The 53,539-nt window shown below is 35.2% G+C and overlaps 1 protein-coding gene across 2 annotated transcripts; it reads right to left on the bottom strand.

Annotated features, from left to right (window-relative positions):
- Positions 1-3,938: 3,938 nt before the first annotated feature.
- On the bottom strand, positions 3,939-52,674 carry KLHDC1 (kelch domain containing 1). Of its 2 annotated transcripts, XM_056810960.1 has the most exons (14): positions 52,096-52,437; positions 50,877-51,011; positions 44,462-44,532; positions 43,930-44,047; positions 43,136-43,254; positions 37,135-37,213; positions 33,883-33,966; positions 30,669-30,752; positions 30,030-30,088; positions 26,134-26,246; positions 16,885-16,957; positions 11,468-11,552; positions 6,659-6,711; positions 3,939-5,709 (listed from the first exon to the last, which is right to left on the bottom strand). In XM_056810960.1, exons 1-14 carry the CDS (start codon positions 52,201-52,203, stop codon positions 5,541-5,543), a joined length of 1,350 nt encoding a protein of 449 aa, XP_056666938.1. In that variant the 5' UTR covers positions 52,204-52,437; the 3' UTR covers positions 3,939-5,540. The 2 variants fall into 2 exon arrangements, with proteins under 2 accessions (XP_056666938.1, XP_001378880.3); XM_001378843.4 differs by lacking the exon at positions 50,877-51,011 and having other exon boundaries at positions 52,096-52,674.
- Positions 52,675-53,539: the final 865 nt, after the last annotated feature.

The raw sequence follows: 53,539 nt of genomic DNA, 5'->3' as shown, positions 1-53,539 counted from the left end.
TAGTATGTTATTCTCAAGTTATTAAGAGTTATTAATATCTAAAAGCTAGTTTCACCCCCCTCCCCCATATATTTCTTTTTACAAGATTACCCTACCCTTCTCCCTGTAAGACAAAGCTCTCTGGTTGGGTCTTTGGAGTTTGTATGGGAACTTACCTGGGGCAGGTGTCCCAGACTGATTTGATCAAATCTTAAGTACCCTTTTTGGATTAGAAGTTTCTCCTATTGTTTCAGAGGCTTCTTCCAGAAGGTCAAGTGTTGAGATCAACCAACTCAACACTGGTCAGGGGTCTTTGAAGGAGAAGGATGACCAAAGACAATGGGATCAAGAGGACCACTGAGGCTGGTAGCTCCCAGGGGCAAGGTTTATTGAGCATGGCTACTATTTTATAGAGAGGGCAAAACAAGCTGGAGATTTTACACTAGTTTCCACATATACAATAAAAGTAAATGATTGGTAAAGTAATGTAATCTGTTTACCTCATCTAGCCTACACAAAAATTTATATAAAATGATAAATCAACATGTAATGCCTAACTTAGATTCCAAGAAAATGCATATATCAGTGATTTTGCAGGGAGAAAGGGGGGTGAAAAGGTGAGATAGATGACAATTTTCAGCTGTTTTATGGGTCTCAGGCTGTGCCTTCCATGTCCCCACAGCTTTGCTGGATAGGGTCTCAGGCTTTGCTTCCCACATCTGCTCCCATTTTACTTTAATCAGACAAACCAAGCTGAAGTAAATAAATGCTTGATGTTAATTTTTGCTTTTCTGAGGTGAGGCTTTGTAAAGCTATTCCATGTTCTGTCTCCAACCTTTTGAAAGTTTAATTCTATTGTACTTTCTTACAAGTTGAGAGTGTCTCTGTAAACCTGAGGACATTTTGTATCAAGTAGATTGTATCAGGTTCTAGTCTGTCCAAGGCAGAGATAACCATATTGCTCCCCTTCATTAAATTTTGGGGGGCATTGGTCTGAGGTCAATAACGGAATAAAGCAGTAAGACTTCTAGGTTTCTTACAGCTCCAGATCTATGAACCTATGTGTGGAGCGGAAATTGAGGGAACCTTGAAAATATCAAGTAGACCCTCTTTAACCACTATTAAAAAAACACGACTGTGGAAATCTATCACTTAAAATATAATGCTTTATTGAGAGAGAGAGAAGTGGGGAGGCACTGTCTCAAGCCATTGACCCAAAATAGATGTCCTCCCCACCTAAGTAGTTACAGAGAAAATGTGGAACACTGCCTCAAGTCATTGACCTAAGACAAAAGCCACAAAATGCACAGAAAAATACCTTATTTATAGAAGAATCATGATGCAATCAAGACTTCCTAAGGGGATTATAATTTTTTTACAATGGTTGGAGACAGAATGTTGAATTGCTTTGCAATGAACACATTCAAGCTAATTAACATTTTAAAGAAATGATCAGGAAGTTGGAGACATACAAAGAGGAGTTTAACTAGATCTTCAGTCAGGGGCTGATTTTATCATTCCAGCCATTGGATTTGATACAATGGGAGGCTTCTAAAACAAAAGGATACTCAAGATTGGTATTTAAGATTTGATCATTGAGTATTTCTAGATCAAAGACCTGCACAAACTCAATTAAGGCTTTAAGGACTTTATAAGTATGAGGGTGGGGTCTTGAAGGGAGAAATGGATGGGGGTGAGGAGAGAATCAGTTTTTACTAACTTTTTGGAGATATTAATAACTCTTAATACTTGAGAACAACACAATAATTTCTCATTCCACACCTACATAATCAAAATTTTTAATAAAAACACTGCATTTGCCACTCTGAATTAGTTACTATTAATAAAGCAAATTATTTTATTCACTTATAATTGAGTGTGCAGATGAGTGTGCACAAAGATACTTGTGCATGAAAGAGATTTAAGTGGAAAAGTCGTTGCACAGAGACAGTCCCACTCTCTCGGCTTTGGAAGCCTGGGTCCAGTGGTACGAAAAGTTGTTACACCTGGAGACTTCCTCAGCTGCATTGGATGGCCCTGTTGTCTTTTGTGCTCCAACATGCCCTAAGCACTCCACAGTGCTTTGCTGTGTCGCCCTCTCAGCCGTTGAACCTTCTTATTGGTTTCTTCCGCCCGTTCCGCCGAAGCAGTCTTCACATGCTGGGTGAGCAAAGCCCTGGTTCACCAGGGGTCGATGACCCGATGGCTACCCTCACAAGGTTTAGCCGGCCTGTCGAAGCCATTGCCCGGGGTGTGGCTGCTGCTGCATGCTAGCAGCTACTGGGAGCCACAAGTGAGAGCTGGGTGTCAGGTGGGGCTCAGAGCCTGGAGAGCTGCCCTTAGAGGGCAAGACAAGCCCTCCATATCATACCAGAGATATTACCCCTCCCTGAGCACCCCATACACCCCTCACTTATAATTAATAACAAAGAAATTACAGATTTTCCAAACACATTTATTAAACAAACATTGTATAAAGGTATCTCATATTGACTAGCATAAGTTCAACAAATTTTTTAAAATTTCTTTGTATTTTGGGACTAAGGACTTTTTAAGTTTTCTTTTCTTCCTATATAGTGAACTCCAAAAATTCTTATACTGTCTGTATACTGTTTGTCATTTACTCTATTTTGTTTTTGTTACTTTTCCTCATTTAACATTTTAGTATTTTAATAGAAAAATCACAAAACACCACCAAAAATCCTAATCCTTTTCTACACTTGTGAGCTGTTAATTTTAAATCTAACAGAATGCAAAAACATTAAAATTATTTCTTTAGCTAAGATCATTTCAACTGAAAGATTAACATATAGATTTTCACTAAAACAAGTAATCTAGAATTAACTATATCACTGATAATCCTGCTAAGCTTCCTAGTATAAAGGATTAAGATAAAAAAACAAAAACAAAAAACCTCTGGTGTTGTTACCTGAATGTCAAAAAATCCTAACAAAATATAAATTCCAAAAGGATGAAATCTCTCAGGTAAGTACATGGAAAAATATTTTTAAAAATGGAGAAGCACATCTCTACCTCTTTTATCCCTTATCAAAAATATTTTAATCCAACTGCTTCATTCGAAAGTCTGCATGAACAGTCTATGTATAACTATTCCATTCCTGTAAATTTGTTCTATATAAATTTCATATAGGTTTTTTAAGGGGAGTATGAGAGATAGGATAGAGAACAAGGGGAAAAAAGAAGCAAATTTTAGACAGTACTTATAAGATTCCTTTTAGAGTATGCTGGTCATGGAAACAAAATGTGGGGATATTACTTGAAAATTAATATTGTTAACTGGCTAATATGAGAATCTAAATGAGTTAAAGACGTTCTAATGTGATCACTATGCTGTACCCTAAAGTACCAGGAAGAGATGGTCTGTACTTGAGGACAGAGTAATAAGACTTGCTGGATAATCTGTTCTTCATGAATCAGAAGATTAAGGGTACCTATTTATTATGTAGATTTATGAGAACATCATTGCCCGCAATGGGTCATCTTCTAAGTTCCTGGATCCATATTAGCTACAGAAATGTAGGGTCAACCATTAAACCCTATAGAGCCAGCTATACACACCTCTTCAAAAACAGAAACTTAGAAGTTGGCTTTGCAGGTTTCTGCAGTTCCTATAAGCCTACTGACATCATAGGAATCCCGACTACTTGGGCAGTGAAAGTAGAGAATGGAGAGAGAATAATTGATCACTCTTCCAATAAGGTATTTTGAGCTTTTGAGCTATTTTTTTAAAAATAATATCAGTGTCTCAAGTCATTAACTTAAAACAGCATTAGTCTGACCTTTGTAATATAGCAGCACACACTAGAAAAGGGACCACATATTAAAAAAAAACAACTATTAAAATAAAAACAGTTTCTCTTTGTACAAATTAAAATGCTTACTTGGAAACAGGTACTATATACTAAAATACATGGAAAAAAAAACTTCTTAAGCCAAAGAAACAGCAATTAGAATTTTAATCACTTTCCAAAGAGCACATATAATCAGATGCTTTTAAAAGAGGTTTCATTAAAGCTGAGGCCACACCCTTGGTTTCCTAGAACCTGTATCCCCTCAAACACTAATTTTATTTCTATTAAATATTTTCTTAATCAAATTCAAAATGAAAATATGGCCCAACTATATTACAGAGCCATAAAAATTTCTTCTAATATATAAATCATGTTTAAAGATCTTGCTTCCAAAATCTGCTATTCAGAAAGTAATGAAACATTAGCACTCAAAAAGTCTTTTTGCTCAATTAACAATAATAACTGTTAATACTGACCAAAATAGGAAAATAGTCATTTTTCTATATTTTTGTGCAATAAATAAATTTAGACAAAATACTTCCATGCAAAAAATATAAGTTTTACACATCCAAAATACACTATTATATATAAAATATATCTCTAAAAACTTTCAGTGATTAGAGATACAGCAAACTATATTACAATTTGCATTACTAATTATATTTCAATATAGAAATGCTTTTATGCTAATACATTTCAAAAACAGTATGTTGGCTTCAGAGAATAATTTCAATTCTGGAATAAAAATTGGGACTGTGGGAGACTCAAATAAAATGAAAGACTGGGTCACACTAAGAAGACATTCTTAACAGAGTTTAAAGAACTAATTAATATTAATCTAGTCTATCTTTTCTCCATAAGTAGCAATACTAGAGATTAAAGTGAAGACACCATATATTCATTACTCAAGCATCCTGTGCATCACCTGTGCTTTTTAGAAAGGAATAAGGAAAGGGACTTATCTTGAGTCAAGTAATTGAGTCTTTATGATCTTTCATACCACATAACAATTTTACAGGAAGCATTCTTTTGAAGTAAATTAAATTCTAAAGATGTGTAAGTTAACCTACTTTTTGATGAACCCACACTACTCAACTAAATTGCTATTTCACTCCTGTTCTCATGTTGTTTGATAAACACAAAATTAATTGGACATCTAATATCAATTATAGCCAATTTTACTCTGCAGATGCTTAAAGTAATAAAAGATGTCTCAAAAACATATGTACTGAAAAGGCTGTAGGACAGTTCAATGTTAGATATCACATCCCAATATTCATATATTTTTACATGGCTAACATAAGCAATTAGGCTAAAATAAAAACTTAAGATTTTTTATTAAGTTTCTTGAGAGAATTTATTCTCTCTAAAACTCAGTAACAAAAGTACAATATGTAGAGTTTCAAGTTACATGTATTTCTTCAGATTTCTGAAGTCCCTAGACTAATCTCTTATTTTCCTGAATATTTTTCATAATATTTTCAGTGAAGAACAAACAGTGGGATAAAGTCTTATCTTCTATGTTGTTGGTTATGAACTTTCTAAAGGAATAACTTTACTATAATTTATTTGAAAGGTTAAATTAATCTGCCATTTTTCAGCTAACGGCCATCATTTCTCATGTTACAGAATTCTAAAAGTAGCTTTCTTGTTCCCAAATACTACTTTTTTTAGGGGGAAGACCAGAACTAAAACTCTTTTCCAAAAAGTTAAACATATTAAATAAATATAGTATATAACAACGTTAATTCAAAGATATTTGTCTGTTTCTTCAGTTTTAGCTCTTTGTTCTTGTCGATGACTAGCTGCAGTCCAAAATGTTATTTTTTTAAGTACTTGCTGAAGAAGCTTTGGAGGTAATAAAGTTATCTGACTTTCTAAGATGACAGCGTTTTTACCAATGCAGTCAAGACATAACCTATTAAAAAAAAATCACTCCTAAGTTCTTAGAATCAGAAGACACATGAAATATTTAAACATATCATTCAATCAACAAACATTTAAACACTAAACAATGCCTACTATGTATTAGGAACCATCCATCCTTTAAAAAGCTTACAGTTAAGGAGGGCAGCTGGATAGCTCAATGGATGGAGAACAGGCCTAGAAATGGGAGGTCCTAGATTCAATTCTGGCCTCACATACTTCCTAGCTATGTGACCCTGGGACTGCTCCCCAGGACTCTAAATCCTAGCATCCCATGTTCGTTCTCATGTTAAGTCCTTACATTTTGGAGATAACCTCGCCTCTCTCTCTCTCTTTTTCCTTTATCACAGCTGGGAAAGTAGGCCAGGCAGGAGAATCTATACACATGGATTTACTTTTTGTTAGAAAATTAGGTTTGAACTTCTATTTCTTTTAGTTTATTTTCTTTCTACTTCAAGTGATTATTAATAAACTTTCTAAAATATAATACTTGGGAGTTACTGGATATTGATTTAAATCTTACATAGTCATGGTGTTTCTTGTATCTCTTCCTCCCCCTAAATGGCTTCAATACTTGGTTCAACTAAAGTGGTTCACCTCTATTTGCATATCTTGGGGAAGATATAAAATTTGTCCATGCTATTCACAGAATACTCAAAGAAGCATATTGTTCTCCAATAAACAGAAAAAGATGTCAATTTATTCATTTAAAAAAATTAATACAGGTCTAGAGATTGGAGGTCCTAAGTTCAACTCTGGAACTTACTTCCTAGCTGTTTGACCTTGGACAAGTTATTTACACCCCCCCTCTTCCCCCCCTGCCTAGCCCTTACTGCTCTTCTGCTTTGGGACCAATACACAATTTTGATTCTAAGATGGAAGGTAAAGGTTAAAAAAAATTAATAACATATATCTAATGAAGAAATAAAGAATTCACTTACCTAAGAAGTGAATAAGGTTGAGTTTGAAAGATCAATAAATCATTACAGTGACCCTAAACAAAACACAAAATAAAATTATGTTAAAAGGCAAATAGTAAGAGGCAACCTAGTTCAGGAGAAAGAATGACTGATTTTGTAAATAAGAAAACTGAGTTTTTGAGCTGCTTTAGACATTTCTGGACAAGTCACTAAACTTCTCAGAACCTCAGTTTTCTCAATCAACCACAAGGGCCAACCTTATTTAATGTGTTATCAATCAACCAACAAGTTATTTATCAATTAACATCTTTATGTCAATGGACTACAGTAGAACTTGAGAATAAAAATACAAATTATGAAAACAATCCCTTCTCTCAAGGAACTGATATCACAGGGAAAGGGGAGAGGGGAGACATATATATTATTTATATCAATTTTTATAAAATAAAGAAAATAAATATGGAGTAGTTTAAGAATAGCCACCTCCAACTAGGGGAAAAGCCTAAGCTTTACCTAGAGGGAAGAAAGGGATTCTATGAGGTAGGAGTGAGAGCATAGAACATTCCAGCATGAAGACACTCAATACAGGTTCAGAATGTCTAGGCTATATGCAAAGAGCAGAGAAAATGCCAGTTTGGCAAGCCTGCAGAGTATAGGAAGGAAAATAATGTAAAATAAGGCTAGAAAGACAATTTGGGGATCTGGCTATGAAAGGTTTTAAAGGCTAAACAGAGTAATTTATATTTTATCCTATAGGACCCTAGGACCTGATGGTGTTTTCTGGGTAGAAGGGAGAGACATGGTCAGATCTGTACTTAAAGAAAATTCTACTAGCAGCAGTGTGGCAGATGGGGAGATAAATGTGAAAGAGGCCAATTAGGAAACCATTGGAAGAGTCCAGTTAAGAAGTAATGTATCACTGAAGTAATATGGAAGCTGTTATTTAGAGAAAAGGGGTCAAATGTAAGAGATGCTGTTTAGGTAAAAACAGCAAGACTGGACAATTGATTGCCTATATAGAATATCATCCTAATCAGCAAAATGGGTAGAGTAATGTTCATAATGATTATAAGAAAGGTACTTTGTAAACTTTTCAGTAATATAAAATAATAGGTCATGTTTACAATTTTATTAGTTTAATAGATGAGGAAATTTAGATAGAGAGTTAAGTGCCTAGTGCTATTTAAATATAACTTATTACTATTGTTACTTATTGTAAATATTTCATAGCAGTTATCAAAAATTAGTTTTAGAAAAGTAGGTAAGAGAGTAATATCAACAAAAGAAAATGTTCATGGGCTATACCTTATTCTCTTTATTTTAGGAATAAGTATTTCCAGATATTACAAAAGCACAGTATGGAGTATGGAATCTCCAACTTGCTCTTAGAACCAGAATGAATTCCTAATTTAAGTTACATCTTTTAGGGACTTTATAAGAAATCAAAATGAGAAAAGGAAAAGGAAACTAATTAAGGTTAGTCCAGTGATGGCAAACCTTTTAGAGACCAAGTGCTGTGCCCAACCCCTATGACAACCCCAGATAGGGAAGGGAGGAAGCACTCACTTGTCTGCTGGGCAAAGGGGCAGGTGATGAGAGGTACACATGTAAAGGGGGAGGGGAGCAGCTCAGCCCAAGTCCCTTTGGTTTTCTAGAAACAAACTCTGGTAGGCAACAGTTCACATGCCCTCTCTGGCGTGTGTGCTTATAGGTTTGCCACCACAGGTTTAGCCTATGAAAATTTATAGCTAAGAATCTCTGAAAAGAGAAATCCTGAATTATCAGTTTACATAATTGTTATGTTATATTAGTTTAACAGTCAGAGAAATAGCTTCTCTTAGAAATACAATTTCATTCTTTGACTGGAGAGTTTTACAAAAGACATCTCTCCACAAATTAGAAGGATTAAGGGATCAAAAGAAAAATAAATCTTTCTTTAAAATATTTTAAATTTAATATTATGAAGTTATAACTGAAATATAAATTGTGATTAAAAATTTTCAATCATAAAGAATAATTCTCACAAGAATCATACACCACGATCAAGTGGGTTTTATACCAGGAATGGAGAGATGGTTCAATATTAGAAGAACCATCAGATATCTTCCACTATATTTTCCTCATGAGATTTCTATTGGATGTTTGGTATGTATTTTCTATCATAGCATGAGCAATATGGAAATATGTATTACATTAAAGTATGGGTATAATCTATATCAGACTATTCACTACCTGGGGATAAGGAGAGTAGGGACAGAGAAAATCTGAATTTTAAAATGTCAAAAAACAATGATCAAAAACTGTTTCTATATGTAACCAAAAAAATGAAAAATAAAATTTTTTTCAAATAAAAAATTCATTTCTAAGAAGTTGAAAGGATGCAATACAAAATTATATACTTATGCTTAAATTGAGGGGAAAAAAGATTTCCTGCAGGTATATGTACTACTATGGATACGAAAGGAACAACTCAAGTGCCTTGATCAGTATTCTGATTTTAACTTGTTTACACTAGCTCTTGAGTATGAGTCTTTCTTTGCATTTACAAGTGGACCTCAAGATAACAACTCATTGACTATAGAGTAGTAGTTTTGTAAAGCAATTTCCTCATGATACCTCTGTGAAGTTGCTATTTCATTTTAAAAATGAGAAGATCAAGTAGATTTGAATCCAATTTTTCTGTTTCCAAGTGTGCTTTCCACTATACCCTTCTGCCTCTCAACTAACTGATCCTAAATAAATAGAAAAATCTATTCCCATCAGTATGGCCTCTATGTTCCTACGTTTTCCAAAGTGTTGGCAATAGGAAAACGGCAATAGGAAATCCTCAAGATAAAGGGTATTATAGGTTCATTTATTTCCTAGATCTTAACATAGAAACAGATTTTATTAAACCTCTTTGTACTTGGATTTGAATTTAACATCTGAGAGAGAGTGAACATGAGAGGAATGAAAGTACATGTTTTTAAAAATTTAGTACTAATCATAACCAAAATATCTACAAGAACTCCAAAAGAGAAGCCAAGATATATCCAGCTCTTTCTACCTAGGAAAATGAGCTTTTATATTTTATATCACCCATAAAGAATTATAGAATGTACTGATAATACACATATATACCAGATCTAAAGCAGGAAGGCCGGCCCACAGCCTTCCCACTAAAGGAAAGATAGAAAGCTGACCTTGGGGAAGGACTATAGCCAAGGAGATGGACAAGAAGCAGGCAGATACACACATAATATTTGACAATGGAGGTCCATAGAAAAGCTCCCACTATTTAGCTTAGGACATGATACCGCTAAGGAGTCCTAAATTAACAACATGTGGAAATAGGAGTATAGAGATTAGCTAAGAGGAAAAGCCACGATCCCTTGCAGGCTGGGCTGTAGGTACGGATCAGTCTGGCTTGAGGAGAGGAGATCAAGAAAGAAATCACCGGTTCCTTAGAGCTGGTACTCTAAGCATGAACCACTTGAGGATAAGAGATTGAGGAGGAAAGGTCTTTCAGGAAGAGAGAGAGATAGAGAGGGAGGAAGTTAAAGATTGAGCTTGGCCAGAGGCTAAACTCCAGGAAAGACAGACATAGCTGAGAGGTGTTGCGGCAAGAGACCTGGCCTTCTGTGGAGCTCCTATTTATTACCATTGAGATGCAAATGTGCACAATACATAGGGATGAGTGCATAGTGTATTATCATTGGTTAAGGACAAGGTATAGGTGTGGCTTGTCTCAGCCAGGTGAGCACAAAGAAACCTGAGCCTAACCTGGGGGATGCTGGGATCCAGGGTCAAAGGCTTTACTAGCCATGGGCAAGACTGAGCATGCTCTCTTCTAAGACAATCTTTACATTCTAACTGTTTCTCTTGTCCATAGATAGGTGTGGACTGCTACAAGATAAAATTGCTTACCATCTCCAGGAAGGGGGAAAAAGGGAAGGAAGGGAGATAATTTGGATCATATAACTTCAAAAACTTATGTGGAAAATTGTTATGACGTGTAATTGGTAAAATAAAATATCTTAAAAAAAAAAAAGAGAATTATAGGATGTAAAGTTGAAAGAGGCCTGAGAGGCCATCTTAACTAATCCAAACTTGATGAATAATCCTTCCACATTACCTGGACTTGTCACTTTGGAATATAGCAACAAACCTGGTTGGCCCCTTGATCTCCTATCTTCTGATTACCCTAAAGTAGGGAAGACTTTTTTCAAAACTGCATTTGGGAGGAGCAGCCCAATGAACAGACTTTAAAGGAAGTAATTCTGTGCTTTACTCCAGATAAGACTGTTCAAGCCTCTCCATAAAAAGGGGTTAGGCATGTAAAAGGAACTTGTACTTTCCATTACTTAGCAAAAATGGCTATCTGCTAACATATAGGCTACCTGTTAAAGAAGGGGCTAGCTAGGTGACTTAAGCCTGGGCGCTGGCCAAGGCACTGCTCTTTTGCACTTATTTCCTTCCCTGAGCATAGGTGATTGAATAGTAACCCTGAGATGGACATGCCCAGTCATAGGAGAAACCTTTTGAATTTCAGAGGTAAAGAGCATCTAGTTTGAAGTTGTAGCTTTCTGGTATGGACATGTTTGATTTGAAATGCTCCCACAAAAGCTTTTAGCTCTTAAAGTCAGTGATTCATTAAGAATAGCTATTACTTCATCTGAATTCTTGGCAATTATAGTGAGAGTTGCCTATTACCTCATCTTCAAAGTTTCAACTAAGCAGCTTTTTAATTTTAATAATAATTTTAATAATTATTATTATTATAATATAATATAACATAAAAATTAATTTAATAATAAAAAAGTCAATGGAAATGTTTAGATATTTACTTACTGTATCCATAAAAAGCAAATCATCTTTGCTACCACCAAATACCATGACTTCACTTTCTTTTCCCAAACAGGCAGTATGCCATAACCTGTGAGTGAAAATTGTAAAAAATGAATTACTGCTAAGAAAGGGATGTCATAATATCATAATGTAACAAAAGGCTCTATTTCAATAAAACAGGATGTTTATTGAATTGATCTTTGCTTTTGGCATGTCCTCAAAGGTGCTAGACTGAAATATTCCCCCGAGTTCATTTACTATAACCCCTAAATGTAGATGACTCACTAATGGCACCATGCTGTGCTGGAAAGAACCCTGGACCTGAAATCAGGAAACCTGGTTCAAATCTCAGCCCTAGCATTTATTAACTATGTGATGAAAGGGACACTACACAATCTCTGCAAGTCTGTTTCTTCATTTGTTAAAAAGAAGAAGAAGGAGGGGGCAGCTGGGTGACTCAGTGGATTGAGAGCCAGGCCTAGAGATGGGAGGTCTTAGGTTCAAATCTGGCCTCAGCCACTTCTCAGCTGTGTGACCCTGGGCAAGTCACTTGACCCCCATTGCCTAGCCCTTACCACTCTTCTGCCTTGGAACCAATACATAGTATTGACTCCAAGAGGGAAGGTAAGGGTTTAAAAAAAAAAAAAGAAGAAGAAGAAGAAGGAGAAAGAGAAAGAGGAGAAGGAGGAGGAGGAGGCAGGGCAACTAGGTAGCTCAGTGATTGAGAACCAGGTCCAGAGACTGGAGGTCCTGGGTTCAAATTTGAACTCAGATACTTCTATGTGATTCTGTACAAGTCACTTAACCCCCATTGCCTAGCCCTTATCACTCTTCTGCCTTGGAACCAATACTTAGTATTGATTCTAAGATAGAAGGTAAGGGTTTAAAAAAAATAGGAGGGGGATAACATGTAACTACTAACTAGGTACTGAAATTGTTGTAAGGAAAGTATATTGTAAAAGTAATTTTAAAATTGGTTACTATTATTACCCACAACTCTACCTCACTCTTTTTTCCTGACTCTTGTTTCAACTATAACTTCTTTTTGAAAACTGAATTCACCATTTTTTACTAAAAAAAAAAAAGACACACTTCACAATTTTCCTATTAATTGCACTTTCTTCTGATTAATTCCCATCAATCTTTTGATATCTTTTTGTCATTTTTGACAATTTTCTTTCTCTGCCAGACATAGTTCATCTCAAAGTCACTGTTATAGTTTCTTTGCAGATTCTAATTTGCTCTCCTTTGTTCCTGTTTCCTTTGCTACCATTCTAGTCTAAAACCTCATCATTACTTCGAGTTTGCACTACTACAGTATCCACCTAAGTCTCACCATTATTCTTTTACCTTCTCACAGTTCCAATAAAGAGTTGCTAAAATAATCTTCTTAAAACCAACCACCTGCCTGTTCAAGAATTTTAAGTATTACCTAGTATTCCTAGTACCTTTAGTATTCAAGACTTAATAAACTTACTCTTCCTCTACTTAACATATTTATTTCTTGTTATTCTCCTACTTGGACCTTCTGCTCTAGTCGAATTCACCTTCTTCCTATCCCCCACATGACTTATCCATTATTCTGTCTGGAATGCCCAATAATTTTCTTTTTACAATCTGTATTCCCTACGGCCTTGATTTTTTTTTTCAAAAACAACCTCCAGAAAGAAGTCCATCCTTTACCTCAACCTGATTTTTCTGTTCATTCCTGTACTTGGAAACTTTTAACATTTTTGTACTGTTTAACATTTTGATTTGAAGTTCCATAAATATGTTCCTCCCTTGGCGCCACCATCCTTTCAATCTGGGTGCATTATCCCAGCATTTTCTTCAACTCCTCACTTTTCTTCAACTCTTCACTGTCTTTCACTCCACACAGCCAAAATATTTGCCAAATTTTGCTGTTTTCATTACAAATATATCTTGAATATGATCCTTTCTCTCAACTCATACAGCTAATATCTTAGTTTGACTTCCTTACCTCTGGTCTAGATTCTTCCAATAGAATCCTAATTGATCTCCTTGCATCTCAAGTCCATCCTGTAGCTTCTAAAGTGCTTTTATTTCAGCATAGATCTAACCCTATCATTCCTTAACTCAATTCTAGTAGCTTCCTATTGTCTGGAGGATAAAATATAAACTGCTCTGTTTAGCTTTTTAAGCCCTTCAGAATCTGTCCCAAACTTAAACTTTCCATATCTGCTGAATATTATACTCTACAATCCAGACAAACTAGGCTTCCCCAAACATGACACTACATTTCCTATCTCTAAACCCTTGCTTTGGCTTTATCCCATTGTATGGAATGCACTTCCTTTCTACCTCCTAAGGGTCAACATCCTTCTTTAAGGCAAACTCAAGGACTATGTTGTACATGAAATCCTTTCTGATTTCTGCATTACCCCTCCTAATTCTAGTGCTCTCTCTCCCAAACTACCTTGTATTTAATGAATATATGTATATTCATTTTATATTTATATTGTATGTGTTATATATGTATCTGTCTCCCCTATTAGAATATAAACTTTCAAGTAGAGATTGTTTTATTCTTTATACTTGTATTTCTAGTGCCTAACACATAGGAGAAGTTCAAAAATATGTGTTTGTTGGTTACTTTTGGAAGGAAAGAACATGTCTTCTAATTTTTTTTGTATTTCCCTATTAAACATATTTTAGGTGCTTAATAAATGTTGCTGACAACAAAAGCAACCCCCCCCAAAAGACTATTATTTAATTAAATGTCTCAAGTAATTCTTTCTATAAATCCCTGAATAAAAGAGTGGAGCATTTTATATCTTGAAAAGGGGATGGGTCTAATGGTTTATATATATCTCTAATTTCAAAGAATACACTTGTGAACTAAAATGTGTTTTTTTAGTTATTTTACATCACTCACCAAGAACCAATTTCATAGTTTTACAGCAACGTTATATTTCAGCAAGTTCCAACTCTCAGAAAAAAAAAATGCATTCAAAATTTAAAAATCGATTCTCCATTTTTAAGGAATAGTTAAAACTGATAAAACCATTGAATGTGCTTCTTGACAGCAGAGACTCTTTGAGAATACTCTGTTTATTATTTACTAATTAATCAAAATATTATGGCAACAATCCTTAAAATAATTATGTTACTTTTTATTTTTGTTACCATATAACTTGAGTAGATCAGGTTTTTTTTTGCTTGGCTTTAACAATTTACACAGTAAAATACATATAATTTGCACCTCAGGTGAAATGATTTTTTCAAACACTGAGCACAAATTCAATGGCAGGTGTTTTTTGTGATCACAGATCAGAAGTAGGTCATGAGAGTTTACTTTGGGAAATATTCTGCCCAATTCTCCAATTTCATAAAACAAAGTTCAGCCAGACCTTTGGTGAAAACCAATCACAAGTCTTAAAAAAAAACAAAAACAACTGATACATTTTGCTTTGACACAGTAATAACTTCCCATCTCCCACCCCCAACCACTACCACCACCCTAGCCATCCCAAAACTTTTGAGGTATAAGGGAAAAAGAAGGGGAGAAAAAAAGGGCCCACCTATAAAGAGGGTGCAATTTTATCATGGAGAAGAAAATATATACCTTGGGCATAATCTTTGGGGCAGAACAATAATTCCTAAGGACCTACTCCAATATTTTATTGAGTATCTCATAGAGACACAAAGGAAAACCCCATAGTTGGTTGTGTTCCTTATCATATAGCTACTGTCTACTCAAACCAAGCAAAAGCTCTGGTTCAAGAGAATTGGGGAGGAGAACAAAAGAGATTTCTTCATATTGTATGTTCTGCTTAGGAAAGCCACAAGGGGAGAATTGGGCAGATTATATTTTGAATGACTTGGAAAAATGAGCACAAACTGAATTTAGACAAACTAAATTCTCTTTTTCATAAAAAAATATCAGCAAATATTCACTGTTCTCCTTACACTAAACTGTATCCCACCTTTTCTCTTCCTCACCTCATACCTGAAGATAGATCTGCCTCTTTTTTATCTGCCTTAGGAAAATTCTGGCCTGGACTTGATCTTCGAAGAACACTGGAAAGCCTTTCCTGCCTTGATTTTGGTGACATTCTAGCTTGCAACCTGATGTTTTTTTCTATAGACTCTGATAGTTTATGTCCTCTCACAGCTGCTCTAACTTATTACCTAAACATTCTAATAAAGCATATTATTTACATGACATATCAGCTGAATTAAAAGAAATCTTTTTACAAAGCTCTTCTACCTAGAATTATATTGATAATAATTTTGTTGCTCTAGTTAATCTCTTAATAAGTTCTTAACAAGGGCTGAAATATGACATCCCAAGAACAATTAACTATTTTAAAAATACATTTATTTCTACCACCAAACTTATAATTATAAATAGCATTATAAATTAAGGAATAAAAAATTTTTTTTTCTAGACATCTAAAAAGTACATTCTGACCAAATATTATAAATTAAAATAATGCAGGAATCATATTTCTATATGTAATGAAAACATGGTAAATTCTCATTGTGCTTCTATAATGGCATATATATATATTATATATATAATATGTTATTATATATATAAATGTTAGAGATTTTCAGGCCCTTTTTTCAAAACTAAACTTTGTCAAACTAAACTTACTAAACATTCATTCATTAAATAACTAAATAAAATACTAGAAAAATCATTATAAATTTACTTTAGTTCAAGATGAATAACCTATATAGAAAACATATCTAAAAGACATGACAAAAAAATCTAAACCAAAGTCCATTATTAACAATAACAATTCTCATATTGTACTAAATTGACAATTTCCTTCACAAATTTATCATAATTTACCACTAATTATATTAGAAAGTCATATAACAGAATATACCTTCAAAATCCTTTTTACAGTGTAATAATCTAACACATTTCCAATTATGAATAAAAAATTAATGATTTTTAATATACTTCAAATTTCCTATTCAAATAATTCAGTAGGATTAAATAGGTCACAAAATCAATTAGGAATTATACACATTAACATGCTTTTCCATAATCTAAATCAACAGGTACAAATTTCTGAATTGATTAGATTTTAAAACATTTCAAAACACAAATTCCTACCACCACCCTAACCCATAAAAGAATGTTTTAAATATAAATTACTAAGAACAGCAATAATTTTCAGTATCTTACTATCTTTTTTCTTCATTATATAGGAATTACCCACTTAATCTCAAAGACTAACAACCTCAAGTATTCAACATTAATGAAAAGTGGGTCAAATATTTCTAATAATTTAACTAACAAATTTGTTCTTCAGATAAAATAAAATTAAGAAAACAACCTGATGTTTTGCTTTTATATTAATAAATATTCTGATTCAGAGATATGCTTTAAAACTTTTCAAAACATTTAATTATTCCATTGTGTGCTAACTTTTTAGACCTACCTGGGTCTCGTCTTAGGTAAATGTGTAAGCTGTCTCCAACCATTTGTTATAACATTGTGAATCCAACCATCACCTGTAATAACACAACATATTAGAAATAAAGTCTAAGTTTCTTACACAGCTTCTGTTTTCTCTAAATTTGTGACTTGCTAGGATATGCACATAAGAATATAGCTTATGTTAAGTGTAGGTGAAAGAAATGAACTGGCCTAAAATAGGTCAATAATAATGTAAAGTCTCTTTACAGTTTGCAAATATTCACTCTGCCTAACTCATAGGCCTGTGATCAAGAATGGAAAGACAGATTGAGAACAACAGGTAATGTTACAATCTTTGCTGAAATGCTGAAATTTAATTATTTGTTATTTATTATATTTTCACAATTATTGATTGTTAGTAAATCACTATTATACAATGAAATGTTCCTAAGAACCACAAAGTTCATCACTAAAGAATATTTTATGCCCTAATTTTGTTAGCTTTCATTTTTTTGAATTTAATATTTCCTAATCTAAACTTAAACATAAAAAATGACATTTCCATAGTCTAGCAGAAAATAAAAAAGGGAATTCTAAATGAAACTATAAATTACCATTTATTTCTTTTAAGTATGAGATACATTTTACATGTGACTTTCAAAATTATCCTGTTTCTCTAAGCTTCCCTCCAAACTTTTCTGTCCTTTTTTTTTTAACCTTTACCCTTTGACTTAAAATCAATACTATGTATTGATTAGTATATAAAGAAGAGCAGTAAGGGCTAGGCAATTGGAATTAACTGACTTGCCCAAGGACACACAGTTAAGAAGTGTCTGAAGCCACATTTAAACCCTGAACTTCCTATCTCCAGGTCTGGCTCTCTAGCTATTAAGCCATCCAGCTGCCCCTTTTATGCTTTCTTTTGTATTTTAAAAAATGTTTCCAAGAATCTTCTTTTTTCTTAATATCACAATTGCTATTTCCCCCTTCTATTCCCCCCCAATGTCTCCCCAGTTAAAAAACTGGAGGAAAAAAAGAAACCCCTGTAACACAGCAAGAGAAAAGAAAAGGAATCCCCACAGTGGCAATGTCCAAAAAGTAATATCTCTGTCTGCATAACAAGTCTTCTGGCAAGAGAAGGCTAATCATAAGACTCATCATAGGTTCAGAGATCTTAATCCTTTCAAAAGTTTTTCTTTACAGTGTCATTGTTCTGGTTCTGCTCATCTTACTCTACAACAATTCATATTAACTAGGATTCTCTATAGTAGTCTCATCATTTTTAGTGCACAATAATATTCCATTTATGCATATTTTATAATTTCTTTAGTAATTACCTAATTGATAAGTAGTAGTAGTCTCTCGGTAACCGAGAATGACGATTATCTTTGTGCATTTTCATCTATGATAGATGAGTGTGCACAAAGACACTTGATTGATAGGTGTGTTTTTCTTTCTTCCAAACTTAATCTTTCCTTTAAGATCATGAACTTTATTTTGCTTGCAACTATTTTCTGTGTATTATTTTTCTTATTAACTTTTGCCCTATATTTTTCCCACCGAGTTTGACGTATTTCTATAACAAACTCAGAGAAACAGTTTGCCCCTTCTTTGTCTCATCTGATGCCCACTACCCTACATTTTTTTCCATGTTTGTATAACTTTCTAATCAGGCATCTCAAATATGAGAAAAAGTAAGTTCTACCTCATCCTCCTTTCTATACCATTGTATTCTTTTCACCCTCCCATCTCTTTTCCCTCTTAAAACTCTCACAGCAGAACCAACCTACCCAAGAATGTATTTAGCTCTCAATATTTGTTTAAGACATTAAGATTCTGAAGGGTCACTTGATTGTTTGCCTTCATTAAGATGTTAGCATTATATCATCATCTATTCCCTTCCAATTCTCAAATTTATGAGCCCATCTGTGATTCTTTGTTTCTGAATTGCTTCTGTCTGAATGCAATACTTCCTCCCTCCGCCCCTCCCCCCCCCATTTCATGTGAAAGCTATAGAGTAGGCTATGAAATTGCTGGGACTTTTCCTTTTGGGTTGTTGGTTTTTTTTTTTCAGGAGGTGATCAGTGGGATTCCATTTTCACTTTGCCATCTAATTCCAAAAGATCTCTATAGATCTTATTTCTTAATATACAGTGGCTAAACTTTTTTTAATCATGATTTTTAGGAAATCTAATGACTCCTAAATTATATTTCCTTGACTTCTTTCCCAAGTTGTTATTTTGGAAATCAAATATTTTATATTTTCTTCTATTTTTCAGTCTTGATTTTGTTTGAATGTTTCTTGCTGTGTAATGGAGTCATTCATTTCTGTTTTGTCTATTCTACTTTTCAGAAACTTTGTTTCTTGGGTAAGATTTACCACTTCCTATTCCAGTGAAGCCTTATCACCTCCAAGATCAAATCTAAAACCCTGTATTTGTCTTTAAAAGCTCTTCATAGCTTGGCTTCCTTCGATCTCCTTTCTAGTCTTGTTACATCTTACTCCCTTCATAAATTCTATGATCCAATGACACTGACATCTTGTTATTCTTGTATGTTCTTGTAATTTAATGGGGCATTTTCATTGGCTATTCCCTATAATTGAAATTCTCCATCTCCAGATAGAGATAACTTCCTTCAAGTTTCACCTAAAATTCCACCTTTTATAAGCAGCCTTTCCAATCCCCTTTATTCATTTATTTATATTAAACCCTTACCTTTCATCTTAGGATCAATACTGGGTATTGGTCTAAGATAGAAGAGCAGTAAGAGCTGGGCAATGGGGGTCAAGTGACTTGCCCAGGATCACACAGCTGGGAAGAGTCTGAGGCCAGATTTGACCTCCCATCTCTGGGTCTGACTCTCAATCCCACTTAGCTGAAATGTTTTTTTAATGTTATATGCAGATAAAAAGAAAATAATCAACAGAGGGAAGGCACTAGAATTAAAAGAGTTTGGGAAATGTTTCCTATAGAGGGTGAGATTTTAACTGGGACCAGAAGAAAGCCAGGAAAACCAAGAGATAAAGAAGAACAACATTAGGGACTGCCAATGAAAATGATCAGGGCCAAGAGGCAGAGTGTTGTTTGAGAACAAGGAGTTAAATGTTACTAAATCAAAGAGTACCTATGTGTGCTAGGAATGGGCAGAGAGAGGGGAGTGTTGTGTAAGGTGTAAGAAGACTGGAAAGGTAGGAGGATGGTTATGAAGGGCTTTGAATCTCAAGTAGAGGATTCTGTGTTACTCCTGGTGCCTTCTAAGCTCCTTATCCTGGGGTTTATTTTAGGTGGAGTCTTCTATTCTTGTGGCATGTGAACACAAATCCTGGCATGCCATAAGTGTCGCTGGCCAGCCTCTAATCACCCTGAGAGTCTGTGTGCTTGGCTATACAAGTTACCTCCTTTCCTACTTGCCCATATGTGACTTTCTGTATAGTTCTGGAATGGAAGAACTCTTTATAGTTTCAGAGTTCTTGATTATTTGGTCTGGTATGAATTTCAGCTTTTTGCATTGAAGTAATCAGTGGCAGCGAGGCAACCTGCTTCTATTCAGGCTTCATTCTTCAGGAGGTTTCATTTTAATTACTATGGTTTCTGAAAGCTTTTCACTAACAATCATTAAATAAGCAAAACTGTATTTTTGAAATGTTTTCTTAATGAAGATACCACTATCTGTTTTAATTCAAAAGGAATATAAGGATATTCCATGCTGGAATAAAACAGAGTTAAATAAAAAACTTTTAAAATATTAACCATTAAAAAGTAAGAACACAGAAGTTTTTCTATATCTGATGCCATAAAAAAAAAAACCTGCAAGGAATGCAGTACTACATCATAATCAGTGCTACTAGAACCAAAAGTCATACATACAGACAATAAAAAAACAAGCCAATGAACAAGGTAGGAGGACTCGATTACTTATACTTCAATTTCCCTGTGATCACGGATATGGGTACTCCCTGCAAAAATAAAGACTGCAACCTATTCATTCTCTATCATTCTTTAACACTCTTGCCAATGTATTCCCATAAAACTTCCCCAAAGGTTTTATATTGGGGTGCTTCCTCTAGTTCTCTAGGCATTATATAAATACCAATGGGTCTCACAGATTGCCAAACATTTGTTTCTCATTTTTTGATACATTCCTGACTCACTCTTCTCTTACATAATTCTTCTTGGTAATGTTAAACACATTGTTCATCACCATGCATCAAAAAAAAAAAAGATGGGGCCTAAACTCAGCACAACCTTAGCTTGAAATCCAAAAAACAATTAGAGATCATTAAAAAATGTTTTAAAACCATGACCAAATGGCAAAGAATTGTAAATTGAAGGGATGTCCATCAATTTGAGAACGGCTGGACAAATTATGGTATATATTAGTGATAGAATACTATTGTGCTATATGAAATGAATAGGATGATTTTAGAAAGAGCTGGAAAGACCAAATGAAATGATGCAGAGTGAAATAAGCAGAACCAGGAGAACATTATTCACAGTAACAGCAATATTGTAGAATGATCAACTGTGAAAGACTTAACTATTCTCAGCAATACAATGATCCAGGACAGTTCTAAGGGATTTATGAGAAAGAAGCCTATCCATCTTTAGAGAAAGAACTGCTAGAGTGGGAAGGCAAATCAAAGCATACAATTTTTCCACTGTAGTTTATTTGGGTTTTTATTTTATTTTTGTTTTATTGAACCAAAAGGTTTAAAATGATTATTCTCTTAAAAATGAACAATATGAAAAATGCTTTACATGATAATACATGTATAAACAAAATCAAATTTTGCTTGCCAACTCTGGGAAGGGGAAGGGATGGGAGAGAGGGAGACAATTTGGATCATATAACTTCAGAAAACTTATGTGGAAATTTGTTATTACACGTAATTGATAAAAAATAAAATATCTTCACAAAATTAAAAAAAAAATACAACCAAATAAACAAAATCTTGATACTATATTTTAAAAAATCACAAAATCTGCCTAGAACTATTGGATTCACAAGGTAAAATGAAAACAGAAAATATTCACTAATCACCTCCTAAAAGAAACCCCAAATTGAAAATGCTCAGGGAAGGTCATGACCAAAATTATACCAATGAGATACCATGCTCAAATTTTTAGAATGAAGCCATGGTAATCCTTAGGGAAAAATTTATATCTCCTAACACTTTTGTCAAAAAGAAAGATAAAAGAGAGCAATGAGGTATACAACTAAACAAAACTAGAAAATTTCAAACCAAAAAAACTTAAATAAATACAAAAATAGAAATTCTGAAATTCTAAGAAGAGTTAAAGAAAATGAAGGAAAAAAACACTGAGTTGATAAACACTAGTAATCATTTTTAAAAAATGAAACAAAACAAATAAAATAGATAAATTGTTGGCTAATTTGATAGAAAAAAGAGAAAAATTAAAATGACCAAAATAAAGAATAAAAAAAGAAAGTTCTGCTATCCACATCCAGAGAAAGAACTGTGGGAGTAGAAACACAGAAGAAAAACATGGGTTGATGGGGATATGATTGAGGATGTGGTCTCTAAACAATCACCCTGGTGAAATCATCAATAATAGGGAAATAGGTCTTGATCAATGATACATGTAAAACCCAGTGGAATTGCGGTTGACAATGAGGGGGAAGGGGAGGAGAGGAGGGAAAGAACATAAATCATGTAGCCATGGAAAAATATTCTAAATTAATTAATTAAATTTTTTTTTTCAATTAAAAAAATTCTGAAGAAAAAAGGAAACTTTAGAAAAAATTTAGTTTAGTTACATGGTAATTAAAATTTAAATTAAATGGATAGTTTGAATTTTTAATTATTCAGAGTAACAGACCAAGAAATGGAGAACTTTAAAAAATTGATCTTAGAAGAAGAAATTAAATAAACCAAGAAAGTAACTCTACTTAAAATACTAAAAATCCCTACTAAAAAATAGCAGGCCCAGGGAGATTTACCAAGGAAATACTATCATTCAAAGAACAATTAACTCCAATATTATATAAATTATACTGAATGACAGAGAAAACATCCTACCAACCTATTTCTAGAAAAATATGGTCCCAATACTAAAATAGGGATGATAAAGAAAAGAAAATATACAATATAGCAATATTTCTAATGGATAATTTAAAAATACTTGTAAAAAGATGATAACATCTGAAAGACTATTCACTATAATGAGGCTGGATAATAACAGGAACACAGTGTTGTCCTGATAGTAGCAAATTTCTGATCCGAATATGCCTTATTAATTTCTAAAATAATATTATTATCAATAGATACAGGGCAAGTTTTTGACAAAATATTTATGTTAAAAAACAGTTAAAAACACAGAAATGGAATTTTCCTTAATACAACAAATAGAATCTATCTAAAATCAAGAGGCTACTATTATCTATACTGGAGAAATGTTTCAATTTCAAAGGAACATAGCTGCACTCTTTGTGGTGGCCAAAAATTGGAAAACGAGGGGATGCCCATCAATTGGGGAATGGCTGAACAAATTGTGGTATATGTTGGTGATGGAATACTATTGTGCAAAAAGGAATAATAAAGTAGAGGAATTCCATGGAGACTGGAACAACCTCCAGGAAGTGATGCAGAGCGAAAGGAGCAGAACCAAAAAAACATTGTACACAGAGACTGATACATTGTGGTACAATCGAAGGTGATGGATTTCTCCTTTTAGTGGCAATGCAATGTCCCTGAACAATCTGCAGGGATCTAAAAAATACTATCCACAAGCAGAGGATAAACTGTGGGAGTAAAAACACCGATGAAAAGCAACTGCTTGACTACAGGGGTTGAGGGTATATGACTGAGGAGAGACTCTAAATGAACACTCTAATGCAAATACCAAAAACAGGGAAATGGGTTCGAGTCAAGAACACATGTGATAACCAGTGGAATCGTGCGTCGGCTATGGGAGAGGGAAAGGTGGTGGGAGAGGGGACAGGGAGGAAAAGAAAATGATCTTTGTTTCCAGTGAATAATGTTGGGAAATGACCAAATAAAATAATGTTTAAAATTAAAAAAAAAAGAATTTCAAAGGAAATTATGAAAAAGAAAGTGGGAAAGAAGGAGGCCTTCAGAGCTCAAGATATGAAGTAATAATCATCAAAACTATCTTAAAATGATCAACAAAAAAGTTGACTAATTAAACATATTTAAACAAGACCCAGAAACAACTATATAAAGTCCCATGGAAATCAATTCAAAAGCAACTACTGGTGTAAGCACTCTCTCTTTTACACTACTAGGAAAACTGGAACTCAGTTTGGTGGAAATTAGGTTTAGCTAAATTAAATTATATAGCACAAATAGCTCAAAATGGATAGCATGGCATAAACATAAAAGATCACAATATCATCAAAATAATTTGAGAAGGAAAGAAGATACCTTTCATAACTATAATTAGGGGAAGAATTCTTAATGACAGGAAGAGGCAATCATAGAAAATAAACAGTATTTTAATATAAAATTAAAAAAACATATAAACAATCAATGTAATCAGGATTAGAAGTAAAAAAGTTACTGGTAAAAAATTCTTTTCAGCAAATATTTCTGCAAAAGGTCCCAATTTCCACAAGATATACTGTCCAACCTTGCCTAAACTTGCCCAATTAAAGGAGAGGCTTACGAGGAAGTCTGTTATCCCTGGTCTACTATCAATAGCCTCACATGGATCTCATAAACTAATCAAGCACTCCTCTAAGACAGAGAGGAATGGTTGATGGCTCCAAGTTAGCCTGCTTTTCTTTTTTCTTTTCAAACCCTTACCTTCCACCTTAGAATTAATGTATTGACTCCAAGGCAGAAGAGTGGTAAGGGATAGGCAATGGGGATCAAGTGACTTGCCCAGGGTCACACAGCTGGGAAGTGTCTGAGGCCAGATTTGAACCTAGGACCTCCCATCTCTAGGCCTGACTCTCAATCCACTGAGTTAGCCAGCTGCCCCCCTGCTTTTCTTCATGTAAACAGGTCATGTTGTCCTTACCCCTAAGATGTTCCCAACCCTATAACCAACTGTATTATTTTCCTCACCTAACTTGATTTGCTTTTTGCTTATAAAAAGGAGCTGGTCTTTTGGCCTCACTAAAGAAGCCATCTGACCTACTTTATCAACAAGTTCTTCCTCTGCTAATAAATTAGTCCACCCTCTCATTTTATTGATGAGGAAACTGAGGTTCAAGAAGATTAATTTGTCCAAAGACACAAAGACAGTAACTGTCCAAGACTTTTAAAAGGAGGGGAGGGACTTATGTCAAAATAAAATATTGATAGCATTATTTTTTCTTCCAGCAATCAACTAGAAACTATAAGTATCAGCTGGGAAAAGACTGAACAAATTATGGTACATTCCTGTAATGGGATATATTATTGCAATTTGAAAAATGACAAAAGGGATGGATTAAAAGAAACTAGTGATAAGTGATGCTGAAAGAGTAAGAAAAGCCCATCAATAAGACATTTAAAACAATACACAGAAGAAAACGGAAGAGGGAGACACAATAAGCATTGCTGCTTTAAAAACCAACATGTTGAACTTATTTACTTTTAAAAAGGAAAAAAGTGCAAATAATGATGATTCATGATTCCATATGCAATCTTTTGTTCTTTCTATAAAGAACTGGGTTATGTTTGTTAGTACTTGGCAAGTTGATAATAACAAAAATTTAAATGGAAAAAAAAAAGACACTTAAGAAAAGAAATTCAAAAGGGGATATGAACAGAATAATTTTATTACTATGATCTTAAACTTAATATACATTTTAAAAACAAATTGAACATAAATTCCTGTTTCCAAATAAAACCTTTTTTCCTATTTGTACACTAAAATGGTCATATTTATGAATTACTAAGTTCATAATGAAAACAAAGAATTTTTAAATATTTTTGAAGCAAAAAAAGACAACTGGCTCTTTAAAATATCCTTTATTGAGTTTTCTGGGAGGCATATTGTGTTTCTAATCCTCAGCTCCATTTGCCATTACAATCAATCAGGTGTGTCAATTTTCATTTTGAAAGTAGGGACAAAATAGCTTGAAGTCAAGCCCTGGTTCTACAAATAACAATCTGTGTATTACTACAAAATGTATTCTATAACTAATCCTTAATGACCAGCACACATGTGGAAAGCTGAAAATTTTTTGGAAAGTGATCATATATAATAGTTACAAATTATAAAAAAAACTAATGAAAACTAAAACCCAGAGATGTAGTAAGAGTAGCAGTTGGGAACTAAATAGTATTTTTACTCACTTAAAGGAATATTCTCTGCACTTAATCCACCAAACAAAAAAAGCTGATCATCAGCAATTGGTGTCAAAGTATGCCAAGATCGATGTTTTGGTTTCTCTCCATTAGTATGAATTCTACATTGAAAGAGAAAAAAATTAATGACACTGCTTTTATCATGTAAGCTAAAAGAAAGGATTTGAGGTAACCTCATAATTTTAAGTTACTATTTCTTTGAAAAATCTTAACCAGATGTGAATCTACAAAATACTCTATATTGCCTTGATATGAGTCAAAGAAATAGTAGTCAAATAATAAAACATTTCAAACTCATTTTAATGGTCCACTTATATACCATTTCTGTCTTATTTTAGTATAATTTTATTTCTCTAAATATTTATTATTCTAAAATAGTCTATTAGTCCTAGTATATTTTCTGAATATTACTTATACTATATATATTTTTAAAACTCTTACCTTCCATCTTAGAATCAATACTGAGTATTGATTCCAAGGAAGAAGAGTAGTAAGGGCTAGGAAAAGTGGGATAAGTGACTTGCCCAGGGTCATACAACCAAGAAGTGTCTGAGGTCAAATTTGAATGCAGGACCTCTTGTCTCTAGGCCTGGCTCTATCCACTGAACCACCTACCTAATCCTGTATTTTTTTTAAATAAAGTTTTATTGGTGTCTTTAGTTTTTTTTACCTAATCACAATTTCTCCCAGTATCCCTTCCTCTTCCCCATCCCAGAAAACTATCTAATGTAACAAATACGGTTTTAAAAGGGAAAAAAAGAGGACTAAGGAGGTAAATTGCCAAGGTTGATCAATTCTGAAAGGAAAGAGAACAGGGATACTTATCATAGCATTCTTATGAAGTGGAAAAGAAAAACAGGATGACTGCTAGTGAAAATGATAGGATCAAATGAAGGTTTTTAAAAGATGGAAGAGAATGAGTATTGTAGGCACAGGAAAGGAGGCAGTAGATTGCTGTATTTTAGTCCTGTCTCATTCTTTTTTACCCCACCTGAGATTTCATTGGCAATAATAGTAGAGTGGTTTGCCATTTCCTTCTCCATTTATTTTGCAGATGAAGAAACTGAGTCAAATAGGGCTAAGGGGCTTGCCCACATTCATAGAGCTAGTGTTTGAGGCCATATTTGAACTTAGGAAAATGAGCCTTCCTGACATCAGCCCCTGGTATGGTGTCCACTGTGCCATGTAGCTGCCCCTAGCCAGTTTATAGGGGGAGATTAAAGATTAGGAAAAAGAATAAAAATGATAGTGAGAGCTTTCAGGTGGAAGACAGGCTCAAGGATTCATGCAGAGGGACTTATCTTGGCAAAGAGAAGGGCTATACAAAACCAGAGTGAAGTAGATAGTGAGGGAAGATATCTGAGTAATGAGAAAGGAGAAGGATAGAAAAAGAGAAGAAAGGAAAGCCTTCAAAAAAAATTTTTTTTTTTTTGTGAAGAATGAAAAGTCCCCAACAGGGAGAGTAAGGGAGAAACTGCTCTGGGGAGACTTGAGAGATGAAAAAGTTTAGGACAGCTTTGTAGAAAATAGGATAAAGTCCATCAGGGAAGAGTAGAATAAGATTTCAGTGAGGACCCAGTTGAAATTAGATAACATCAATTTGTTGTAGATCCAATCAGCATAGTTTCATGATTTCCTCCAGTACAATTCAACAGCAAATGAAAGATGGTAGGAGCAATCCAGGACTTGGGTCTGAGAAGGCAAAACCAGTAAAAGAATAAGAGGCAAGAGATTCAAAATAAAGAATGATGTAAAATTGATGCAGAATTAAAATAATGAAGATTCATCAAAGGGTCAAAGAATATAGTCAGTACAAATGTTGGGGCCTGAGGAAGATTCCTCTTATATGTTTATTATTTTAAAACCAATATTGACTTATTACAGTTCTAATCATACAGTTTCTTGAAATGTGCCTTGGAGGCAGCTAGGTGGCTCAGTGGATTGAAAGCCTGGTCCAGAGACCTGGGTTCAAATGTGGCCTCAGATTCTTCCTAGCTATGTGATCCTGAGCAAGTCATTCAACCCCAAGTGCCTACGTCTTACTTTTCTTCTGCCTTAGAACCAGTACACAGTATGGTTCTAAGGCATAAGACAGAAGATAAGGTTTAAAAGAAAAAAGAAAGAAATGTGCCTTGTTTAGAATACCATACTTGTGTTGCCAAATTTACTGTGGTGATTGAAATGTTTGGGTTTGTATCAAAACATTAATCAAATTAGTTAACTATGTTTAGTATTGTATTACATATTAATTGGTTAACTACTAGGTCAAGATTGTGAAGGCTATGGCAGATTTTTACAAACTAGAAAGCTTTCAAGAAAGAACCTGGGGGGCAGTGGGGTAGCTCAGTGGATTGAGACCCAGACCTACAGACAGGAGGTCCTAAGTTCAACTCTGGCCTCAGACACTTCCCAGCTGTGTGACCCTGGGCAAGTCACTTAACCCCCACTGCCTACCCCTTACCACTCTTCTGCCTTGGAACCAATACCCAGTATGGATTCCAAGATGGAAGATAAGGGTTAAAGAAAGAAAGAGCCTGGCCAATACAAACAGTTCTCTGAAGACTTACCAAATTAAGTTCAGAGAGGTGGCCAATAGATAGAGAATTTGTTTGGCCAGAATGAGTTATAAAACCATCTACTCAAGTAGAGAAGTATTACTTGCTATCTGAGTGAGTAAAAGATATACTGAAGAAATAATAGATCTGAAGTACTGAAGTAATTTAAACAATTCAAATCTAATAGAAAACACAGACCTAATTCAATAGAAAACAATAATAAAAGGTTAATATTGAAAGCAATGCTCAAATCCATCCATTTATATTAAAGAATGGCAACAGAGAATACAAAAGAAAACATAATCCAAAGATCATACTGACACAGTCATCAAAACACATATCTAAACATCCTCAAATACACCAGCATATTTCCTGTTTTGTAGTTTAGTCTAACAATCATTTTGGTCTATAACTTGGTTAGGGATCTGGATATGAACAGATAGCCAAGAAGTGATAAAGGAGCAAAATCACAAAACAACTAAATTTCCTGTATAATTATGGACCAAAACTCTATCTCAATTCCATATATTACGGGCATACATGTATATGTGGATATATTTGAACACATAGGTATATCAACATAACTAAAGCCAAATCAAATATAAGTGATTTGGGGGATTATTTATATGTATTTTAGATTATATGCTTCTTATTTAATTAATGTAGACAGTTAAATACATCTCAGCATTTTTTTAATGTTACTAGCCATGCATAAAATCTAGCCTTCCAAACATTGTTTTCCCAATCTTTTCCAACTGGTAATTATTAATCTCCATGTCTGGGAGCCACAGCCCCTTCTCCAATATAATCCCCATTGTCCAGTTCCCACCACATGCTAGATATCCACTCTGACCTGGATATTGACCACCCAACTCCCACCTTTTCTAGAGGGTCTAGAGACCCACTCTACTCTGACCCTTGGACTTTCTATCCCATAGGCTGTAGATCTTTCCTACTATTATTCTCTAAGGGTCTCAGGGTTTTGACTTCTGTCTTATTACTCTGGCTGAAACTAACTACTACCTGAATTTACTTTCTTCCATTCAAATGAACCTTCTTTTGTACATTTTTTCACCCAATTAAAATGTGAGCTACTTGAGAACAGGGAATCATCTCAATTTTCTGTTTATATCCCACAGTGCTTGATAAGGTGCTTAGCATATAAGAGCTTAATAAATATTTTTTTTATTTCATTCCATTTTATTAGTTTATGTTGGGCAATAATCCTCTAACCAGTCCCCTTTCCCTAACAATGAAATCCTTCCTACTGTTTTACTCAGGGACAAAAATAAAAAATTTCAAACTGTCATATTTCTATTTCAAACTTACCTTCCAGACCAAGTCCAAGTATCTAAGTTCAGACAGTGCAAATCATTCATCCTAGTTTGCTAAAATAAAATAGAGTTAAATTAGATGGTAAACTACATAATGTATTTTCTAAATATCTGTACTACAAATCCTTATAAAGAATCCTTATAAAAAAAGCATTTTACAAACTTTGTGATATATACATTTGACTATATATTTATAAAGATATATTTATATATGTGCTGTTATTTAAAATCTGTGATTTCTTTTTACATTTTGTGAAAGCACCATATGATTAAAAATAGGATAGAGTTAAATTCTACAACAATGGAATATAGAAAACTGGAAATAGAGCTAACATTAGCAATATTAAATATAAGATGTAGGTAACTTTTTAAAACAGAAAAAGAAATTAACTTAAAAGTATTAAAGATTAAGCTTACACCTGAGAGAGAATTTTCTGACAAGGGTTTTAAAAATAAAAATAAAATTTCCCTCCCTAGAATGTATACATATGTCTGGGTCTGCATATGTATCTAAATTATATGGAAAGAGAATATAAACTAGCTATATAAATTTCACCATTATCTGACTATAAGATAGTATAAACTAGGAAGATCCTCATAAACAAAAAACTTTTTTCATTGAAAATATACTAACCAATACTCGTCCTCCAAAAATATAACCCTTATTTCCAAGAACTGCACATGTGTGAGCTGCTCGAGGCTGTGGTGGAATTCCATTCTGTAAGGAATGTAACAGAACATCATATTTGAGATTTTAGCCTTGAACATGAAACTTTGCAATGAGGGATATGAAACATATTCACCATTATATGATTATTTTAAACAGTTGTTAAATATATCATAAAAAAGAATGATAAAAAACATTCAGAATGAGTAGTTAAAAAATACATTCCTAAAAGTACTAATTATACATAAAGGCCATCATTTAAGAATTACTATCTCTGTAGTCTGTGTCATTTTCTCCTCACACGTAAAGATTTATTTGTTCTCATCAGTCATTTTGACTTCTGAATGGCAAAATAATGTCTAACTAGTTTCATTAAAGATGATGAGGGCTTTCAGAGCCAAATTAGCAATGATAAACAGTTATCCTTAGGATAAGAAGACTGCCTCAAAATTCTCTAGCTTAGTAAAAGATGATTTGTCTGGTTAAAAGTACAAATACTGGGGGCAGCTGGGTAGCTCAGTGGATTGAGAGCCAGGCCTAGAGACAGGAGGTCCTAGGTTCAAATCTGGCCTCAGACACTTCCTAGCTGTGTGACCCTGGGCAAGTCACTTGACCCCCATTGCCTAGCCCTTATCACTCTTCTGCCTTACACAGTATTGACTCCAAGATGGAAGGTAAGGGTTTAAAAAAAAAAATACAAATACAATACCTTGGGCCAGCTAGGTGGCTCAGTGAATATGTGAACCTTAAAAATTTCCCAGACCCTACTTCATAAGGTTGGGTTAAGACCATTCCCCATTGGGACCATTCCCCATTTGGGCAGTGAAGGTACTTAGATCAGGAATGTGAGACCTCTACTCCACCCCTACTTAAGTCTGCCCTAGAGGAAGATAAAGTTGTAAACTCTTTGCTGAACAATGAAAAGTACTTGAACCCATACTTATAGTAAGACAAAAAGTTCTTTAAGCCATGCCTATTTTTGGATATAATACAAAAGGGGGCTAAGTACCTATAAAGGTCAAGCAACTTGTGAATTTACAAGGAACAAAGAGGTGAGAAACTTACTCAGAGCTTTCCTGGTGTGAATTACTCAAAAATTTACAGCTTCTTAGGTGTGAACTAAGAATGGTCTGTCCTTTGAAAAACATCTACTGTGATTGGTAGATGGGAGAACTTAGGGAGGTGACATAGGAGAAAATTCCCTATATAAGGAGATGACAGTCTCCTAAAAAGGACAGTCTCTTGAATACAGTTTCTAAGGAGGCTGTTGGGAGAAAGCTCTGGAAACAGGCTCTTGGGACAGTCTCTGGCTGGAACTCCCTTTGAAGGAGACTCTGTCTCTCCCAGGTCTCTCTCGGGACAGTCAGCTGGGAAGTCTGAATTGCAGCTGGTGCCTCTCTGATAACTAGAATCCTTGCTTGGACAGATCTTGTGGTGAGTGATTAAAGACTAACTGATCTCTCTCTTAAGGCCATGATCTCATGGCCTAGAAGGTCTAGGCCATGTTGGCTAAGGCCTTTCATACTTATTCCTCTTTTATTCTCTCTCTCCTTCTTTAATTCCTCATTGCATTAATTAATTAAAATCTCTATAAAACCCAGTTGACTTGGGTATATTTCATAATTGGGAATATTTCCCTGGCGACCACTTTATTTTTAATATAAAAAACATATTTCTGCGGTCACAATTTACTAATCCACTCTTATATCTACTACAATTTACGACCATAACTATTTTAACTCTTACAGCTTATGGCCTCAACTATTTTAATTTATTATTAATTTTAATTGCTATCTAATAATTAATTAATAATTATTATTATAAATTAAAATAAATTAATTATTTATAAATAATTTATATATTTATTATATAATATATTATAGCATCATAATATATTGTGTTTATTTATATTAATAAATTTATTAATAAAATACTTATTAATAAATAATAATTAATTATTGTGTAATAAAATTTAATCATTTTAATTGTTATTATAATTAATTTTAATTATTATTACAAATAGAGAGCCAGGCTTGGAAACAGGAGGTCCTGAGTCCAAATTTGGCCTCAGACACTGTATGTGATCATGAGCAAGTCACTTCACCCTCTTTGCCTTGGAACCAATACTTAGTATGAATTGTAAGACAGAAAATAAGGGTGTTAAAAAAAGAAAAAAGGCTAATACCTTAATCCTTGTGAATAACAAAATAATGTGATAAGTTTTTCCTTATTTACAATTTTGCTTAACACTATATATACAAACACATAGGTTTTCTACTTATGCTGTGATTTGACTATTTTAACAACTAGATCTTTGGCTGAGATATAAACTATCCCAAGGATGTATGAATTATGTTCCTACATTTATTATTACAACTCTAAGCATTTCAACCCTACATAAATTTCAGGATTTTTCATTCTTCTGTTAAAGTAGCTATAAGTTAAGAAATTACTAATTCAGATGCTGCTTGTTGTGAGACTTGTGACTTTAGTTTAAAATAATGGTGCTAATAGGATAATATCTCTATTAATGAAAAAGATATGTTCTAGTGACTGGAACATATCTTTTTCATTAAAAGTGGAATTATTATATTAATTTTAATATTAAATGGGAATTAATTAAAAATATAAAGACTAATGACATATATTTTTTCCTTTTGATAATAGGGAAGTCAAGAGAGAAAGAGGATACTCAAGAGTCTCACCTAAAAATAAACCACCAACATGAGAAAAGGCAAAGTTTGAACACTGTTTACCTTTAACTGGGCAGGACAAATGGAAGATATGTTCAAAAGTACTTTGGCCATTTTTTACTATGGATGTTTGAAAATCTGCTTTGCATGATTTAAAAAAAATTTAATGGGCTTTATTATTTAAAGGAACAATGTTTCTAGAATTCTGTTAAGTTGAGGTATCACTATAAGCAAAGGGCAAGAAAAGATGATAAAACCTCTTTAAACAATCTTTTATTAAAAAACAACAAAAAGCTAAAAAACTAAACTTATTTGTGAAAAAATATTACTGACAAAAGGACTCAAGAGAAATACTTTGCACTAATGACAACTCAATTGCTAAGATCTAAATTTCATTAGAAAAAGAGATTTGATTGTTACCAATGAATATAAAAATAATGAACATTAATAAAGCTAATGATTGTAAAATTAAAGTTGATTTTACTCACTTTAATTTCTGGTTGAAACCAAGTCTGTGTGTTTGTATCAAAAACATGGACATCATTATGCCAACCCCAGAATATCTGCCCTTCCTAAAACAAACAAAAATGTAAATTGAAATTTTCATTCTCATATTACCCTTAAATTTATGAGTATATAAAAGACAAAGTATAAATAATCAAATCATCATCATGGTCCTAAAACCAATAACTATATAAAATTTTAAAACTTAAAATAGGCATTATTTAAAAATGGACTTTTTAGTATCATATTCATTCAATTGCCTTTTTCAGTTTAGAAGAGGCTACTATGGCAACTCTTTGGATTAAGCCACCCCTAAGAAAGGGATGTAGAGAATCTAAATTCGACTGATGAATTTGGCCTGAATAAAAGCAGGATTGTAAAATCTCATTAGGAAGGGGCCTCAGAGGCCATCTAATATGACCTGTATCAATTCAAGAGTACCCTTACAATATACCCAAATGATCATCCAATCCTTGCTTAAGAATCCTATCATGAAGGAAAGCCCACTACCTCCCAAAGTCATCCACTCTACTTTTGAATAGCTCTGAATTTTAGGAAGTTTTTTTTTTTTACATCATCACTAAATTTGCCTCTTTTTAACTTCCAACCATTATTCCTAGTAAACAAGCACAACAAGTCTTATCATCTTTCCACATGACAGACCTTCAGATATTTATAGGATTATTGGATTTAGAGCTAAAAGTGACCTTAAAGAACATATTGTCCAACTTCCTTATTTTATAGATGAGGAACTTGGGCCCAGAGAAGTTAAGTCTTTTGTCCAAGGCTGTACAGGTAGTAAGCACCTCAGCTGGGATCTGAACCCAGGTGCTTTGACTTCCAAATCAGAACTCTTTTCACTACACCATGCTGTCAGCTATCATGTGCCCCCTAAGTCTTCTCTTTTCCAGGTTAAACATCCCCAGTTCCTTCAACTGATCCTCATATGGCATGATCTTGAGGCCCTTCACCGTCCTGGTCGCCCTCCTCTGGATGCTCGCCAGCTTATCAATGTCCTTCCTAAAATGTCTTCCCATAGCCTGGGTGCCTCAGGCACACTAATACACAGTTGGTGGAGCTGTGAATTGGTTCAACCGTTCTGGAAAACAATTTGGAATTATGCAAGAAAAATCACTAAACTGTTCATACTCTGTGACTATATGCTAAATATTTATAGTCCAATTCTTTTTGGAAGCAAAAAAACTGGAAATAAAGTGGGAACCCATCAACTAGAAAATGACTAAAACTGTTGTATAAAAATGTAATGAAATATTGTTGTATACCATAAGAAATGGTGAATATGAAGAATTTAGAGAACATGTTAAGATTTGTACAAACTGAAAGAATAACCAGGAGAACAGCATACACACTGACTATAACAGGGGTCCCCAAGCTGCAGCCTCCTGAGGCCATTTATCCAGCCCCCACCTCACTTCCAGAATGGGCACCTCTTTCATTGGTGGTCAGTGAAAGGAGCACTATATGTGGCAGCACCGCAAAGCGCACATCACTCATGTACACTACTTCCAGTGACATAATCCTTTGAGTGGCACCTTGTTCTGAGAGTAACTGAACGAGAATGAAGTGCAGCACAAAGAATTATGTGGCTGCACAATGGAAGACGTCAGCATGGTGAATGGTGATCTGGGGAGGGGATTTCGCACTGTGTATACTGCTGCCCGGTATAGTGGTGACAGTGATGGGCCTGTGCAAGGTGTGACAGACCCATCACAGCCCGTGCTGCAGTCTCCTCTATCCCAGACAGTGCTATACAGATTTGTTCATAGTTTTAACCCTAAAAGAAAGTTAATAATGATTAAAAGAAATGATCAACCTTGGTCCCAAATAATAAATTATTAAACATATTTCCTACCCTCAGAAGAGATAGGCATGTTATTGATCAGGGGAGGGTGGATTAGGAAGAGACTGAAAGTATGAAATGTTGCATATTATAAAAATGGAGATTTGAACTCCAGACTTCAATTCCCAGGAGTCCTTGGTAGCTCCCAGAGTTCCCCATAATCCCAGGTGAGGTCATCACCTGGGCCCCAAGGAGAGAGGGGTTTTTAAATGGACTCCGACTTCAGGCTCTCTCTTCCTGCTTCTGCTTCAAAAGACACGCGTCTCTCAAGATGTAGTGTAAGTGAAATTGAATGGGCCTTTTGGGCCTCCTAGCAATGTGCTTTCTTATTTTGTATTTTCTTTATTTCTTAATCTTTAATAAATCTCATAAAATTATAATACCTTTAGCAGATAAACTAAACAATTTTAATCATAACAATATATTGTAGACATGGCTTTTTTGGTGGCTTAATTTTATGTTACTATTTCTGTTATAAAGGAGTATTATGGCTAGGGGAAGTATATCAGAAAATTACTAGCATCAATAAAACTTTTATTAATAAAAATAAAATAAAATGTGGTACCAGAACAGAACACAATACTCCAGATATAATCTGATCATTACAACAACAACATCATCACCCTGGTCCTGAACACTATATCTCTCTTAATGCAGCTTAATATTACATTATTATTTTTAGCCTCCATACCACTATAGACTAATATACACAAAGCCTCTGTAATGCACAGGCCATTGGATTAATGGACAGAAAAGTCTACTCTGTACTCTGAAAACCAAGCAAAAGTATCTAAGGAAATTTATTTTAGATATTTGGGAAGATATTCACCAGTTAAAAAAAACAAACAAACCCTAGTGATTCAACTGAAGAACGAAAAAACATAGAGTCCAGCAATGAGGAAATAAAATCCTTTAAATTATAAACTTTAATATTAATTTTTTAAATCAATAAGTCCTAAGAATTTGGCTTATAAGTAATGATGAATTTAAGGCTGATTCCCTTGCTCCAAAAAATAGATGATTAGTCTTGGTGAACATCACCAATTCCCTCAGATCCTAGGAAGGAACAAAATAATGAGTCAATCTAATGTCTAAAGAGGCTTGACCCTGTTCAGTGGTTATTTATAAGCAGATTCTTTTAGTTATAGTACTGCTACCATCTCTCTCCTTTGCAGCAATATCTTTAGAATGGTTTTCAAAAGTAAGAAAAAAAAAGTCCTTTGCCAATTGGTAAATTGGCCATTATCAGATTTACATCGACATCCCAGGGCTACAACATATGTCATTAGTTCCTAAGAATGAAAAGAAGGCCCATTATTTCTAAATACAATGTTTCCTCTTAAAACAGGTCAAAAAATAGAGTAAAGTTTCTTACCCAAGATGCATCATGAACATCAAAACAGTCTTGGAGTTCACTGTGTTTCCTACATCCATAACCACCAAAATATATTAACCTAAAAAGAAAAATACAACAATAGAACAGCGGGTGGGAGTGGAACGGATGAAAGTTAACTAAGCCCCTCCAAAACAGAGAAGATTTTGACAAATTAAGACTATGGGAAATAAGTCTATTAAATTTTAACATTCTTTTCTCTTGAATTCCAGGTCTGTGTCCCCAAATGTCTGATAATAACAACTGGATATCTCAAAGAAATCTCAAATCGATGCAAATTTGAAACCATCATTTCTCCCCCTAATTCTACCCTCTTCCCTATTTCTTTTCTGTGGAGGATACTACCATCTTCCCAAACACTCAAGGTCACAATTTCAATTATCCTCAACTGCTCACTCTCCCTCACTCTGAGAGTCATAAAGTCATATCAATTCTACCTCTAAATTTCTGACATCTCTGCCCTTCTTTCCATTTATACTAGATATCCTAGTTTAGACCCTTGTCTCTCACCAGGACTATTTCAATATATATGGTGTAGGTAGGATTTTAACCCAGGTCCTCTGACTACAAATTCAGCATTCACTTCACTGTACTGTTTCTGTCAAAACTTAACTTGTGTCACCTCCTATGTGAGGCATGAACTGAACATTCCAGTAACAAATGCCTCATATACAAAGTACCTAATATTCTGTATATTTGTATATTCTTATCCAAGAACATTATCTCTCCTAAAAGAACATGAACTCCTTGAGGGAAGGAACCGTTTGTTTTTGCATTTGTATCTCCAGCACCTAACACAGAGTCAATGATTGAAATTTTATTAGAAAGACATATACTACATAAGGCCAGGTAAGTCTTAGAAATATGAAGTCAGAACATTTTTGTGACATCTAAGAGGAAATCTTAGTTTTTTGATAAGCCTTTATTGTAAAAAACTTCCATGCAAAACACAGAACTTAACAGTCCCACTTTACTATTATAACCAATTCAAGTTTATTTTTATATATGACATAATACAACTTAAAGCTATGTGTCATTTAACTAGAGTCCATAAAAAACAAACAAACAAACATAGACTTTTCCTTTCTGTAATTGTCAAGTATGGCAAGAACAATATCTAAGACTGGAAAGTAATCTGTAATGAAGACTCGTATTTCCATAAAAAAGGCAATGAAACAAAAAAAAGGACTGAAACCATCCTCAAGACTTAATTGGCTGGGGTTAGCTAAATGGTTTTGTGGATTTGGAGTCAGGCCTAGAGGAGTTGCTGGGTTCAAATATGACCTCAGACTTTGCGACCTTGGACAAATCACTTAATCACCATTCTCTAGCCCTCAGAAGAGAGCTTCTGCCTTAGAACCAAAATAAAGTATTGGTTTAAAAGGAAAAAAAAAAGATTTAATTTACCTGGGGCAGTGAGGTGGCTCAGTGGACAGAATGCCAAGCCTGGAATGGGAACCTGGGTCAAATCTGTCCTCAAGCACTTTCTAGCTATGTGACCCTGGACAAGACATTTAACCTCTTTTGCCTAGCCCTTGTCCTTCAGGATGCAGCCACCCCTGGAAGAAATACAGTGGCTTCAAACATGTGTACTACTTGGTCAACCCAGCTGTGGCCTCTGGCTACCACTTCTGTTTTGCAATTCTTTGACTGAGCATTAGTGATAAACATCACTCCAGAGTTGGACTTTATAGGAAAGGTTATCTTAGTAACTCCTACATATCCTCAACTGATAATGGCAGCACAATTAGTGAGTTCCCCTAATGTGACTATAATACTTCTTTCTAAACATGACTATTAACAAGAGGAGGAATGCAATGAGTGGTCTTGCTTACTAAAAGACAAAGTCTAATAAGGCTAATCATAAGCTTGCAGAGATGTTGTACGGCCAGTGAAGAGGGTAATGGCATCTTGCAGTTCACAGACAGGCAGGCAGAGAGGTAACAAGCATTTATTAAGAGTTTATTATGTGCCTGATACAGTGCTAAGCACTGGAGATAGAAATACAATAAAAAAAGGAAAGTCCCTGCCCTCAGGAAGCTTACATTCTAATAAAGGAAAACAATATATAAAAGGGAACTGAAAGAGGTGGGAGGAAGAGGATGGATGATGGTGAAGTTCAGAGTCAACAGCACAGAAGGACTAGAAATGGTTATGGTCATTACTGGAGGCCCCCAGAATGAACTCACTAATGGGAAAAATAGGACTGCCTGGTGAAAGAATATTCCAGAGTAAGAAGACCCCAAGTGTTAAGGGAGATTCCAAGGTAAGAAGGCACCTGATGATTCAGGAGGTGGCAAAGTTTGGGAGACTCAAAAGTATATCAGAGAAGAAAATGAAGGCTCACATTAGGCAGTAAGAGCATGAGGATCCCAGAAGATGGGACAGCAGCATTATGCAGGCTCTTGTATTGAGGGGAGGAGTAATAGCAGCCCTATCTCAGGGAAAGGGAAGCAGCAGGAGTGTACAGGCACTGGTGGAATTGGTTGGTTGTTGTCCTTTACACTTGAAGAGGACCAAAATGACATTAACTGGTGATGTCTTTTGATTAAAGCATACATTGAATTTAAGTGAGTCAGAACTGCACAACTCATTCTCTCTTCCAGAGTCATTGAAGTCCAGTGGCACGATAAAAGTTAAAACAATTAATGATGGCTTAGGATGCAGTAGATGACCATGGTTTCTTTAATGTATAACCAAGACTTCTGCCTTCTTCATGGCTGTTGGAACAAACTGTTCTCATTTGCCCTTTCCACTAGAATAAGTCTTCACAGACCTGGGGTTTGAGGTCCATCAATTATCCTCTACCTGGTTTAGCCTGCCTGCCACCATGATTTACTGGAGTGTGGCCAGTTGTGCATGTTACAGCTTTTTAAAGCCACAGGTGAGAGCTGGGTGAAAGGCAGATTCCAAAGGTGGCTGAGCAGCCCTGAAAAGGACTCAGCAAGCCCTCATACCAGAGGTGCTAGCCCTCCCTGAACACCTCATACACAGCAGTAGCAGTGCACAGGCCCTGGAATAGTGAGCATAACATGGGTCACAGAAGAGTTGGCTGTAGCTGGGTCCTGGTAAATTGGGCCAAGATATGGGGCCCAGTGAAATAAAGAGTAATAAGGGTACTAGCATAGGCAGCAGTACAGGCAGGTTCATTGTAGCCATTTGATTATTATAATCTGAAATCAGTAAAACCATTCCACACTTTTGCCAGTATAGTGCTTATACTCAATAGACAATATTCCCAAGCAAAGCTTGACAGACTAGGGGGTAGAATTGCTGGAAGGTGTGTTGCTTCCTGATTACTGCCCAAGATCTGAAACTGCCACTGCATAACTACCATTCTTTAAAGAAGATACAGTGATAGGATCACAACAGCACAGATTGAGAGCTAGAAGGCATCTAATCAATCCAAGCAATCACACTGCCACACAAGGGCCCTAAAGAGGGCAAATATTTGGTATCTCTTCCATAAGGTTCTTAGGGAAGTCAAGGCTAATAGGCTGGAGAACACCGAATGGTAAGTGGTAAAAAAAAAACAAATTTCAGTAATGACCTAGATTCTGAGACAGGTTGCATGCCCTCTTAGCTACCTACTCCAGATGACCTTGACCCATGATGAGGAATGATGACATGAACCAAAATCCTATACATCAGGCTTTTCAAATCCCTGAGATCAAGATTATTTAGAAATAGTCCTAAGGTCATTGAAGGGGGAGACTTTTAGGATCTTGTCACCAAAGGGTAGGACTTAATAGAAGCTACTAAGGCTTGAAAGATCCTAACATGTAGGCTAGATGAGTCTTTCCTTAAAAAAAAGCACTGTAGGGCAGCTGGGTGGCTCAATGGAGAGAAAATCAGTTCTGGTGACAGGAGGCCATGGATTCAAATCTGAGCTCAGATATGTCCTACCTATGTGATCTAGGGAAGTCACTTAACCCCATTTGCCCAGCCCTTATCACTCTTCTGCATTAGAACCAATACTTAATATCGATTCTAAGATAGAAGGTAAGGGTTGTATTTTTTTTTATTTAAAAAATTTTAAAGTCCTGCAACAATTCTCAGAACTTAATAGTTCTAGGGGAGTAAAGTTTAAATTACAGAAGTTTCCAAGTTGTGTAAGACATAAAAAGTTCATTTCAAGAGTATTTGTGAAATGATCTCTGTTTCCAATGAATAATGTATGAAAATGACCAAATAAAATAATGTTAAAAAAAAATAGAGTATTTGTGCTTCTTATTCAAGTCAACACTCCTAACCAAGCATATCTTTGTATATAGATAAGGGGAGCAGTTGAAGCAAAGCTCTATCTTTGTTAATGTAATAATTAAAAATGGGTTTGACAAATATAAGATTTTTTAAATTTTTAAAAAATTACTGTGGTCCCTGTTTATAAAATTAACTCTTAAGTCACAAGACTGTCAGCAGCTTTAGTAGCTTTATTATAGCAGGGAAGAGATAGTAAAGAGGGAAATGCAGGAAGGTGATAGGGGAATTGTCTAGCCTACCACTCTAAGTCTGCTCTGAAGAAATCTAGATTGCTTCCCAACAAAGTTCCAGTCTCCAGTCAGAGGAGTGGAAGAGTCTCAGCCTCCAATGCAGAAATCTTCCAACACAGAGACACCAATGCAGAAGTCCTCCAATACAGAAGAATCCAACACATAGACAACAATGCAGAGGTCCTCCTTCAGCAAGAGCCACCAGCACAGCAGAAGCAGAAGTTCCTCAGTAAGAGCCACCAGTGCAGAAGTAGAAGTGACTCAGAATGCTCTTGACTGGCTTTTAGAAGCCATTTTCTCCATGTCACTTCCTGTCTCTCTAGTTCTGCCTTCCTTTCATTGTTGGCTGATCTATCACATCTCAGGAACCAATCAAAGTCTCTCAATTTGCCTGCCCCAGGGTCAGTGTCTGTGGGATCCACCTCCCATCCTCTGAGGGTGAATCCTTATCAAAAGGATTCACAAGGGGGGCAGCTGGGTAGCTCAGTGGATTGAGAAACAGACCTAGAGATGAGAGGTCCTAGGTTCAAATCTGGCCTCAGCCACTTCCTAGCTGTGTGACCCTGGGCAAGCCACTTGACCCCCTTTGCTTAGCCCTTGCCACTCTTCTGCCTTGGAGCCAATACACAGTATTGACTCCAAGACGGAAGGTAAGGGTTTTTAAAAAAATAAAAATTTAAAAAATTTAAAAAAAGGATTCACAAGTTCCTGATTAAGTTAAAAGGTTGGAGCACACCAAGTACTTGATTAAGTTAAGATTAAAAAATTCCCTTTCACACTAAACAGCCTTCCCATACTACTGTTAAGTAATGTTCCTTTTATAAAATGCTATGGTCAATGGTCTCATTTTATTACAATCATGAGCCTGAATTATAGGCCTGGCCTGAGTCTGGCCTAGCCTAGAACACCAAGATTAGCTTGTCACCCAGGTATTGCTAGATAAAACATCAAGATAATTCACAAAAACTCTTTTATTTACTTTTTAGAAAGCTTAAACAAAAAAAAAAATCACCCTAACCATTTGTAACCAATGCTTAACCAATGTAACCAATGCCTTTAAACAACAAAAAGATGCTTAGTTTAAGTATTCTTGTGGTTTTTGTTTTCAGAGACAATAAAATTGTTAATGGTATCAGTACATAGAGATAAATAAAATCAGACTTTGATCCGTGCTCTTATCTTTCTTAAGTATGGACAGAAAATAAGTGAAAAAAAGTTTCTTAGGATCGAATGTAGAAACAGTTTAAAATAGGATTCCTGACAGATTTAAATACCATTATTCCAAATTATTTAAAACCAAGTAGCTTCCATTACCTATTTTCATGATTAAGAGTTTTGTTCAATTTTCAAATATGTCCTATCACCTTTAATATCAATTTTAATCCCAACTACAAGACTAAAGATTTTTCATTTTATTTTTTCCATATGCTCAAATCCTTATTACAGAAGTGCAATTAACAGTAGAATAAAACAAAACCACTGAACATTACCTGTCCTTATATACCCAGCAAGAAAGTTTGTCTCGTGGCGTAGGTGGCTGTCCTTTAAAGTCGATGATTTTTTCCCATTGAAATGTTCCATTTCTCGTTCGCAAATTAACAAAATAGAGCTTTTAAAAAAGGAGAACACTATTGGTACAATTCAACATACATTATATTGGATCTGCAATTAAAATAACAAACAGTAATATAATTACATTTCTATGCTTATCAATAGAAAACTTTAAAAATAGTAAAACCAATTAAAAAAGGAAAACAAAAGAATCATTATAAATGAAACACACAGCACAGAATCTTCTCTCCCACCTTCTTGCCCTATGGAGATAACTTTAATATATAAATTAGCTCCAAAAGACATGGAGTAAAATCATAGTAAAAATATTTTAAGTGCTTATATTTAATGACTTATGGTCATACAATTAAGCATTTATTTTATCTTAAAGTTAAAGTTTCTGCAATTTTAGAGACAGTTATGGTTCATTGGGTAGAGTGCTAGGACCAAAGTCAGGAAGATCTGACTTTAGATCTGCCCTCAGATACAACCTAGCTACACAACTCTGGGCAAAGCACTTATCCTTTAATTGGCTGATAAAAGGATCCAGTGAATCTGCTGGAGAAGAAAATGGCAAATCATTCCAGTATTTCTGCCAAGACTACCCCATGGATAGCTATGGTCCATGGAGTTACAAAGAATCAAACACAACTAAACAATCTGCAATTTTCTGAAATGAAGTTTCTACATTAGATATTCTATGGTACACTCCCTGAATTAAGCAACGTATTACTCTATTGCTGTATCCTTTGTCATCATATCCTCCAAAAATGTACAGTTTTCCATTAATGCAAGCACCACAACTTCCTGACATGGATGTAGGGAGTTCTCCTTCCATGAGGTGCATTGTCCTGCAGCAAAATAACATAGAATTCTATAACTTTCCAGAGAGACAAACAAAAAATATCCCCTAAGTATCCATCAATCATTTCATCAAAATACACTAACAATTTTGCTTTGTAAAATTTTATAAAGTTCCATAGCAAAGATTATCAGACATAAGCCAAAATAGTACAATGTTCTCGTTTGTATTATCAGAACTGAGAATTAATGTAATTTAAGAAAAGATCACAGAGGTCCTGAGAATGAAATAGCTTTCAGAGAAGAAAAATGCTGAGAATTTATAAAAATAGATACCTGAGAAAAAAGAAAAGCTGAACATCTACAATAACTGTACAAATACAGTCTTATAACATTTAACCAAATTCTACAACAATTAGTACAAGAGCTGGCACACTGCACGATTTAAAACATATATAGCTTACCACAACCCATTGTCAATTTCATAGATCCAAATTTCATCATTAGGCAAATACACTTCATTGTCTTCAATAGACTAAAAACATAAGATATATAAAAGACACATTCGTCAATTAAGTACAACACGTATTATTGATGCTATTGGGCATGAAAACTGTGTCCGCAAAATATAAAATAGAATCAGATATAAAAAATCATCATGTGAGGTTTTAAATATAAAACATTCAAGGAATAAAAGAATACATTGCTAAAGTCTGACGTATGTAAAAAGTCAAGTGGTCTCATGGAAGAAAAAGTTCTAGGAAAATCTGAGAAAGGATCTCAAAAGTGAAATTTGAGCTGGAAACACAATTTAGATTAAAAAAATTTTTTTTAATCAGTAGAAGGGTAAAAAGAGTATAGAAGAATGTACATCCTGACATAGAAAGAAGATCAATTAATACCATTTTGGCCCACATTATGGCCCAAAAGGGACAAGCTTGATTTTGTTTTATTCATTCAAACATTTATTATGAAAGCTAAATAATACTAACAATAACCTTGAGAATTTTAAAAAACATTTCCCCCAGAGGGCCACCAAGAACCCTCTAAAAAAACAGATGTAACATGAAACACACAAAAAAAACTTATCAGCAAGAAGTAGAATTCTAGTTACATATTTAAGTAAAAAAGTTATAGGAGTTACATTAGAATCTTTAGAAGCAATTATTTTAGGCATAAGTCACTATATTAAAAATTATACTGGACAATGACAAAAAAGTTTTTGCTGTCATAACCATAAAAATAGAGGATCATAGAGCCTTTTTTGTGCTAATATCAAATACAGCTTCAAATTTTGTCTATCGTCCAGTTATTAAGAGGATCACAGTTTTTAAATTTCTTTCCCTTTTTACTATGAAAAATTGTGTTCATTTAACTCACCTAAAATCTAGCTACTGATACTTTCATATTATATTTCACTTATAGAATATCCCTCTACAAGGTCCAACAGTCATCATTCAGAATGTTCAAACTTAATCTGCCCTACTTTGCTTTTCTCCTACTATTTGAAGCAGTCCTCATATTCATAACTGTTAGCAACCAAGTTTTCTAGGAATAAGTCAAAATGTGAATCCAAGAAATGGATACTGAGTTATGTTACTTGCCACAATTTTATAGACTTGGAAAAGGTCAGGCAATTTCTTAGTCACTTTTCTGTCTTGTAGTTTCATCTTTAATCACTTTCCTTATTTAAGGAATTTCCTTTATCTAAGAAGATATCTCCTCTGACTTAAGCTTCACTGATTCCTGGAAATTTATTTTTTATATGCAGAAAATCTACACTATTTTGATTCGCTGACTCAATATACTTTTCCATTAAGCTGAAACTTAATGTGCAATGATTTAAAAAAACTTTTTTTTAATTTGGAAAATTTTTTAAATTAATTTTTCCATTGTAGCCAACAAGCAGTTGCACTTGGTTTTACATGTGTCACTGACCAAAACCTATTTCCATATTATTGATATTTGCACTAGGGTGATCATTTAGAGTCTAGATTCCCAATCATATCCCCATCAACCTCAAAAAACTTTTTTAAAAAATTGGTTTTCTTTTTTTCTCTTGGAATCGGTTCTTTACACAGAATTTTTTATTGTATTAGCTGTCTATACTGCCCCATTTATAAATGAAGTAACAATATTTTACATATCTAAGTTGTAATTCTAATAAAAGAATAATCACTTTAGCACCCAAGAGATATCCTAAAAATACTTTTCATATTTAGTGTTTCTCAAAAGATATTTCCTAACATATTTTGATACTCTCTTGCTAGAGTACTACGTCCAGAAGCTTAAAAGTTCACCTTCATTTTGAAATAAGCTGAGATCAGTGCAGGCACTTCAATACTACCTAATGATGAGCAAAATCATTTAGGTCTACTTAAGTTATTGGATAAAGATCTGAAAATGGAAAGGATACTTCAGATGGGTAATCACTACAATGATGATCACCTATAATATAATACTTAGCCACACTATTACAATTTGAATCTTGGGTTCATCTTCATTCAAGTCCTCAGTTACTGGAAGTTTTATTTCTTCACTGAATAAAATGGGTCTTATTGCTTGCTGATGGTAAATTTTTAAAAGTCTGTTTATATGTGTTGAGCAAAAAAGAACAATATGTTAAGTGGTTTTTTTGTTCTTTCCAAATCAAGTTAACAACAAAAGGCAAGTACTGAATAACCATGCATTCTACTAATGTTGTGTTCTAACAAGTTTTTTTTTTTTAAACCTTACCTTCCATCTTGGAGTCAATACTGTGTATTGGTTCCAAGGCAGAAGAGTGGTATAAGCAATGAGGGTTAAGTGACTTGCTCAGGGTCACACAGCTGGGAAGTGTCTGAGGCCAGATTTGAACCTAGGACCTCCTGTCTCTAGGCCTGACTCTCAATTCACTGAGCCACCCAGCTACTCCCTAACAAGTATTTTAACAAGAGTGAGACTAAAGCCCTATCCTGAAAACTATTTTACCCCCCAAATGGGGTTCATATACTTTCTCAACTAAAGCAATAATGCTTCATCTCTAAGATTTGTTAACTTGTAAGGCTAATATAAACTTCTACAAAACACTTGAGAAAAAAGGATTAGGAATAGTAATGATGCTAAATAATGTTTAATGCCTGGCACACAAGTGTCAAGATGTGATACAATGGAAAGAGCCCTGATTCTGAAGTCAGGTGATCTGGGTTCAAATCCAACTACTAAAGCTTAGTACCTTAGTGACCAAAGCCAAGTCATTCAACCTACTTGGGCCTTAGTTTCCTCACCTGTAAAATGAGGGAGTTGCAAAAAATCATTAAACTATTAATGCCTTTTGACCAAGTCATACCATTACTCCAGAGTTCAAAGAAAGGAAAGGGACATATATACAAAAACATTTATAGCAGGTCTATTTGTAGTGGCAAAGAACTAGAAACTGAGGGGATATTTATCTATTAAGGAATGACTAAATAAATTATGGTATATGGATGGAATAGTGCCATAAAAAATTATAAAAGTGTTGTTTTCAGAGAATCCTGGAAAAACTTGTATGAACTGATACAAAAGGAAGTGAACAGAATCAGGACAATTTAAACAATAATAACATTGTAAAGACAGCTTTGAAAGACAGGAGAACCCTAATCCATACAATGACCAACAGCGACTCCAGAGGAAAATAAAAGCTTTTTAAAAAAAATTGAATGAGAGCTCAGACTTGATGGTTTCTGAGGTTACTTCAAGCACTAGCTCTATGGTTCTATAACCTGAAGTTCTAAGAATATTCAACTACATATTTAGAATTTTGATGCATATATGCCACATAGCATGTAAAATGATATTTCATATAAAATGCAAGAACATGTCAACTAATGATTTCTCACTATACACTCACCTCTTTGTCCTGTCCCACAAGTGAATCACACTTTATTATTTCATCATATTACATAGTTCATATGCAAATTCACACATGATTCAACAAAATAGGTGGCAAAGAAATCTGGTTGCATTTTTAAATTCAGCATTAAAAAATACATGTAAAATTTTCATGGGGCAAAAATATATGTTGACTAGAACGTTGAACTAAGTGTAAAAGTATTGGTTTTGATTTCTAAAACATTATAAGAAATCACAAGATGATATGATATATAATCATCCTAAGGCTAATTATCTAATAAAGTCTCTCATTTCTTTGTTAGTTGATAAGAAAAGCAATATTTTGATTTGTACATTTAATAGTACAAAAATAGAGCTAAGACATTTTAAGTTGTAAAATACCTTCTGTAGAACAGCAATTGCTTAGAAAAAAATGATTAATTCTTTTAAAAACTGAAATACTTCTGAATCAGAAGCAGCAATTTTATACTGTAATTTGGAATATAAATCAAGACACCATGATATACTTATTGACTTTAAAATTCAGAATAAATGTTCTAAATTGTGTTTAAATCCATAATACAATATTAAAAGATTTACATATTTATGCATAACATTTCCTGTACACAAATATGAAAAAATGTTATATTATCAAAACAAAATTGTTCCTAAATGTCATGGCTAACAGAAGTTAAATCAATTCTTTGACATGTAGAGTTTGCAAAGAATATTGAATTATATGTATCAAAGTAGTGCTAGCAACAGAGTTCTTACCAATAACAAGGATCATAAAGAGCAAGGAATAATCATGTTTCATTTTTGTCTTTGAATTCCCAGCACTTAGCAATGTGGCACATAAGAGGGCCTGGTGATTGTATTGATTGGTTGATTTCTAAGCAGTATAATTTGTTTCATACAGTACCTTTCCCTTACCTTTAGAAGGCACTGCAGTTTTCAAGCTCGGTGACCTAGAGAACTAGTTTAGTCCTGGGTTGTTCCCTGTTTTAAGAATACCTTTGAGAGGAGATATTCTGGGATGGAGATGATTCTAATTTAGTCCAAGATACCTACAGCCTTCCTATGACTTATACTAGGGGTAAAAATGAAATAACTGGAGAAACTTAAGAATCCCAGGAACCTTTAAGCTATAACAATCTGGATAGCAATTCCCAAACTTTTTGGTCTCAGGATCCCTTTCTATTCTTATAAATTGAGGATCCCCAAGATTTTGTTTATATAGACTCTTTTTATCAATATTTACTGTTAGAAATTAAAACAATCTTAGCATTATTATGAAAATAGTTTTGTCTTTGAGGACCCCCTAATCTCAGGATCACAGAGGCTCTCTAGAACATATTTTGAAAACTGCTGATGTAGATCAATTCTAGGCAATTTATGTTCTTCCAGTGGCACTGACAGTAATCCTTCTTGAAATTCTTATCATTCTTCCTATGTACTTTTCTTTCTTCCTTAGATCTTACTACTTTTTTTGTTTCCTTTCTCTCCTGCTTATACCTTAGTCCCAGCTAACAACATTGCTTAGCCTTACAAAGACTATAGATTCATGATCTAAACATAGTTAGCTGAAATTATGGGCTATTCTGACAGGACCTACTGAGCTTATATACCAGGTGACTTTTGAACCCAATTAGTCCACAAAAAGAAGATAATAGTTCATCATTCAACCTTCCAGATAATATACAAACAAACTTGAACAGTGTTGGGTTAGAGAAATCTTTTATTATCAGCTTGGGGACCCTATATCTTCAAGATTGGTACAACTGATATAGTTTAAGTGAAAACTTTTTTTCTCCTTTGACCTTGAAAGTATCAAAATTCAATTACCAAATTAAGGTTCACTTTCCCTTAATTAGGAATAATAAAGGTCCATAGCTTTCAAAATATTTCTTAACAACTTAAGCCCTGGACACTTGCTAAACCTTGCATGCAAGCACATAGATATTACCCAAAGATCCCTAGGATTCCAGGGCTTTTAGTTTTGGAAACAATTTACTTCTGCCAAAAAGCTATGTGATCTGTTCTATTATCAAGAACCTTTAATTACTTCCCTAATTAAGAATTTACTCATTACAGATCAAAATACAGAGAAGAGAGAGAGACAAGTAGAAGAGGACTATGCCCTACAATGATTCCTCTATGCATCTTCTGCCATGCCAGCATGGAATGGAGGCACTAGGTGTCTGACAAAAAGCAGGAAAAGCAAAAGAATCATAGAACCTGTAGCAAGGTAGGGCATGGAAGAGGGTGAACAAAAATTTAGCTGGACACACCAGGAGACTGGGTTTGGTAAGACTATTAGAATCCAGGTCAAAGGACCTTGTTTTTCCTATCCTGGAGTAGGAAGGCAGGAAATTCACGTATCCTCCCTCAAAGCACCTATTACAACCAGAAAAGAAATGCTTCTTCCTTTAAATGTGTATTGGCATTACTATATTGGTTAAATTTGTTATATTAGAGTGAATGACCATGATTTGTAAAAACCTTTTAAGTATACCCTTTGGGATGGAGAGAAACCAAACAGTAGAGGAAACTTGCCTCAATTTAAAAAGGGTAGATTAGTCAATTAAAGAATTTATACAATATCAGTAACCCCTTAAGATATCCATAAATCAGTCTGCTTTGAACCAGAAGAAAGCGTTAATAAGGAAATGAGCCAACAGTAGTGCTTATTCAGGTAATCACACTTCCCATAGCAGCCAGCCAAAATTCCACCTGGCTACAGGAAGAAAGACAATCTGCCATCTTATTGATACGCAGAATATTTGATTTTAAATGGATAATTATGTAGTGTACTTCCATGAAAGGCTGACAGGTTATAAGTCAGTCGTATGAATTGTTATATTAACTTTTAACAAATTCTATACATTAAAATAAGTTCTCTTCGGAGTCTCAAAAAGATAAAATAAAAATATCAACAAGAAAAACACATGGCATGAAACCATCTAGTACCACACTAGCAATTAAGTGTGACCTAGTAATTTAAAAAAATCTTTTGATTTCAATCACATTTCTAAGAGATGGTGGGACTCGGCAACTATGGTACAATACTGTGGTCCTGCTGGAGTACTTTAAGGCCGAGTCAATTTTTGATGCAGAGAAGTTACTGGTTCTGGAAGAGGTAGCTGAGAGGAGAACCAAACACTGTATAAAGAGAAAGAAAGGAGGGAAAATTGAGGGTTATGGAAGAGCTTCATGGGAATGGTGGAGGCATAGTGGCAAGACCATCACTAATAGCGGAAATAAAGGAATAAAAGGAATGGAGTATGGCACAATGTAAAGCACTTTGCCCTGGGAATCTGGGTTCAATATCCAATACTTGGGACTTACTAGCTGTATGCCTTAGGGCACCTCGTTTCATCTTTTGGTAAAATAAGAAGGTTGAACTAATCTATCTCAAAGGTCCCTTCTAGCCTACACTAGGGCTGGGTGGCTTGGTGTCCTTAGTGCAGGTAGGGTGGTCGGTGTAGAGGGCTCATGTAAGGGAGCCTGGTTTTTTGAGGGGAAAGATCTTCCATGGCGCATCCAAACTTGAGGACGAGTAGTCCGGACTGAAGAGAGGCTGTAACCCGGGACACTTCCCCGCCTGCAGACCTGTGAGGAGAGGGGGCCAGGGAGCTTGTGCGATACGCCAGGGTCTCCAGGCCACCACCGGAGGGAGTCGTCTGTCCCCGTTCCACCCAGTCAGGAGGGAGCCGCGCGTGCTCTCGCCCCGCCTCCAGGAGCGGAACGTGCGTGCTCCCCTTCTCCCCGTTGCGCCACCCTCCCACCGCGCGCCCTCAGTAGAGGGCCGCGGATGCTCCCTCCTCCTCCTCCTCCTCCTCCTCCCCACGCGCGCTCTTAAGGAAGCAGCCGTACAAATTCCTTCCCCTCCCCCTCTCCCTCCTTGCATTCTCCGGGAGAGAACCGTACGTGCTCCAGGATCGGGCCTAGCGTGCTTCCCTCTCCACCCCGTACCCTCTCCCCCGCCCCTATTACTGATCCTAGGGCAGGTCCAGCGCGTTCCCCACCCCACCCACTTCTAATCCTCACCCCTCCCCCTAGTTCTGGGCTGGCCTGCGCGCCCCCCCTCCAATCCGAGCCCTGGACTGGCCCTGCGCGCCCCTCCCCGCCTTTCAATCCCCGCCCCTCCTACCAAGCTAGCCCTGGCTGGCCCCGGACTGAACCCCCGCCCCTCCCACCGTGTCGGCTCCTAAGGTCAGGGCTCCAGCTGCCCTCGTCCTCTTACCACATATCCCCCCCAGACGTAGAGGAAGTTCCCATCTACTACAGCACAGTGTCCACTCCGCTCCTCGGCCACACAGTACCGTTCGGCTGCTGCCATCGTCGCCGCCATCCTTCCCTTGGGCCTGACCTGGGAACAGCGCTGCTGAGCGCCTCTCGCCCCTTCCACCCGGAGCGACCTGTTTGGAGGCTCCCTTCTCCACACAGGGAAGAACGGAAAGCGGAAAGGGTCTAACCTGGGGGAGGCGGAAGTGATACGTTCCGCTTCTCCGCACAACTCCCGCGAAGCGAAGAGCAGCGTTCGGGAGCAACTGCGCGTTGAGCCCGGGAGCAGCCCCGGCACGGGAGTTCTTGGAGCCTCCGAAAAATGGAACGCAACGGCCACCATACGACCTCCGCACTTTCTAGGATGGCCTGGGGCTGCTTGCTGGCCCAATCGGCGGTCCTATTTATTAAATAACAATAGCTTTTTATTTTGCCCCGACTACATGTGCGAACCGCAATTTCTAGGGCCGCTTTCCACTCCCATCCCCTGGAACGCTCTCCCTTTTCTCTACCTCTCTTCAGATCCCAACTAAAGTGCTCTTAGATTAATTCCTCCCCTCTCTTAATTATCTCCACGTTTTCCTATCTATAACTTGGTTGTACATGGTTGTTTACACGTTGTCTCCCCCATTAGGTTGGGAGCTCCTTTAGAGCAGGAATAAACTTTAACTTTATATGTATTCCCACCCAGTGCCTACTTAACGCAGTCAATTGGCTTGTGAATTAATTGGCATTATCTCATATCAACAACCCATACTATCCCCATTTTGTCCATGAGGAGACCTACTAAAGAGTTTAACCTATCCAGGAAGTGTAGCCACCTGTTTAGCAAGTGTATCAGACAGAATTTGAACTAAGATCTTCCCAACTCCAAGAATCTTCTAATAGTCATGATCCGCAAGTTCTGGAATTTAATAATTTTTCCTCCTTGGTAGTCTTTCGCCATGAGGGTACCATAAACTTGAATACATGCTTTCACTAACTTTGCTTTTGTAATCCCATAGAGATAAAAGTTTGCACCAAAGAGGAGTAGAGGAGAAGATTGAACTTGTAAATATAAAACAACTTCAGAACTGAGGCTAAACTAATATAACTGGAACTAAAAAATCAGAGGTTGTAGTTTCAGCACTAAATCGAATTAATAATCTCCCACAAATTTATAACATTGGCTGTTGAAAATTTGGTGATTGGGAACATAATTAAGGCTTTAATGCACTGATCTGAAACTTAAAATATGAGTTCTATTGGTTGGAAAACACATGATCAAGATAACACTTTGAACCCTCATTTGTACCATATTTGATTACTAAATGATTTTGTTATTTGACTAGTATTTGGAAAGATCAAAAGCTTAATAAACACAAAGGTACTTAATATTTAAATCCATCATTAGCAATAAGATC

The sequence above is a fragment of the Monodelphis domestica genome, chromosome 1 (assembly GCF_027887165.1).
Source record: "Monodelphis domestica isolate mMonDom1 chromosome 1, mMonDom1.pri, whole genome shotgun sequence".
Lineage (NCBI taxonomy): Eukaryota > Metazoa > Chordata > Mammalia > Didelphimorphia > Didelphidae > Monodelphis > Monodelphis domestica.
The sequence above is the reverse complement of the archived record's forward strand: the minus strand, read 5'-3'. Positions and strand labels throughout refer to the sequence as shown.

Coding starts and splice junctions, on each gene's coding strand:
- KLHDC1 (XM_001378843.4), bottom strand. CDS start 52,479: ATGGTGGCCGTTGCGTTCCATTTTTCGGAGGCTCCAAGAACTCCCGTG. Junction 43,255..43,929: donor ACAAAGGATACAGCAATAGA/GTAATACGTTGC, acceptor CTTTTTTAAAAG/CTCTATTTTGTTAATTTGCG. Junction 6,712..11,467: donor ATTTGCTTTTTATGGATACA/GTAAGTAAATAT, acceptor TGTTTTGTTTAG/GGTCACTGTAATGATTTATT.